This window comes from Zalophus californianus, chromosome 7 (assembly GCF_009762305.2).
Source record: "Zalophus californianus isolate mZalCal1 chromosome 7, mZalCal1.pri.v2, whole genome shotgun sequence".
Taxonomy (NCBI): Eukaryota; Metazoa; Chordata; class Mammalia; order Carnivora; family Otariidae; genus Zalophus; species Zalophus californianus.
The window spans coordinates 126,558,308-126,630,012 of record NC_045601.1 but is presented as its reverse complement, the minus strand read 5'-3'; the positions used below and the strand labels follow the sequence as shown (position 1 = coordinate 126,630,012).

Sequence of the window (71,705 nt, the reverse complement as noted above, 5' to 3'; positions counted from 1 at the left end):
AATGATGCTATTCTGCTGTGGTAGGTATGCCACCGAGTGCTTTGCTGGCAATTACTTGGAAAAAACAAAATCCTCCCTGCCTGATGGTTGCATTATATTTTTACACTGGTCATGTTGGTATAAAAAGCGAAAAACTATCATAAAAGTTAAAATGGCAAATGTTGATTTCCTTCTTTTCCCGATTTCACAACTCAGGCAGGAGAGGAGTTAAATTGTAGTAGTGCGAGGAAGTAGCAGAGCAAAAGTCACTGTGCTATTTCTTGGAACTATTTCGGCCTAACCAGTTATCATTTCTCAAGCCCTCTGAGAGCGTGCCAGGAGCTGTCTGCCTAAGTAGCCACAAGCTGAGTGGCCGGCACTGCGTGTTCTAGTCTTTGGGGGTAATGCTGAGCAGCTTTCACAGTTATCTCTTTAATTGGCCTCTTACTTGCTTTTATTTTAAGCAGTGTCTTTTGGTGGAAAGTGCACTGAATGGGGAGTCAGTATATCTGGGTTCTAGTCTTCAGCAGGCCCTTCTTGGGGAGGTATAGATTCTTTACCCATGAGAGGAGAAGCAATTCAAGCAGAGCCTTCTAAAAGTTCTTCCTACCTCCAGGAGCCTTTGTCCTAGGTTAGGGGTGGGCAAAAGATAGCTCCCTGCCTGTGTGTGTTCCGTCCAGAAACTAAGGGTGGTTTTTTACCTTTTTAATGGTTGAACGAAATCAAAAGAAGAAGAATACTTCATGATCTATGAAAATGGCCTGGCTTCTAATTTGGCATCCGCGAGTAAAGGCTTATTGGAATGTGGGCATATTCATTTGTGTTGTCTACGACTACTTTTGTACTTCAGTGGTAGAGCTGAGTTGTTGCCACAGAGACCAGGTGACCCGCAATGCCTAAAATGTTTACAATCTGGTTGTTCATGGAAAAAGTTCGCTGATACCTGTTGACCATAGTACGATATATATGCTTACTTTTGCGTTCATGAAAACAATAAGACCTCAGTGAGTTACTTACTGTAAGAAGTAAATGAGATAATGGGTGTATATTGAGAAAGGATGTCATGTACATAAATACCCAGCTCCTGGGGGGTGCTGGATGGAGAAGGAAGAAACCCTTACTAATAATTTGTACAAAAACCAGTTATATTTTTTATTCAGAAGCATTGAAAATGTATAGGATTGGAGATGTGTGAAATTATGTGTACATCTGGTAGGGAAAATTAATATGAACTTACTTGCTGGGTTGGTATAATTCTAGATGAGGTTGTGTGTGTGGGTGTATTGTAATTATTTAAACTACTGCTTTTACTCCATTTTAAAATAAATAAGGGGGCGCCTGGGTGGCTCAGTCAGTTAAGCATTGGACTCTTGATTTTGACTCAGGTCATGATCTCAGGGTCTTGAGATCGAGCCCTGCATCGAGCTCCACACTCAGCACAGTCTGCTTGAGATTTTCTCTGCCCCTCCCCACTGCATTCTCTTTCTTTCTCAAATAAATAAACAAATCTTAAAAAAGTAAATAAAATAAATAAGAAAAAGGGGAAAGTACCCACTGACCTTTATTTCAATACTAATGTTAACATTTTTTTTAATTTCCAAAGTGAACATTGAACTTTAATGGATGAGATCTAGTTGTCTGTATATTCCCTACTAAGTTGTCTGCAGGCAACATTGTCCCAAACAAATGAAAGATATAGAGTCAAGTAATGGAAACAATATACAATTTAAGAAAAATTACACCAACCATGATTTATGGGTTTGTTACAATATTATTAGAATATTCCTTCACCTGTTAAATAGTTCATCTTTTACTTAAGTGTTTAGCAAGAAAAGCAAAATTCTACTTGTGTAAAATTTAACTTATTCAGAAAGCTGGGAGGAAAAAAAAGGAGCATTTTCAGTGGGATTGGGTCAGTTTCAGGTTTGGCAAAAGACACAAAGATCAAAGTTTAACCTGAGAGGTTCAGAAGCTTCAGTGTGCCAAAGAATAACCTAGAGATAGCAGAACTTGGATTTCATATCCTACTTTCTAAAGTCAGTGTTGAGGGAACATCCAGATCCACTCAGTCTGTGTCTTTGGTATGTAAGTAGCAATGTCCATTCTCCACGAAAGTGACCAGTGGTTTGGTTGAACTGGCAGAGTTCTCCTTCTCTGTGGACACAGCCTTACTGTGAGCTGTGCACAAGCTTCACACAGAATGTGGGGTTGCCCCTCTCTCTTCCCTGAGGTGCAGAATGATCTGGACAATGAAATTTCAGGAGGTTAGGGCACCAATTCCTAGGCTGGTGATGTGACTTCTCTTGGTATTAGCAATGGGACCTTGGACAAGCCACTTAATCCTGCTGAACCTTGACTTCTTCATCTCAAAGGGGGAATGACAGTAGAACTCGCTTCATGGAGTTGTGAATACAGACTAAGAAAATCCATGGAAAAGGGCTAACATACAGCACCTGGTGTGTAGTCTGCTTTCAATGAGCGTTAGCCATCCTTGTTAGCACGGGTAGTCAGGTAGCTAAAAACACAATGAAACAAATAGTTCTTGGTGGTGGAGGTTTGAGTAAATGCCTTTCCATTTCCTGCAAGCCCTGGGTCATGTGATAAATGTAGACTGTCCAGCTCACTGGTTTGTAAAGGATGAAAATGTCTGGCAGAATTTATTAACAATTTTATGTCTTTGTAGAATGCCTTAGGCAGAAGTTCTTCAGCACTCGATGAGTGGTTTTTTTTTTTTTTTTTTTTTTTTTTTTACATTAATATCCATCCAACAAAATGATGAAGTACACGCCGGTCATTGGATCTGTCAGGAATGGTCAATAAACAATGACAAATAATCTTTTACATTCTCGCAATAAACACTGCTGCTCCTTCTCACCAACTTCCTTGATAAACACCATCTGGAGGGAGCTTTCACCCAAGAGACAGCTCACTGCCATGATTGAAGATAAAGTCAGCGGCTGCCGGAATTTATCATTGCTCTCTCATTTTTTTAAGCATGGTAACTGATGGGGCTCTCTGGTTTGGGACCCAGATTCTAGTGGCTTCCTTCCTGATGTGGGACACAACTTTGGGTAATGACTTTTTATCTCCTTCTTTAACTCTCTGTCATCTCAGCCTTTTGCTTTTACATTCATGGAGGGACTGAGCTGCCCATGAGGAACTGGGGGAGCTGTGGTGAGGAGGAAAGAGACTTTGGGGCAGTTGAGTGTGAGAGAGGTCAATAGGGGAGATGAGAAGGAGGATTTAAAGAGTGTGTTGTACATAATGAATGGGCACCCCCTCTTTGGTGTTTTTATGAGAAATAGCAGTGAAGAACTCAGTATGTTTTTGGGTGTTGGACTAGTGTTTACTTGAATGCTACACTGGACCAAGATGGGGCCACCTTTCTCAGCTCCTAGCTTACCGCCTACAACAGTGCCTGACATGTTGTAAGTGCTTAATAAATATTTGTTGAATGAATTACCACCATCCTGATTCCAGGTATATATCTCATGAATCTAAAGCCATAGATATCCAAATGTATGCATTTAATTATAAATATCCTCTAAATCTCCTTTTTATGAAATGAGCCTGTTATTATAACTCTTCTATTGAACTTTCCCTGCCCTTCCCCCTCCCCTATATCCACCCTTACATCCACATTCCAGAAGCAGTTCCAATGTCTTTAGAAGTCATGTCTCATAGAGTTTCCCAAGTCTGTCCTTATGCTTTCTGACCTTATTTCCATTTACTCGAAACTCCACCACCAAGAACTATTTGTTTCATTGTGTTTTTAGCTACCTGACTACCCATGCTAACAAGGATGGCTAACACATTACTTGACAGGGGTGGTCATAATATTATAAGGCTCAAAGATGATATTTGGTCAGGGACCAAGGAATATATAGATTTTTTGTGGCTCTGTCAATGTTTCCCTCCAAAAAGTCCCAGAGGAAGAGAGATGTATGGTAATCACCCAAGACCAAGCTGTGATATAGAAGGGAAAGTGATCTAATATAGGGGAGAGATGGCCCTAGGTCACCATCATGTGAGGAAAAGAAGAGCCAGAGACACACAGAGGTTGATCATCTGATTCCTGATGCAAGCTTGATCATAGGGTTGTAGGGACATCCTGTTATACTTTGTGTATGTAGGGGAGGTGGAGGCGGGCTACTCTTTTACCCTGGACTTTTAGTCTTGATCCTGATTCATTCAGTAGAGGAGAGGGGCAGGTGTGTGTGTATGTGTGTGTGTATATATCCTTGAGCCCTCTTTAGAAGTTTAGTTTACTATGCATGGGTCACACCTGTGCCATAGTGGACCCCTTGTCGTGGGAGTGGGGTTGGGAGGGCTTTAAAGGAACCAATGGCTTTGGGAATAGTCATTCATGTAAGAACATAAACCCCACCAGATGATCATCACGAATTCAAATATTTAATTGAGTAAACGTATTGTGCTCCTACTGTGTTCCACGTGCTAAGGCTAAAAAAATGAACAAGAAATAAAATCTATTCCCAAGTGTCCCACATTTCAGTGGGAGAATATAAAAGTGTAATTAGTATCATAATGAAGAATGCAGAAGGTGCTGTGGGATGGAAGATGGGGGAGTGATCAATCTTTGGCTGTAAGCTAGAGAGAGGCAGGCCATTTGAGTTGAGCCATAAAGGATGGTTAGAAGGTTGTCACATGGACAATGTGGGGGAAGGGTGGGGAAGGACATTTTAGGCAGAGAGAATAGCAATGAGCCAACACAGGCCATGAAGAAATGCATGATCTTTTGTAGGCACAAACAATAGTTTTGTGAGGTTGGGGATTCTAAAATGTGGAGTTCTAAGGAGAAAGAAGGTAGAGGAGAAAATGGAAGGGCACATCCTATTCCAAGGACAGTCTGTTGCAGGTTGGGTTTTCCAGATGCTGACATGGAGTTTGGGAGCACAGTGTTTGTTAACCATTAAGGCTAATGAAGGGGGAGGAGGCAGGATTGGGCAGAGGGAGAAGTTGAATCTCAACATATACCCCACAAAACTTCAGCCACCTCCCAGCTCTGAGCATTGCTGGAAGAGTGGACCATTTAGTGGCATACTTAGGAAGTCAGCCCCCACCAGCCTCCTTAATCTCCCCGAAGTTCTCAGAGGACTTTAGTTGGGGTAGTGGCATCCAATGACAGGTGGTTATTATTAATTCCTCAGTGATAATGAACACAGGTGCTACACATAGACCAAGACCCGACTGTGGTCAAGAGATCCACCTTATGAAATCTAAAAGCCAACTCATGGCTAAATGTTGACTGGAAATTGTGGGTTGCTGTTAATATCTTGAGGGCAAGGTTTTCTATGAAGATAGAAGTCAGTACCCACACACCTCTCAACTTGGTTGTGAACATATCCTTGAATTCCATGCTTCTTTTTCTCTGTTGAATGAGGAGATAGGCTGTCCTACTTGACATTGACAATGACCCTTTAGGAGGTCTGTGAACACAAAGGAAATATCAGGGTGTATTCTAGCTCCAGTAGGAGCTTGTCCACTATAAAGACAAAACTTGACTGAAAGCTCTTGTTTTGTGAGCTGGGTAAGGCTGAAGAATGGCAGGGAGAGCAGGACAGAGTTGTGATCTATTTGTCTTATTACTGGGTCCTCCAAAGACTCATCCTTATTTTTAACACCATGCTGCCTTGATTTATATCCTGGTGCAAGCACGTCAAGCTGTGTGACTTTGATCAAACTACTTAACTTTTCTGTGCTGCAATTTCCTCATATTTAAAATGGGAACAATAAAGACAATAACCACATAGGGTCATGGAAATCATTATGAAGATTGAATGCTTAATGAGATAGAAGAGCTTAGAACAATGTCTAATGTAGAGTAAATATTCTGTAAAAGCTAGCTCTTACTCTGCTTATTTAAAAACCACTTAAAATATATAACCCCCAAACTTTAAGACCCTAGAGACCTTTGAAAAAGAAGAAGAAAAGAGGAAAATGTTGGGAATGGGCGTGACATTTCCTTCCTTCACTTATTTAACTAATATTTTTTCAATAAATATCCAGTGCCAGGTAACAGTGTGAAGACGTGGGTAACCTGAATAAAGAAGTTTTGTTTCTGCCCTGAGGACTCCCAGTTTACTGGGGGACTTGCAAACTTAAGTAAAATATAATGTGACATTCTATGTGCTTTATTAAAGGTATATGAAGGTGGCCAGGGGAAGCGGCCAAGGCTTTGGAGAAAGAAGTGTCAAAGGGTGAGGAGGAAGTCATTGGGTGCAGGTGCCCCAGGAGGAAGATTTTGCCAGTGGAGGTGGGAGCAGAATAAAAGCGAGAAGATGTGGAGGGGCTTGATGCTCCATTCAGGGAGAGCTGAGTACAGCCGGAGCAGGGAGGGATCCAGGCTGATGACGGCACAGGTGAGCTGGAGCCAGGCTGCCCAGAGTCTTGAACTGCTAAGCAAGGGGTTTGAACTTCACTCTGATGGCAAAGCGCCAGGGGTGTGATGTGATCAGAATCTGTGTCTCGGAAGACTTGTCTGGCTTCTCAGCAGTCCAGTGTCCTTTTTACTTCCTCCTTAGATCCTTGGTGCTTGGAGTGAGCTCTGAGGACCAGCAGGGCTGGCTTCGCTTGTGAGCCCATCAGCAATGCAGAATCTCGGGTCCCATCTCAGACCCCCGCAAACTGCCAGACCGTTGCACTCTGGGCTATACTGCATATTGAGGTTCAGAGTGTTTGCCCTACAAACGTTGCCCTCTTCCCCATTCTGTTGCTGGCAACCTGAGCCCCATGAGCAAGAAGAGCACAGGGCACTGGGGCTTTGGGGCTGAGGATTGCTCGGGTGAAGCGTTCTCTGAAAGGCGGTGGTTCCCGTAACACTGCCGGGGCCGCTCATCCATGTCTGTCTCCAGTGGCTTTTCTCAGTCAGGGTATTTGTACTTAGTGGCCAGGACACAGACATGTTTCAAGATGTTTCTGCTCATCAAGTGCTTAAAAATTGTCACGATCAGATTTTTATGTCCAGCCTTTGGAAGTTATAATCTGTTCCCATAGTTCTCTGTTCTGTCAGGCTTTCTCTTACATTACATGAACATTTGTGACCTCTATTTTCCATTTGTGACCTCTATTTTCCAAGTTTCTCTACCCTTCTAGAAGTTTCCAAAGTTGCCTCTGGGTCTCATTTTTTGCAGATGTCTTTTCAAACGTTGTTTAATCTACCAGCATCCCTTCAGTTTATAAATAGCATGAGAAGGTGGCCTTCCACCGTTTGCAGGATGTATTAACCTCAAAGAAACAAGAGTGTGGATCTGGAGAGAAGAAACAGCCACATCCTGATAGCTAGGTGCTGCCTTTCACTGGCTCAAATCCAAGGCAAATGCATATGAGCTGAACATTGCAAAAATTGCCCCACATAGATGAGCCTCTAGGCATCAAAGACTTTCTGTAAGAGCTGAAAGTATATCCTTTCAAGCAGAGCTCCTGTATTTTTTTCAAACTACTGTAGAATTGGTATGATATTTCAAAGTATAGGAAAAGCCAGGGAAATTCTGAGAGAATTCTTTTTTTTTTTTTTTTCCTTTTAACTTCCTATGGTACCTGGAAAAAAAAAAAAATCTGCAAAGCTGCCTGGATGTATCTTACTGAATCCAGACAGGCCATTACAGAACATCTGAGTTCGACATTCTGTTCTCACAGAATGAATGCTCTGCTAAGCAGTTAATCAGCCCTTCGTTCCAACTCAGGGAAGAGAAGAGAGATGAAGGAAGCTGGGGGTGGGTGGATGGGGAAGAGCAGAGCTTTCTTACCTCAAATAGCAAGGGTAAATCTGAAAGAGACGCTATTAGAACCTATTCCAACAAAGGCAACCTACCAAATGCAAAGGCATGAAAACAAACAAACAGAAGAGGACTCGAATCCTATCATACAGCACACTGGTCAGATCAAGTTTGCTCAGCCTTGGCACTATTGACATTCTGGACTGGATAATTCTTTGTGCAGGGCTGTGCATTGTAGAGTATTTAGCAGCATCCCCAGGGTCTACTCACTAGATGCATTCCCTTGGTCATGACCACCCAAAGTGTCTCCAGATATTGCCACATGTCCCTTGGGGTGGGTAACACCACCCCTGGCCAAGAGCAACTAGGTTAAAGAAAGGGCTAAATGGCTTCATGGCCCAGCTCTGCCACCTACTAACTCCATGATCTTGGATAAACCTCTTAGTCTCTTGAGCTCAATTTCTTCATTTGTAAAGATGGGGTGACCTCACAGGATTACTATAGGATTAAATACTTAAATATGCATCTAGCGTAGTACATGTTCTAGCACATAGTACATGTTCAATAAACATCAACTATTTTTGTGACGATAATCACATCCTCTCACCTGAGGTAAAATACTGTAACCAATAAACTGGAACGACTCATTGATAAGAAGATTAAGGACACGGACCACATCTTAGATGATCACATGGGGAAAAGTTCTGCTGTAGTGAACAAAAGCATTGATTTGCCCTACATTCATGGTCAGCTAAAAGAAAAGCACTACACACATCGGATTAGCAGAGAAGCTCTGGAAATTCTGAAGGACTCAAACAGTGTTAATGGGGTGCCGGATTTAACCTTGGAAATCTGGAAAACAACAGGGCACAGTGTAAACAGAGTAGAAAAAAGAACAGAGGGCCTTTTAGAAGAGCTGTAAGGCTTAAATAAAATCCTCCCTCCCTGTACAACACCCACTGTCTCACTTAAGCGCCTCTCTTAGAAAAGTCCCTTTGAGGTCTGAAGTAACTGGTCGTCCTCGCTGAAGAACATGGCACCTCCTCCATCCACTCTAATTTGCCCATGATTCCTGACGATGGAAGGCAAAGCATCTAGTGTTCTCGGAGACGCTGAACCAGGAACTCTAGGCAGAGCCTGGGGCTAGGGGTGGGGATGGGGAGTGCCAAAGAAGAGAGTTAAAACTGAGGAGCCACCAGCTTTTGATGGATTTTATCATGGATGCATAAATCAAGCAAGATGTGAACTTTAAATTGATTGCAACATGTTACCTTATCACTGTGTTCTCTGATTAATTTCTGGTCTGATCTTATCTTGTGTTTCCCAAGATGCTTCTGAAGGCTTTCATGTCCACAGCCTAAATCACACTTTCTTTTCTCCTGCCAGTATTCCATGTTCCCAGAGCGCACAGAGATGGGGAAGTGTTTTATATAGCGCAATTTACTGCTTTGGGGGCCTCTCCCTTGCCTATAGCAAATTCCTCAGGGTGCTAAAGAAAAACCTGACTCTGCTGAGTTCTTCTTGCCTTTTTTGTATAGCTTTAATCTCTGCAATCATTTCAAGGCCTTGGTTTATTTTGATGTGTTAATTCATCCACTTTTTCGCTTTGTATCTAATTTTATCCTGTAGTTAAGTCTTAAAATTTCAATATCACCTTGAGTGTTATCAGGGTTTTTCTTCATGCCAAAGGCTCAGAAATACTGATCTACTTATGTAGCTTTATCTGGCTCTATTTTTTTTTTCCTTGAGGTACTGTTATTAGTCAGGATCCCGATAGAAAGAAGATGGTTGAATTGAAAGGAATATTAATGAAGCACTTTGGACAGAGGTAAAGGAACCAATCCCGGATGTCAAGGCACCCAGGACCCAGGAACAGCGAGGAGCCGTGAGCTGCCTGAGGGCTGAGGGGCAATGAGGGGTGGGGGTAGGATTGTCAGAGCCTGATAAGAAATGTACCAGAGGAGGCTCCCAAAGAGGGTAGCCGCATGGCGATAGAGACACCAACAGCCCTTTGGAGAGGCGTGGAGGGAGCGGAGAGAATAAACACCCCTACTACCTCTTACTCCACTTTTTGGTTTCCTTGTGGTATCTCTGGTTGGCCAATCTGGATGATTGAGTCCAGAGAGATTAGCTTCCCTGGCACAGAGAAGGGCAGATAATAGATCTGGATTGAGGTAGGAATGAGGCATAAGCAATAACTAACATCAACCTCTTCTTCATTCTTGGCTGTGGAAATTCTCATTAAATTATCAATAGATGAGCAATTCTCAGTAGATTATCAATGGTGATGCATACACAGGAATGCATGCCAATTCTATTCTTGTTATGATGAAACCAATTTATGCTCTTCCTGGAGACATGTACATAGTTTTTTGTTGTTGTTGTTATTGCTATTGTTTTGTTTTAGGAAACTTCTCTTTCTCCTGCTTCTTGATCAGTCTTGTATCCCTATACAGAGTGGACGACTGTCTTTAAAAGCCTTCATGCCCTTATAAAGAATGTATTAGAAATGTTAATTCTCAGCTCCTACTCTACATCTACCAAACCAGAAACTCTGGGGTGAGGCCCATTGGTGTTAACAAGCCCTCCGGGGATTCTGACGCATGCTCAAATTTGAGAAGCACAGGGCAAGATGTTGTATGGAACATCTCTGATGCTTCTCTCACACCACGCCTTTTTGTTCTGGGTGTTGCTGTGGCAACCAGCAGTGCATAGGTGTAGCCCGACCGCACCTCACTTCAGCTGCACCATAGATATCTTCTCTGCCCCTGGGCTTCTCTTCCAAAGCAGTGTGGCATAACTGGGGGAGTCTGTTCAGCTCTTCCTGGGCATGTGCAAACCTGGAAATGCTAAGGAGTTCATGAATAGTCCTGGGGCAGCCTTGGACCAATAGAGGTTGGGAGCCCACGGATATACCGCACTCCGCATGGTCTTGGGGTGAAGGTGCATTCTACATGGTTCCTCAGTAGTTTCCGTTGGGACTGACCGCCATTTGCGCAAAGCACTCAGAAGCTCAGTAATGCACCTTTGGGTTGGCTTTCCCTCTTCCCAATCACTTTCTAAGATAACTACCTGCATGCAAACCTTTGTCTCAGGCTCTACTTCTTGGAGGAATCCAAGCTAAGGCAAATGTTCTTTCTTTATCGTTTATCAAAATTTTACTAATCTTTAAGGACCAATTCAATGTCATCTATTGCTCATAAACCTCCGTCTTCCCAGGTAAAGTCTAATACTCCCTCAGTTTGCTTCTATACTGTTTATTTTTACCAGCACAGCAGTGGCTATAATCTGTCTGGAAATATGGTTTTTCTGTAGCTCTCTGTCTCCCCAGTGAGACTAGTGTTCTTGAGGTCAGGGACAGTGTCTATTCATTCAAGGAATACTCCCCCACCCACCCTTGTCCTGGCGGGTTTTTGGATTGTGCTGAGCACAATAAATATTTGTTGAATTTAATAGAATGTCAGAGTCCTGTCTGATGGCTTGTAAAGTCACATTGTAATACTCTCAGTGTGTCTGACTTTGGATAGTGTTCTCCTTTACTCTTACAATCGGGAAGTTATAAGGCTTTCCTTTTAGCTATTTTCAATCCAGTTGTTGCTCAAAAAGGAGGTCTGAGTGATCGTGACTGTTCAGTACAGCCAAGGCCCACTTCATGTACATGTGACCTATGAAGATGCACAGTGTCCTGTGTTCAGAAGGGTCCCATGGTCCAATAATGCTCGGCTGTTGCCATCTTGAACTTCTCAACAATTTTATCTTTGTAGTTGTGTTCTGTGAGTGAAGTCCAAAGGACACTGGAATATACATGTGAGCAGAGGAGATACATGTAATATGCATGTCTACCCTTCCCTGCTGCCCCATCACATGTACTTCATGATGCTCCATGAGGACAGAATCCCAGCTGACCCATGACACAGGGTAATCTAGCAACACTTAAAATGAGCACAAGGCAAGTGTGTTAGTTCCATGACTAAACTGGGAAGAGGAAGGTAAATAAGGCTACGACATGGGGAGAGAGGGAGAGAGGCCATGCTTTCCAGGTAGAACTGGAATGTGCTTCTAATGCAGAAAGAAGGCAGTGGTGTTCCAAGAAACACCAGCAACCAGGAAACCCTATCATATCCTGCCTTACTCATGTCATTTTCCTGTATTAGCTCACCACTTCAGCTGAAAATGATGATGGAGAAGAACAGGGACAGGTAGGGCAACCCAAGAGCTCCTTTCTCGTTTGAGCCTTCCTTCCTTTTCAGTATGCTGAAGGTGGAAAATGTTGGTAGAATGTGCACATAACAAGAGGTGCAATAAACACAGTTTGGTTCATTTTTTTTTCAGTGTTTCCATTGTTCCAATAAGAATAAAAATATGTGAACTATATGATATTGTAAAATACCAGTTGTACAATCTCAGTGATTCTGCATACCAGTTGAATGCTGTTATGTCTGCATGTAAAATGCTCACTGCATATGATAAAGATGAGTGGGAAGATTTAAATATATTCATACATGCGGGCGCCTGGGTGGCTCAGTCGGCTGAGCATCTGACTCTTGATTTTGGCTCAGGTCATGATCTCAGGGTTGTGAGATCGAGCCCTTTGTTGGGCTCTGCGCTGGGCTTGGATCCTGCTTGGGATTCTCTCACTCCTTCTCCTTCTGCCCTCTGCCCACCCCCCCCACACGCACTCTCTCTCTCTCAAAATAAATAAATATATACATACATATATACATAAATATATTCATACATGAAAAGAAATATTAATTCAAAAAGAAATGAAAAATAAAAAAATACATTAAAAGTTTTTGTGTAGGGTGCCTGGGTGGCTCAGATGGTTAAGCATCTGCCTTTGGCTCAGGTCATGATCCCAGGGTCCTGGGATCGAGTCCCGCGTCGGGCTCCCTGCTCCTTGGGAGCCTGCTTCTCCCTCTGCCTCTCTCTCTCTCTCTCTCTCTCTGTCTTTCATGAATAAATAAAGAAAATCTTAAAAAAAAAAGTTTTTGTGTAATGAGCCACCCTTTATGTGTGTGTTTCAAGCATGTAAAATAAAATGCTTTAATAAGTAAAAAGAAATACGAGTAAGGTGAGCTGCTTCTATTCCCAGTTAGAATGTGCCAGGCTTTGGGAATACAAAGATAAAAGCCATGGTCCTTGCCCAAGGACTTCACAGATTAACAGGGGATTCAGACAATCAACTCAACAATCAGAGAAGAGGGTGGTGAGAGCTTTGGGCATCTAGCTGCTTGGGGGTCAGGAGCAAGGAGCGCAGACATCTCCGTGGGTGTCTGGATGCTGACTCACGTAGTCCTGGCCACTGGCCACCCTCTACCATGGTGCTTGGCACACAGTAGGCATGCAATCATCAGAGGAATGAATCTGATTCAGCATAGTTTTCTGGAGGAGGTGACTTCTTAACTGGAAGTTTGGTAGCTGGGCTTGCAGACACCTCCGTTGCTCCATTAACCTTCAAACATCGTGATGAGGTTGTGGTTGAAGTTACCTAAGAGGCCATGGTGGAACATAATTTCCCCTCTAGGGAAATTGTTATATACAACAGCAGTAGGAGAAGGAAAGATTGGGGCCCATTCCTGCCTTAGGTGTTACTCTTAATCACAGGGACAGGGCTTAATTTTGTATTATATATTTTATGGCTAAGAATTAGAAAAGTCTTTGTGTATTCCTTCCCCAGATGAAGTATTTTCCCTTTCCTTATATTTCATAAGTCCTTCCATATACCTTATTCTTTTTGCCTATGTACTTCATATTTCTTTGCAGGACACTCAATAATCCTCATCCCTGAAAGAAAGATTTGTTCAGCAAGGTCCTCCTCAGGTGGCTCCAGAAGCCTTGGAAGATGACAAATGGTGATAACCACCATTCACAGAGCTTCAACCTTAGGGCTCTTCTACTTGGTGTCACCATGGTTCGTGTATTCATTACGCTGGGAGTTTCTTGAAAGTGGCTTTGTAGTTTCAGCCACCCCTGGCACCCAGCACAGTGCCTAGAACATAGAAGAAGCACAATAAATAGGGTTGGTTGAATGAATGACCTAATACCATCTGACTGCTCCCAAGCTTCTTTAGTTATGGTCTTTGGTGCCTCACCTCTTTATCTTATTTATTACTCTTTCTCAGACACTTTTTAATATAGAATATACACACATTTGCACAGGCTCACCCTCTCTCTCCCCTTCCCCCATATATACACACTGGTCTTATATATGTACAGCAGAACTTGACTACAGGATTTAGCTGGGACACTCACACTTGTTAAGACAGTTCACAAAAACATAAAAAAGATGATGGATGGCTTCGTCCCAGCCCTTGCGCATTTCAGCACGATGGAATCTCTTGAAGGTATCTGATTTCAGAGCACACCTGTGGACCTGGTGACAATCTGTACTCCTGAGTTGGTTTGGGAAAGCACTTATTTATTTTAAAGCTAAAATTAAACTACACGTTTTTACATGTTGTAGAGTGGCCTGCGCTGATGCAAAACTTTGTCAACATGGAACTTTTCACACCTCGGGTTCCAACTTCAGTAAGTGGATTACCCGGTAGGACTGGTGTTGGTTTTCCGCATTGAAAATGAATGAACTAACTTGGGAAGGCTCAAAGTCATGGCCCTTTAGCTTTCTTTGAGTTAAAATCCTTTCATCTGAAGAGAATTGGGGTCACTTCTCCTCCTTTCTCTTTCCCCCACTTCTCTTTTTTGATATACTTCTGAGTTTCCTTGTTCCAGTTAGGACTCCCAGATCAAAGTAGAAACTGCCAAGTGCTGTGGCAGCGAGGTGACTGTCTTTCCCGGAACAGCTGGGAAGTGCCCTGGTCTGGGATGTGCAAGGCTAAGGGCACCACACTCCTGTCTGCGATGCTAAATTAACAGTCTTCATTCCTTAGCCACCAGCTCTGCTGCCCACGGGGTTGTGCTGCCTGTGCATCCCTTTGTCTGCCAACGATGTCTCATTGCTTTATTCACCGACAAAATATCCTGCTCACGGCGGAAGGCCCCGGAGGAGCCCCTGCGAGACTTCTCCCTGCCGTAGGTTCTTCCCACTGCAACCCGCCTGTTGATAGCAGCCCTCTGCACACAGTTTCTCCTACAATCCACTTTTGCAGGTCAGGACAAGGAAATCTCTCAGTCCTTACTATTACAGAGGCAGCTATGGGTCCCCAAAACAAGGTGGGAACTAGAATGTAGGGCAAGATTTAAAAAAGAAAAAGTGCTCATTGAAATGGGAAGCTAAAAGTTAATAAGACCCTCATACCATGGGTAGGAGGAGCTCAATGCTGGAAAGCCATCAATTGTAATGTGGCCTATATGCTGTTATGATTTACTGTTATTATTATTACTTTATAACCCTTTAGGCATTTAGATATTATAAGGTATTTTTATATACATGATTGTTGATCTTTAATCAAAAGTAGGTACTGTAATCTTTTACAAATGAGGGTAATTGAAGCTTCTAGAAATGATGAGATCCTATACAAGGACAGCCAGCTAGCAGACAGAAGAGCTGGGACCGAGAAACTAAATGTACGATGCGTCACACAATTTTATTACTGATAAAAATGAGGGTATTTTCTGAGATATCTTTACAAAGCAGCTGATTGAAAAGGAGACTAACAACAAATATCGTGTACACATGTGACAATGCACAAAGTTGTTATAATGTGCAAGCAGTAAGGCGGTGAGCCTCTTGGGATCTAACAAGGGAGGATGATGCTAAGGATTGATGAGTATTTCCAGCACAGTCAAAGGAGAAAAGACATTGTGTTTAGTGAACAAGACCATTCTGGTCACTAAAAAAGTCGATTCTTCATTGGGGAAGAGATTTTTCATCACCCCTTAATGTGACTACCTAATGCATTCTACCAGACGAAGCAAGCTCCAGGGTCATGCAATCACTTTTGGTTGGTCTGGTGAACTTGACAAACATGTGGTGATTAATTCTGTTTCCTTAGTACCTAGCAGCTGGAGAGGAGTAGGGTGCTCTGTATGTTGGACTAGAAAATTGTTGTCATTGGAAAAGTGTGTCTTTTGCTTTACAATTAAGGCTATGGCTCCCAGGTTAGTAATTCAGGCTCTTGTATTGGTGAACTTGGTTAGCATGAATCCATTCTCCAGCACCAGCTTGCTTCAGGGTGAGCTCGATCTGAGTTTCTACAAGACTGAGCACTTAAACCCATGATGGTCACACCAAGTGCAGCTTTCTGAGGGTCCCAGCTGGATCTACCAGCTTGCCTTCTTCATGACTGGGTATGAAAATAAATCTGATTAGATGGTCCACTGAAACAGCTTTCCTCATCAATAGCATCTTAGATGTGAATGAATCTTCGTAATCACCTGGTTCAATCTCCTCCACACACAGAGGTGCTGTAAGTGGCTATTTAAACCAGCAGTCAGCTTATTTCCTCAAAATGCATTCACTTTGGATGGCTCTAATTGTTAAGAATTTTTTCCTTATATATTGAGCTGAACTTTTTCTGCCTTTCTGTTCATTTCTCTAGAGCTGTAAGGCCACATCTACTTCATCTACATGAAAATGTTTTGAATATTAGACTTGCAGCAATTATATACAAAATGGAACTTTTTTTTTTTAACAACAGATTTCTCTTGACCATTGAAGGACTGCTCAGTTTAAGAGAAGAACTTGATTGGGTGACTTTTGTATTTTAAGTCTGACTGAAGCAAGAGTTGAGTTTGTGAAGTGTTTTAATCTTTCACTAGCTGGTGTCTGTCAAGAATGGTGAAGGTTCTGAGATTTTGCTACTTGGATGCTGGCAGAAGCTTTGCAACTTCTGGGTTAGAGACAAAGGACAATGTAATACTCATAGCAATAGCAGGAACCAAAGTATCATCCTTCTCTTGTGCTGGTTCTCCAAGCCACGGTTCCCACAGGGTGGGCAAACTGACCCAGAAGACACCTCTACTCTTTCAAGTTTAGGAAACCCCAATCCTCTATAACAGGCCATAAGTAAATCTGCAACCTTTGCCTGGGGAAGGCTTTATCTTTACCATGCTGGACAGTCAACAAACCAGCCCTGTGCTCCAGAGGAAGATGCTACCCCTATCTTCCAAGGCTGTTCTCTCTGCAGACATCCTGGGAAAGATCATCGAGCAGAAGTGGTCACTGCCTTTGCCTGCAAGATGGGCAGAAACATGAAAGACTGGTGGAGAATCTTTGCCCAATGGCAGCTACTTTTGACTCTCATTTCACCTCTTCCTTTATTGATTCCTTTATTTCCCTCCTAGGTTTTACTTACAACTGCCTCCCCCAGGTTCTTTCTATTCGTGGCAAAAAGGCTATTTTGCCTCTGGAGAGTGCCAATTGGAAGAATCTGATTTCTAGCAATGCATGGATTCAGTGGAAAGTATATTATAGACTATACAAAAACTAGAAGTTCTAGAGGACAAAAGATGACATAAAGTGAGGAAAAGTCAGGTGAGAGACTTGGATGAAACTTTGCAACATTTTTAGTAGACCAAAGACTAATTTCCAGACTATTGCTTCTTCTCTCCCCTGCCCAAAAAACAAAACAACCAACCAACCAACCAACCAAACAAACAAAAAAAACCCCAATTACCCAGGAGAAAAAGGACAGAGAATCTGAATAAGGAATATGGTAATCGGGTAAATGCACATTCAGATCATGAGAGATGTTTAACATATTGGTAAAGATGTGAAAGACTGTTAATAGCCAGCATTGGGGAAATGGTTAGAAATAAACAGTTTCATAGCGGCTGGGGGTCCTGTAAATTGATACCACCTTTTAGGAGGCCACTTCTCAGTTGAATCTCATGACACTGCTAACTTAGTATTGTTTGTAGTAGCAAAATACTGGGGATAACATAAATAGCCGTCAATAGAATGGCTAAATGTGATATATCCACATTATGGTATATAGGCATGCAGTTTTTTAATGAATGCAATAGAGTCTATTTATTGATTTTAAAGGATCCCTAAGAAGTACTGTTAATTAATAAAATAAAGTTGCAGAACAACACTTAGGCTATGATCACACATATATATACAGATATATATCTACATGCCTATCTATCTATCTATATTTAGGTAGATACGAATATATAAGAGGGATACACATGTAACTGCCAATTGTCATTAGCTCTGGGAGTAGAATAAAATAAAATAGGGGGTGGGAGGATGGGGACATCAAGGTTGACCTTTGCTTTTAATTCATTGATTCATTCAGTGTTGATTGTTTTAATTAAATGTGTCACTATGTTGCTTGTGTGATGAAAATATAATAGTACAGGGGCGCCCGGGTGGCTCAGTCGTTAAGCGTCTGCCTTCGGCTCAGGTTATGATCCCGGGGTCCTGGGATCGAGCCCTGCGTCGGGCTCTATGCTCAGCGGGGAGTCTGCTTCTCCCTCTCCCTCTGTGGCTCCCCCCGCTTGGGCTCTCTATCTTGCTCTCTCTCTCAAATAAATAAACAATCAAAAAAGAAAAAAATAAGTGGAATGTTAGAACCGCCATGGCAGCGGAGGAAGAAGGAAGATTTTCATGAACTCCCATTCTGGCACAACACCTGCTCTCTGGTTCTCTGTCCATCCTAGTAAAAGGGAGAGAGAGAAACACCGACTGAATTCAAGAGATCAAAGATGATTAAAGAGCTAGACGTTAAGACACAGCGAGAGCAGAATGCACTAATTCCATGGGCCACAGTAGACAAAGAAGAGATACTATGATATCACGGACCCTCAGTGGCCCTGGAAATAAGACTTCCCAAAGCAGCTGCCCTGGGGAATACCTACCACGGGTTCTCAAAGCGTGGTTCCCAGACAAGCAGCATTATCATCACCAGGGAACCTGGTAGACAGGCAAATTATCCAACCTCATCCCAGACCTACTGAATCTGAAACTTGGCAGGCGGGGCCCAGCAATGTTTTGACAAGCTTTCCAGGGAATTCGAATGTGTGCTAAAGTTTGACAAGCACCCCTTGAAACCAGTGCTTCTCAAAATTTAAAATACTTCTGCATCGCCTGGGGAGCTGGTTAGGCCGCACATTCTGACTCAGCAGGGACGGAATGCGGCCCGAGACTCTGCATTTCTCATAGGCTCCCTGGTGAGGCCGTGCTGCCGTGGCTCTGACCACATGGAGTAAGTCGAGAAGGGGAACTGTGTGTTCCATGATGGGGGGCTTCCTAAGGAAATAGTTGGGGAGCATACCGATCTTGTCAGCATTTTATTTCATTTTTCTTTCAAGGCCATGGGCAAGACTAAGGCCGCTTTCTTTGAAGGGCTTGCTGTCCAGGGTGGTGTGGATGCTTTCGGCCATAGTACCATGTTTGTGTCTCAGTGGCATGCCTCCTGAAAGTTCCAAACGCACGCCTGACTTTGTGTTAACAGTTCCTCTTTCCAGATGGAGAAGCTGAGGCTGGGCCACAGAGCTATTTGTGTTCCAAGGTCACAGAGATCTGGGACAGCCCAGGCTGGCGAAGGCCTCCTGATCTGGCTGGAGCTCTTTGCACAAGCCCCTTACGTCTCTCCCCGTGGCCAGTGGGAAGTGGTGACCGAGCTAGGAGATTAACACGCCTGCAGCTCCACAGTAAAACCCAGAGCCGCTCACTCTCCAGGCTCGCTGGTGAATCACAGGGAGCTTTAACCTCCTTTCCGTCAGAAAGCATTTATTTAAAACCCCTTGGCTAACTCACAGGGTGAGCTGGCTTGTCACACACCGTCACATGGGATGGAAACTGGCAATTAAATTTAGCAACCCACCTCGGCAAATCCAGACCGAGATGTTTACAGGCTAGCCCGAGAGGAGCCAGGAGTTTTCGCTCCTAAATCAAGAGGTTTCCAGAGAAAGTGAAGTCAGGCTCGGGGGGTTATGCTGAATTAGGGGCACCTGTTCCCATCAATAACTTGATGGCAAGACTCAGAGGGCCAGGAATGCCTGTTCCGCGCGCAGCCTGATGGAGGGCTGTCCGCCTCATTGTCAGGCTGTGTGTGGCTCAGCAGCGGGGAGATGCGAAAGGGAGGTGTTTGCTCCAAGGACGGCTTGTTTTCCCCCTCTGGGGGCTGAGACAGACAACAGTAACCAAAGAATAAATGTCATTTTTCCTACACCCCCCCCAAAAGCACCGCAACTGAAATATTGAGCAACTCTAGTCGATTTTTTGATGGCCGATGGTGAGGTGGGCCTATTGAGTAGTGAGTTTTGCTGGTTTACAGGATGCCATCGTGATTATAGCCTGGATTCATTGCTGTAGCCTGCCCGCGGTCCGGGAAGCTTTTCTGTTAGAAGGCTCTACTTTCTGGAAAAACCCTTGGGGTCAAAATTAGCAAAAGTGGAATTTGTGTGTATTTCTGGATCTGGTGGTGTGTGTTGGGATGTCTTCTCGTGTAGACCTCTCTCATTTTAGCAGAAGCCCCTGCTTTTGTGTGGCTGGGAGGGCGACTGTCAGAGGGGGGTGAGTGGAAGACCCATGCACGAGCCAGACTCTAGTCCCGTCTTTTCCAACGACTGACGTGCCTGGTGAAGGACACCTGCCCAGCTTCTGTAAGAGCTTGTCTTTGACAGGAGCCCAGGTATGTGGGTGGGATGAAGAGGACCCTGGCAACCCTAGGGAAAGGTGGCAGGCACCACTCTCCATCTGCATGAAAACATTCTGCTGGCCAGGTGAAGACAAACATGTTTGAGCTTCAGCACACCCACACGAGTATCTGTTCTCCCACCGTACACAATAGCACCTTACAGAGAAGGGAACGGGACTTCGAGTGTCGTCAGCTGGGCCCCGCGGGGAGGAAAAGGCCAGCTGATAATGGGAGCCACCCCAGATTAGCACGAGGGGGAGTGGCTTCTTATTCCAGCCATCCTGGTGAATTTCCCATCCCGCGGAGTGATGCTGGAAGGCATCAAAGCCTTCAGGGCTGGTAAAACCTAGCTTTGCAGAGCCAGGTTCCCTCACAGAACTATTCCCTAAGCCCTGTGTTCCTATCTACCTTTTCCATCATAGCTCCCTTCCTTATCTTTTCTTTCTCTCTCTTCCTTTTTTTTTTTTTTACCTCCCTCACCTTCCTTTCATTTGTTCCGCCTCTCCTTTCTAGGCCTAATGGCAAAGAGCATCCCCTACAGATGTTCCTGAGCCGCCGCAGGGCCCTTGGGCTTAGGAGGTAAATGATCCCCTATGGCTCAGTTCAAGCAGGTTGGGGCTGATGCTCACGAGGCCATGAATCTCATACCGGCTTGACTCCCTGTGCTGGTCGATGTATATTTTCAGTGTCTGGGTGTCTCTCTCTGTGGAGCGTGGATAGAAGTCCCTCCCGTTCCTTCACCAGGATGATCTGAAGGACTAGCGAGGTCGGATATGAGATCATGACTCAGGAAGGGCACGGTGTGAACGCTGGGCATTGCCACCACTGGGCATTTCTGTGCACAATGGTTACCTTTCACGGTGCTCCAACTGGCCTTCCTAGTCACGTCTTCCTCGTCTTGTAGAGCAGGTTGTATCCTAAGAATTGTGTTTGGCTCAAGGTCACACAAGGTTGGGCGCCTCAGCTGAATCTAAACAAAGAGCAATTGAGTTCCTAACCTATGCTCAGCCCATTGGACCACAGTGACCTCTGCTCTCTGTACCTGGAAGCCCAGCCCTGGTGAGGGAAATAATGCTCCTGCTTCTCCAGGTGCTGTGGAAACCAGTTACACCACCTCGTCCTCCCCCTGGCTGGGTGTCTGGCCCACATCTTACGCCTGCTTAGCACAGTCTGCTCCTTGCTGAGAGAGAGCATGGGGCAGAGCTGTCAGTCGGGGTGGGGGGGCGGTGCTCGGTCTAGCAAAGGGGGAGCTAGAGGACACAAAATCCACTTTGGGGGTTCAGAGTGATGGGCTGGCCTGGAAAGTGAGCTTTACAGCCTAATTAAAATGTTTCCATTCTGCCCAACTTTAACTCGCTTCCTTTGCATATGGGGCATCTAAAGCAGGAATGCCAGAACAGAACAAAAAAAGTGGGGAAAAAAAAATCCCCTCTGAGTCTGGGATGATTGCAACAGCCGTGGCTGGATTCGTTGGTCTTTTGCCTGGATTCCGCTGCCCTGCTTTGGATTGCAACAGTCTGTCTTGCAAACTACATCTCCCAGGCTTCCTCGCTGCCTGGCTTCCAGCTGGGTTCAGCCCAAGGGGGTTCAGTGAACGAGGCTAAATCAGAAGGCTGGAGGAAGGGAAACACTGGGGTGTTTCCCTTTGTCTCACTCTGAGCCGGCCAAGGTCCCTTTCCAGACCTATGGTGCATGGAATCTTCTGTTACTTGAGTCTGGGGTTGGGTTTTTCAGTTCTTCCAGCATCTCTGTAACCAGTGCCCTCACATCACATTTCCTCTGTTAGACTCCCTGACTGGGCACTATTTCCCTAACTCATCAGATGAGGAGCTTGGGACCCAGGGGAGCCATGGGCCTGCCTGTAGAACCTGGATCAGAGGGAGCCTGGGAACCCAGGCTCCCACCCCCTCCCCCACTGCTACCATCGCCTACAGCCTACAGATGCCTGTGGGTGGGCTTCCTCGTGCAGGGGGCCCTTGGGGTCTGAGCTGGAAGTGGGCCACATTTTACGGCTAAGGAGAAACCCAGAAATAAAGTTGAAATTGCTAACTGAAGCACAGAAATGGGCCAAATACTCTAATCAGCCAGAAAGGACCTTCCTTTATTATTTATTTGTTATTATTTTTTAAAAGATTTTATTTATTTATTTGAGAAAAAGAGTGAGTGAGAGAGAGCACAAGCCGGGGAAGGAACAAGGGGAGAGGGAGGAGCAGACTCTCTGCCGAGAAGGGAGCCCAATGCGGGGCTCGATCCCAGGACCCCGGGATCATGACCTGAGCTGAAGGCAGACGCTTAACCGACTGAGCCAACCAGGCGCCCAAAGGACCTTCCTTTAAAGTCAGCTAAAAAAAAAAAAAAAAAAAGAAGATAAAAAGAGAAACTTGGTGTCAAGGTATTAAAGAAAGAGGTATATCTTCTTTTTTTAAAATTTTTATTTTTTTAAATCTTCCTTTTATTTTATTATGTTATGTTAATCAACATAGAGTACATCATTAGTTTTTGATGTAGTGTTCCATGATTCATTGTTTGTGCATCACACCCAGTGCTCCATGCAGTACGTGCCCTGAGGTGCATCTTCATATTTCTCCTTTCTATTTGTCTCTTTAGACATTGAGGAGGAACCATGGGCTGCGGATCTTCTTTCGAAGAGAAACAGAGGCCCCTCAACCCTTCTCTCGGAGGGTTGGATACTGCTGGGGGGCACCCATGTCTCCGCCAGAGCACCTTTTTCTTTGAGTATTGTTGACACACAGTGTTGCCTTAGTTTCAGGTAAAATGAGGTGATCTGAGAAGTTTATATGTCACGTTGTGCTCACCACCCGTGTAGCCACCATCTGTCACCATACAAGGCTATCACAGCATCATTACTATATTCCCTATGCTCTGCCTTTTATTCCCATGACTTACTCCTTCCATAACCGGACAGCTGTATCTCCCGCCGCCTTCACTCACTTTGCCCATCCCTGCACCCCTCCATGTCCAGAGCGTCTTGCCATGACTTCTTTGGGGCACATCTAGGAGCCTGACCCTTGTCACAACCAGGGCCCAACTCCCCGCAGCCTGTGTTGAATTTGGGCAGCCACCAGCCTGGTCCTCATCCAGCCCAGCACCTGCTCCCCCACCCCACCCCCGCCCACAAGCCAGCCCTTCCCAAGGGCACTCTGTGGTCAGCAGGGCCAGCAGAGCCCTGGAGGGCCGCCCCCCCTCCCCGCCCCGACAACCACCCTTTGACTCATGCATTATTCAGAGGTCCCTGAGCCGGCGCTGCCTGCCACCTGCAGGCCCCGGGAAGTTTCGGCTCTGGTGGCACAGGCGTATCCAAAGGGACTTGTGACATCAGAGTTTTTTTTTAACTTTATTTTTAATTGTAGTAAAATACACATAACATAAAACTTGCCATCTTAACTGTTTCTGAGAGTCCAGTTCAGTGGCATTATTAAGTACAGTCACATGGTTGTGGGGCCATCCCCTCCATCCATCCCCAGAACTTCTTCATCTTCCCAAATTGAAACTGGGCACCAATTGACCGCTAACTCCTCATTCTCTCCACCTCCCAGCCCCTGGCAGGCCCCCTTCTACTTTCTGTCTCCGTGAACTTCACTTCTCTGGGGACCTCCTGTAAGTGGACTCAGCCAACATCTGTCCTTTGTGACTGGCTTAGATCGCTGAGCACCATGTCCTCACGCTCCATCCCTGTGTCAGAAGTTCCTTCCTTTTTGAGGCTGAAGAATATTCCACTGTATGTATAGGCCACGTTTTGTGTATCCGTTCAGCCACCGACAGACTCGGGTTAATGCTGTGGATAATGCTGCGGTGAACATGTGGGCGCCACTATCTGTGTGAGACCCTGCTTTCAATTCTCCTGTGTTCATACTCAGAAGTGAAATCGCTGGATCCTATGGTAGTTCTGGTTTTAATTTTTAGAGGAACCTCCATTTGGTTTCCCATAGCTGCGTTACTTTGCACTTCCAGCAACAGTGCACAAGCGTTCCCTTTGTTCCGTATCCTTGCCAACTCTAGCTGTTGTCTGCTTTTTTTCTCACACCTCTAGCCATCCTAATGGGTATGAAGCATCTTTTACCTTTATAATTCATGTTTAAAAAATGGGTTCTGTATGTGGACTAAAAATGTCAACATCAGTTTTCCTCTTCCCAACCTCCGTGTCTCTGTTTCTAGAGACGACCACTGTTTCCACCCTAAAGAATGCTTCTGGAGATAGATGGTCTATGCACAGATAAGCTTATGTGCATATACTTCTTTTTAAAACAAACAAGAGCATAGATTACAGATTATTTTACCTTACTTACTTTTTTTTAATTAAACATGGCATTTTTCGCATAATATAACACTCCATAACTGTATCTGTAGGTGACAAGGGATTTAAATCTGTATAGGACACTGAAGCTATAATTAGAGTCCTCACCCTTCCAACCTAATACGGAAAGTTCGGACTTTTGGAAGATAACACACACATACAAATCTTAAAAAAAAGAAAAAAGAAAAAAGAATGTTCTTCCTTGTTAAGCTGTTCCCTCCGCTTAAGTTTTATGTTAATGCTCTGAGGACAAGGGCATTTTTATGTTTTGGACATAACATACACACTGGACCAGCACCCTGTCATCAGACACATTAATATTTCTGCAGCAAAACGTAAAGATAAATTACACCAAGTGGGATAAAGATTCTAAATAGCCATGCATTGGTCACGGTCAGGTTTTGCCACCAAATGTGATTGAAAAGCTTTCAGTTTTCAGAGCTTGTTGAATTCCAGATAAGAGATTACAGGCTTGTAGTATTTAGGGAGAGCCAGATCCTGGGCTGGAAGCTTTTTTTTTTTTCCCCCCGAAGGTTTTATGTATTTTTTTGACAGAGAGAGAGAGAGAGAGCACGCGTGCACAGGTAGGCAAATCAGCAGACAGAGGCGGAGGGAGAAGCAGGCTCCCTGCTGAGCAAGGAGCCGGATGCGGGGCTTGATCCCAGGACTCTGGGATCATGACCTGAGCCGAAGGCAGGCGCTTAACCCACTGAGCCAGCCAGGTGCTCCTGGAGTGGAAGCTTTTTTTCATCTTAGGTTTGCTACTCATAATAACCTCACGAGATAGAAACTTTACTGGTGGGGAAACTGACGCACAGAGACAGAAAGTAATTTGCCCAGGTGGGTGCCTAAGCTGGGACTGGAACCCGGGTCTGTCTGATCCCCATGCCCGGGCTCATCCAGCTACATCCCAGGGCACAACATACCCTTGTCTGCTGTAATTATCAATAGAGCCGCTTCACTCTCAGAAGAACTGGGTCTTGGAATATATGTTATATGGTCATGCCCACCGTACCCTGCTATGCCTTGGTGACTGGAGCTTTCTGGAGTTTAAAACAGCCTTTACACTTCACTGGCCTGGATTGTCCGTTTTGCCAGCACTTTACAGCTTACTAAGAAGGGGGTGGGTAGCCACGGGAGCTCCTCCTCTTCCTTGAAGACTTCCCTGAATTCTGAAACCTCAGAGAAGCTCATGGCCCACACCTCACTGTTTACCTCTTCATCTGGTGGGATGATGTGGTCTCTCTAATTTAAATTTTTTTTAAATTGTGATAAAATACACATAAGCAAATTTTACCATTATAACCGTTTCTAAGTGTGCAATTCAGTGGCATTAAGTACACTGACACTGTTGTGCAACCATCACCACCATCCTTCTCTAGAACTTTTTCATCTTGCAAAATTGAAACTGTGCCCATTAAACACTAACCGCTTACCCCTCCCCCAGCCCCTGGCAACCACCCTTCTACTTTCTCTGTGAATTTGATGACTCTAGGGGCCTAGTATAAATGGAATCATCCAGAATTTGTCTTGATGTGACTGTTTATATTCCCTTAGCACCATGTGCTCAAGATTCCTCTATGTTGTAGTATGTGTCAGAATGTCCTTCCTTGGGGTGCCTGGGTGGCTTCATTTGTTGAACATCTGACTCTTGATTTGGGCTCAGACCATGTTCTCAGGGTCCTGGGATCGAGTCCTGCGTTGGGCTCTGTGCTCAGTGTTGAGTCTGCTTGAGATTCTCTTTCTGTCTCTCTCCCTCTGCCCTTCCCCACCTCGTGCGCGCACACACACACACTCTCTTTCTCCCTCTCTAAAAATAAACAAAATCTTTTTTTAAAGATTTTATTTATTTGTCAGAGAGAGCGAGTGAGTACAAGCAGGGGGAGTGGCAGGCAGCGGGAGAAGCAGACTCCCTGCTGAGCCAGTAGCCCGATTCTGGACTTGATCCCAGGACTCTGGGATCATGACCTGAGCCGAAGGCAAACACTTAACCGACTAAGCCCCCCAGGCGCCCCTAAAAATAAATAAATAAAATCTTAAAAAAAAAAAAAGAATATCTTTCCTTGTTAAGCTGTTGCCTCTGCTTAAGTTTTAGGTTCATGCTCTGAGGACAAGGGCATCCTGTGGGCTGCTGGTCTCACATGACCACGGATTTGATGGCTCAGTCAATATCAGCGGGTGCGTGATGTGCAGATGAGAAATGTTTAGGGCTGTAGCTGCCCTCGGAGTGAGGCAAGAGGCTGGCAGACCAAGAGGACCCCATGCCTTCCGTGGCCTGGTAGTGGCATTTGTGTCTTTAACAACACCTGTGCTTTAGTTTTGGCCGTAGATTAATGGTTGACTTATTCCGTGGAATCAAGGGGCAAATGTCGCTACTGTTCTCATCAGTCCGCCAGCAGCGTCACCCTTCGATCAGGGTGTGTGAGAATGAGAGTGGGAACTGAGAGTGTGTGAGTGTGGTGTGTGAGTGTATGTGTGAGTGTGGAAACGTGTAAGTGTGAACATGTGCAAGTGTGACCGTGTGTGCACAACCATGTGGGTGTGAACATGTGTGAGCGCGTGAGGAAGTGTGTATGGGTGTGACTTTGTGTGCGTGTGTAAGAACACGTGTGAGCGTATGCGTGAGTGCATGAGAAAGTGCAGGGGGATCACTCTGCAGCCACAGGCTAGAATGGGGAGGAGGGATAGTCTCTCTTCCCACTAATCCTGCCTCAACAGAAGCACTGGTTTAGAGAAATTATGGATAAGCTCAATTCTAGATTTGAGACCCTAATTGGGCTTCAGGGGTTCTAAATGGAAAGGGGAAAGTCTTGAGTTTCTTTCTTTCACTTTTTACGTGTGTTTTCAAAGGACGGGGAGGAAGATGCTGGATCTGGGTCTGTGAGGTCTTTGGTCTTTTAGGGCCAAGAAAGTCCTTCCTCAGACCCAGGTCCCGCCCTCCCACGGGGCAGCCACCGTCCCGCGTGCCCTATGGCACACGTTCAGGTTAGGGCTGTCATCATCTTGCTTTACTGTTCACAGACAGCGTGGGATCACTGAACCAAAGAGCGGCGGTCTTGCTTTGTGGATGAGGTTTGTTGAGGACCCGGTGTGGGGTTGAGTGTGGACTTTCCAGACCAGGGATCCTGGTCTGTCTGGCTCATGCTGCATCCACTCTCAGGAAGTGGCTGTGAGGTGTCTGCTCCAGGAGAATCCGGGATCTGGCATCCCCCCCCACCCCCGGTCAGCCAGAGCCCAGGTTCTGGCCCTGCGGCCTGCTTTCCTCTCCTACCCCGTCTGGCTCACTCAGCAAGAGGGCCCAGACAGAAGGAACCCGACAGGGTGGTCCGGCCAGGCCTGCCGATGCAGGGCCCAGGCCTCACCCGGCCTCACCCGGCCTCACGCGGGGCGGCGGGGGCGGGGGGTGCTGGTTTGCTCTGAGATCGGCCTGGGGGCTAGTGGGGCCCGGTGACCCTGAAACTGTCCCAGCCCTCACGCCGTGTCAGTGCAGGCCCTGACATCCACCTAATGCTGCTACAGCTTGTCGGAGCCCCAAAGCTCGGGTCAGCCCCGGGAGCACGGCCCATTCCAGAAGCTTCCCCTGCGTGAACCGGAAGCACATCCTCCTGGGTGGAGGAGGGGAAGGCGGCGGCGGCTGTTTGGGTTCATCGTCCGGGTACAATTCTCTGCTTGTTACTGAGCTCCTGTGAGTTACTGAACACCAATGGGAAGAGGGCAGAGTTTGGACAAGCCACACAAACCGAACCCAGGCTAGGGCACCGCCGCCCCTGAGATGCCGCGTTCTGACATGCACAGGGTGCCCCTGGAGTCACGGGACACAGGGTCTGCAGGGACTTCTTGGTGGAAATGCATGCAGGGTCTCGATCAGTCACCCTCGGGCCAGCCAGAGATGGGCACAGATTAGAACTAGAAGGGTTTGTGTGTGTGTCTGTGTGTGTTTCAGTGTATATGTGTGTCTGTATGTCTATGTGTGTATGCATGTATGTGTAGGTGTGCCCTTGTTTCTGTGTGTATGTATGTATTGTGTGTATGTGTGTACATGTGTGTCCATGTATGTATATGTGCATGCGTGTATGTGTATATGTGCGTGTCCGTGTGTGTGTGTGTGTGTAGCAGTACCATGTAGGTTCCAACCTTGCCTCAGCCGTTGGGAAGAAGCCCTGCTCGGCTGGATCTGCTCCCAGCCTCTCGGGAGCCCTGCAGATCCAGGCTGTAGAACAGGCTGGATGATGGAGGCCCCTGGCTGTCAGGCCAGGAGCTCCTGTGCAGGTAGAGCAGCCTGGGCCTGCTGTGGGCAGCCTGAGAGAGGAGGAGGGAGAGGAGGAGCAGGAGGGCCTGGTGCAGGGGGTGGGGTGGAGGAGGGAGCCGAGGCTGCGGGTGCGGCGGGCCTGGCAGAAGTTCTCAACCTGCGGGCCCTGAGGCTGGGGCTGGGGCAGATGGCCTCTTGGGTCACCGTAAGTTCCTTTTGAACCCTGTACAGCACAGAATGGATCCAAGACAAGCAGAGAGTCTGATTTTACTCCTTCTGTCGCTGTATTTTCAAATCTGTGGTGCACATTTACACTCTAACCACATGCAGACTTGCTGCGTGTGCGGGCAGCCGTCCGTGCCCTCCCAGCGCCCTGCCAGTGGGGAAAGGTCGTCTGAGGCTGGGCCTGCTCCTGCATTCCCTAAAGCCCACTGTGGGCCACAAGTCATGGGCGGGCCCGCTGCGTCACTGTCGTGCTACCTGCTCGGAGAAGTCGCCCGGCCGCTGGTGGTTGGCTCTGGGCCCCGTCCCACTCACCGCTGCCTGTTCAGTGCCCCTCTGCCGTCTGTCTTCTGGCGGGCTCTGACCTGGGGGCGGTAGGGCCGGTGGGCGGGGGGGCGGCCCAGGGAAGTGGGGGCGGCAGCCATGCCTGGCGTGGCCGGGGGGGGGGGGGGGACAGGCCCCCATCCAAGGCCGTCCTCTGCCCACAGAGTTGTGTGGGTCTCCAGAGCTCACTTGCACAATGCTTCCTGTGAGCGTTTTCATCAGAGGCTTGGCAACTGTCAGGTCAGCACATGACCTTTAAAACTGTTGAAAAGGAGCCACTTCTGGAGAATGTGCCTTCTTCCTGCTCCCTGTCCACTGCTCAAGGACATGCCTGCCTGCCTCCCGGGCGAAGGCGGACCACCCACCACTGGGGGAATAAGTCGCACATGGAGCCCGTTGCTTGGTCACTTGGCATCTGGTTTTACTTTATCATTACTATTGCTATTTTACCTCGGCTGTCTTCTGTGCATCCTTCCAGTGAATTTAGCATCTCCTCATCTCTGGAAAGACCCAGGAGCCGCACCCTAGTTCTCCCTCTTATGCCACTCTCACCTCCAGGGACACCCTGTTCTCTGGCAACTGTTCCCCCCCGCCAGCACCTGCGCCTGGACATTTTCTGATTCTCAGCCGGGCTCACTGAGCTGCCTCCCCGCAGTATTATCTGCCTTGGAGAGGCTTCAGGGTGGGAGGGAGAATGCGGGGCATCACCGAGGGGACCTGACAGAGGAGGGTGAAAAAGCAGCCTGTGGCAACAGGTGAAGGGAGCTGTTTCCGAGGAGGACGACAAGGTCAGTTGTTGCTGTTGCTGTAAGGCATGGGTGGGAGGGATCCCTAAATTCAAGGCCCCGGGGAGACCTTTCTCCCCATCATTCCAATTTTTATGGCTCTTCTCTGGACCGTTGCACAACTTTGCACTGAGTTCTTGGGGGCTTTCAGATTGGAAATAGAATACAGAGATCCGTCTAGGTGGGACCCACGGTCAGCCTGTTCTCCTGGGGGTGTGCGCTGAGCGCTGGGAGCCCTGGAGGCCCTCCTTCTCCCCACCCCCACCCACAGCCAGTTAACCCCCAGTTCTCCTGGCCCTACCTCTGCATCATTCTTACGTCCCCTTCTCTCCATTACCCCCAGTTCAGGAGTCAGTGACCTACCGCCTGCAGGCCCCGTCTGGCTTGTAAATAAAGTTGTCTGGGAAGATAGCCACGCCCCTTCATTGGCATACTCCACCTCACTGCTTTCTGGCTGCGATGGCAGAGTCGAACGTGCCCCCCATATTTACTCTCTGGCCCTTTACAGAAAACGTTTGCCAGCCCCTGCCCTAGTTCATCCTTATCTTCTTTCAACGGGATTATTGAACCATCTTTGCAACTGCTGTCCTTGCCCCCTGTCCGGCTCCCCCTCCAAAATCGTTTTCTACACTCTGGTGTTCCTAAAATACCCATCTGGTGATGGCACTTTGCCATTTGCTTCTTTGGCTCCTTGAGTTTTCTGGATGGATTCTGAACACCTTTGCATGGTTTGCTGGATTTGTCCGCCTGATTCGAGCCCTCCTTATGCTCCCATGCCACGTTTGACTACATGTGGCTTCCAAGCACATCATATTCCCCAGGCACCTGGGCCTCCCTCCCAGGGTCGAGTTGTTTCCTCTTCCTGGAAATGACCCTTTCTTTCTGCTCCTCGCCTGGCCTGCTCTCATTCCACAGTTCTCAGGAAAGCCTCTCAACTTCTCAAGACTGGATTAGGAGCCTTTTCTATGTGCTTTTGCGGCTCTCCAGAATTCCTCCTTTATAAGACACACCATGTTATACTGACATTGCATATTCATTCATGCTTGCATTCATTCTATAGATCAGTCACTCGACTAAGAGGTCTGGATTAAAAAAAAAAATTGGGGATGCCTGGGTGGCTCAGTTGGTTAAGGGCTGCCTTTGGCTCAGGTCATGATCCTGGGATCGAGCCCCACATCGGGCTCCTTGCTCAGCGGGGAGTCTGCTTCTCCCTCTCCCTCTGCCTCTCCCCCTGGTTGTGCTCTGTCTCTCTCTCTCTCAAATAAATAAAATATTAAAAAAATATTAAAAAATAAAAAATACAAAGCTCCCTGATGCTCTCAGAGGCTTACAGGCTAGTGGAGGAAATAGAAATGAAACAAGATTAAAAAGTAGGCTAGGGAATATTAGAGAGGACGATACCCTCAGGTGAAAAAATAAATCAGGCAGGAGGAAATGAAATACTCTGGGAGTACTGACATTCTAGATGGGCCTCATTGTGTAGGTGGTTTTGGGTAAAGGCTTGAAGGAAGGGAAGGACAAAGTCATTTGTCCTTTGGGGGAAGAGCATTCTAGACCAAGGAAACATAAATACAAAGATGGAAGGCAAGGGCACATCTGTCTGGTGTGTTGGAAAACCAGGCTGGTGTGGCTGGAGGGGACAGAAAGTGGAGAGGGGAGGAGGGAGGGAGGGGGCGAGTGGGGGGAGGGCAGGGAGGGTCTTGAGAAGGACCGTGGCCTTTGTCTGAGAGGCATGAGAGTCCGTGTAGGGTACTGAGCAGAGGAATGGCATGGCCTGACTTGAGTCATAAGAGAGTCATCCTGGTTGTGCTCTTACTTTCCATCAGGCAGAGAAGGTCCTTGAGGGCAGGTAATGTGCCTGTTGACCTTTATTCTCAGACAATAGCATTCTGGCTCATAGAGGACCACAATAAGTGTTTTACAAACGGACGATGAATGAACAGGTACACAAATGAATGCTATCTACCAACTAAGGGTCCTGACTCCAAAGGGCTTGGGAAGTCTTCTGACTGTTGAAGGAAAAGCCCTGGTAGCAGATGCTGCCAAAAGCCAAGTCCCTGGGGCTCTTAGCTGCCTGCTTGGATATCACTATGGCAGCAACACACATCCAAACCAGTTTTCCCTGTTGCCACAGAAAGCGCTGCTTAATGGATCAATGTCACCCAGAGGGAGGATTTCAGGGGCGTATCATATAACACTGACCTTGGCCCTGCCCTGTGCAATGTTCTGCTCCTTGACAGAGGTGAAGCTACAAGAGAGTTATTACCCACATTACAGATGGAGGTGGGAGGATAGATGATTTGTGGATGGATAGATTCAGGATTTAAAACTATCTCTGTAGGTGCAAGCCAAGGGGGCCCTATCCCTAAGAGAAGGTAAATAGGGAGCCATGTAAAGTTCTATGTCAAAGCCAAAAAATCACTGCGAAGATTAAATTGGGGATATGTAGCTTTAGTAGGTGATAAACACTACCTGAGTGAAAAGTGTAAAGCCATCGTCAAAAATCCTAAAGCAATCTGAGAAGCCGTTCTAGAAGTATATTCATGGATACCAATTAGCTGATAGTTTGTAATCCTCCTCTGACTCTGTGAGGCCACACCCAGGACTTCACGTCCAGGCCTGGATTAGACACCTAGAGAGTGCCGTGAGCACACTGGGAAGGTGACAGAAAAGGCGTGTTAGAAGCACAGGGGGCACTTGGAGGAGTCTGGGGGTGGTGGAGGCTCCATAGCTCTCTCCAAATACCTGAATTATCAGGGCAACCGGGCTTAGTTTTGAGAGGTTGACATAGGGCCAGTTGGATGTGAGCTGGACTGAGGGAAACGTTGTCCAAACGTCAAATGGGTTGCCTCAGGCCTCTTTTTATGGGGGTGATGCGGGGGGACACCAATGGACAGGAATACTTAAGCATCAGAGGAGCCTTTTTATTAGATAATTTAAAGATTTTATTTTATTTTATTTTATTTGAGAGAGAGAGAATGAGAGACAGAGAGCACGAGAGGGAAGAGAGTCAGAGGGAGAAGCAGACCCCCCGCTGAGCAGGGAGCCGGATGTGGGACTCGATCCCAGGACTCCAGGATCATGATCTGAGCCAAAGGCAGTCGCTTAACCAACTGAGCCACCCAGGCGCCCTTATTAGATAATTTAAAACCCTCTTTTTCACACTGGGATTCCATGCTTTTATGCTTCTCAGTTCCTGTGTGTGGTAGAATTTGCTAGTTATTCCTTAGTATCCACCTTGGGCTTTTTCCTTAGTACTGAAAACCAATGTTTTTAGCATGCCTTTCCATGGAACAAGGGCTCCTCTCCCCAACCTTCCTTGGAACTAGGTGTGGCCAGGGGGTCAAACTGTGATGTTGAACTAAAAGTGGAAATACCATGATCAACTTCTGGGAAGTAGTAGTCAAGAGAGGGGGTACACTCTTATTTTCACTTCTTTCTTGCCATAGGCTGGAATGTGGATGTGGTGGTTGGAGCGCAGTAGACATTTTGGGCTATAATGCCAGAAGCTCTGTGTCGATAAGGAGCCTGGGCTCCTGCGGTTTGTGGCCATTGTTACAAGTCTGGTCTGCTTACCTGTCTTCTTTACCGTGAGAGACGCACCAACTTGTATTCGTAACAAACCAGTTATTTTAGGTTTTCTGAAACTTATGAACCCACTCATAAGTAATCTACCATGGAAAGTACACACACACACACACACACACACACACACACGAACAAACAGTATTGAAAAAAAGGACATGGATTCTCCAGTTGGACTGATTGCTTCAAATTCCAGCTCTGCTGCTTACTAGCTGTTTGACAAGTTTCTTAACCTCTCTGTGCCTCAGTTTCCAAATTTATAAACTGGTAATAATGATAATAATTGTGCAGTTTTTGTTTTTTTTTTTTTTAGAGAGGATTAAATGAGAGAATACATTTCAAAACAGAACAGTGATTGGACACATAGTAAATATTTGATGTATATTAGCTATTATTATATATAGACAGAGTCGACATGTTTGTTCATACTTTGTCTCTTATGCTGAGATAACTATAGAGCTGAACTGTGTATTTTCTCTTATTTACTTGATCATTTGATAACTTTCATTAATATCACAATATAAGAACATTCAAAATGTAGTTTATGCATCCATATTTAAGATTTTTATCTTAAGCTCATGCTTTAAGACATGAATTGTATCTAGAAGAGTGGATCATTAGGACTTGCTGTGTGTTCTGAAATTCTTCACTGTTTGGGTTTCTAATTTTTAGATACAAATACAGATTTCATAGTGGTAAGCACTAATTGGTACCTAGAGGAAGGGGTTTTACTTCTCTTCTAGAGGCTGTCTTCCAGAGTTTCTTAAGAAACCCAAGTTTGAATATTGTTTTTTATTCACCAGGAGTGTAGAGGGTGAACAAAGAGGGATCCATACCCGTAAGATGCTCCCAGCTAATAGAGAAAGCAGACATACTTCCTGTAGCTCTCTGGACAAGCCTCTTCTTATGTCTGGCTTCCTGGGCCGTGGGTGTCAAAAGGTGAGTAAGAGTTTGCCAGGAAGAAAAGGTGGGGCGACACTTCTGGGAATTTATCCCCCAAAGGCGCCTGCACAAGTATGGAAGGATGTATTGCTTATAGGAGTGAAATTCTGGAACCCGTGTGTCCATCTATAGAGGGCTGGAGAATCTGTGGACCTCCCTACAGTGAAATACTATACAGCTGGAAACAGAAAGGGGTTGCTGTCCGTGCACTGCTGGAAAACATTCTCCAGAATATACTATTAAGTGAAGAAGAAGAAGAAGAAAAAAAGAAGAAGCAAGGAGCACTGAGCATATATAGTTGGCTACATTTTGTTTAAGGAAAGTGAGGGGGAGAGAGAGTATATATATCCATATTTCCTGTATTTGCAGAAAGATTGGAAAGATAAACAAAGAATAAATAAAAGTGACTCTTCCCCAGTAGGGAGGGGGGTGGGTAGTGGGAAAGGAGAGGATCAGGTCAGAGTGCGAGCAAGCCTTCTCAATCCTTCGTTATCTTTTTTTTTTAATTTAAATTCAATTAGCCAACATAGAGTATATCATAGTCTCAGATGTAGTGTTCAATAATTCATCAGTTGCGTGGAACACCCAGTGCTCCTCACATCACATGCCCTCCTTAATCTTTATCATTTGATTTTTGAACCATGTAAATATATTATCTACTCCAATAAATAAAATGAAATATAATAAAAAGAGATAAGAACATTCTCAGCAGAGAATAGCACGTGCTGAGAGGTTCAGAGGCATGGAACAGCAACTACTGGGGAACAGAGGCCTCCCTAACTTTAATCTAGAGTCTCTCTGGTGGGGCTTCCCGAACTGTTTGTGTGTCTCTGTTTTGGATTTCTGGACACCTACTGGAATATAAGTCCTTAAAAGTATGGGACTTTGTTGGTCTTATTCACAACCAGATACAAATTACAAATTATTGTGGACTGAGATCTTTTGTTTGACATGCATCCCAGCATCTTATGAGGGAATAAACCCCTTCTGTTTCCATAACCTCGTTCTGCTTCCCAGCTGGGCTCCTATGCTCTCCTTTTACTTCAAGTCTCCTGGACCAGGAGTCATTCCATCTCTCTTCAAGAAAACGAAAAGGTATAGCAGGTATGGGCTGATGGGCCACAGAGAAATTATACATTTAAATAGAAATACATAGCTCTGACTAAAATGACACATCGATATAAATCTGTATGCATAGGTGCCTAAGAATGTAATGCATATAAGATTATATTTACACATCCACACAGAGAGCTAACATGAGATACACAATAGATACATTTCACCTGCTAAATAGGGACTATGTAAGTGGGTTTTCTAGAAGAGCAGTTGTCAAGAATTTTAGCTTGCATACCTCCTAAAGGAATTTTGAAAAAACCCTCCCCAACGTTTGGAAGTCAACATCTTATGATAAATTTTTTATCATAAGTTCAAATAGTTGCCAAGGATGTAATTTTTGGCATATTGTAAAATGTTGACATTTTAAAGTAAAAATGTTACATGTCTTTACAATATGGGCCAAATGGAATTTAAATGCTATAATGATTTGATATTTGTTGCATTTTAATCTTCCTTTTCTTTTTTTTTCAAGTTTTTATTTATTTAAGTAATCTTTACACCCAACATTGGGCCTGAACTCACGACCCCGAGGTCAAGAGTTGCTCACTCTTCGACTGACCCAACCAGGCGCCCTTATACCTATTGCATTTTAAATCGCATGTACTGTTATCATTAACATTCAGACATTTTTCATCTTCTTTTTCCTCTTTGAATTCCATTTTATATTTTATTTCTTTTTTTTTAAATTTATTTATTTGTTGACAGAGAGAGACACAGCGAGAGAGGGAACACAAGCAGGGGGAGTGGGAGAGGGAGAAGCAGGCTTCCCGCAGAGCAGGGAGCCCGATGCGGGGCTCGATCCCAGGACCCTGAGATCATGACCTGAGCCAAAGGCAGACACTTAACCGACTGAGCTACCCAGGCACTCCTATATTTTATTTCTTCACAGATTTTTATCCTAATGTAATATGTTTTTATGTTTGAAAGTCTTTTATTTGTCTCATAGTTATCAAGTCTGTGTGTGCAAATTGCAATGTCATATTTGTTTTATTTCCTATGGTAAGTGGCTAAATGTTAAAAAGTCCTCTCCTCCCCTAGAATTGAGTTAGCATCACAACAAATAGTAGAGAATTTGTCAAAAGAAGATATATTAGCTTTCTCTTGCCTCAAGAATGGTGTGTAACAAATAGTCACAGGCCGTAAACAATAAACTCAAGAGTCTGTGGGCTGGCTGCGTTGTTCTTTAGTCTAGAAGCGGTCAGCTGGCATGGCTGGGATGGCTCACAGGTCCGTAGCCAGCCATCTGGTCAGCTGGGATGCCCTGTGTCTGGTGCACATGGTTTCTAGCTCTCCGGTGGGCTATCCTGGGCTTCTTCCTGGGGCTGCTGGGCAGGATCCCAAGAGTGGTTATGGCCAGACAAAGCCTCTCACGTATAGCTTCCAGATGGACTCATTGTCACTTCTGCCACATTCCACTGGCCAAAGCAAGTCCCAAGACTAGCCCATACTTAGGGGTGGGAAAATACAATCAGCTCTGATGTGAAGAGCTTCAAAGTCACATTATAGGGAGAATATTTGGTTAGATTTATACTAAGTATTTCATTTTGGGGGGTGCTCATGTAAACGGCATTATGTTTTTAATTTCAAATTTCACTTGTTCATTGCTGGTATGTAGGAAAGTGATTGACTTTTATATATAATTTCATATTAGTTCTTTATATATATATGTGTATGTATATACACATACATATACACACGTGTATAATTCATATAATTGCATAGGAATTTTTTGTTTGGTTGGTTTTTGTCAATTCTTTCAGATTTTCTGCATAGATAATCATGCCATCTGCAAATGAAGACAGTTTTACTTTTTCCTTACCAATTTGGATACCTTTTATTTCCTTTTCTTGCCTTGTTGCATTAGCTAGGACTTCTAGTATGATGTTGAAAAGGAGTGGTAAGAGGGGACATCATTTTCTTGTTCCTGATCTTTGTGGGAAGGCTTTGAATTTCTCATCATTAAGTATGCTGTTAGCTGTAGGAATTTTGTAGGACTATTTATCAAGTTGAGGAAGTTCCCCTCTATTCCCAGTTTACTGAGGTTTTTAAAAATCATGGATGGGTGTTGGATTTTGTCAAATGCTTTTTCTGTATCTATTGATAAGATTGTGCAATTTTTCTCTTTTAGTCTGTTGATGATGACATTAATTATTTTTTGAATTGTTGAACAAGCCTTTCATGCCCGGATGAATCACTTGGTTGAGTGTATAATTCTTTTTATACATTGTTGGATTCGATTTGCTAATATTTTGTTGTGGATTTTTGCATTTACGTTTTTGAGAGTTTTTGGTCTGTGGTTTTCTTGTAGTGTGTTTTTCTGGTTTGGGTATTAGGGTAATGCTGGCCTCATAGAATCAATTAGAAAGTATTCTATTCCCTCTTCTGGAATAAGATCTTAATTATCAAACTGGTAAGAAGATGTTTTAAACTATTTTACTAAACAACACAGCAAATCTGGAAGAAATCACATGAAACTTTGATCTTAGGGCTTTAGCTAATGTATCTTGGACATTCCCGTTACAGTTAAAATGACCAATAGTTATTATATGGCTTTAGCTATTTGAATGTGCTTTTCTTCTCAGCTAATGATACCTCCTAGGGATAAGTCTTAAGAATAGCTGCAAAGAATTTCTTGCATTGAAAAATGTGAAGAAAAAAGTATTTTTTTCAGCATTAAATAGTTCTTACAGATGTTCTTCTTGATTTTTTTCTCATAGGACTAACCTCAACAACAGTGATTTTTCTTCCTCTCTCTCTCCCCCTTCTCTTTCTCTCTTTCCTTCTTTGACAGAGGTGAGAAAGTAGAAGAGGTGTCTGTTGATGAAAAGCTGTTTTTATTCCCATTTCTCTGCTGTACCATCTAAGTGAATTCAGACATCCCCAAATGGGCCAAATACCCAGTTTGAATAATGGGCTTTCTCTTAACAAGCAAAGGAGTGAATGTCTAAACCAGGGAAATCCCGAAAGCCCTGTGGGGGGACAGAACCTTTATTGCTCATCCTAGGAGGCTTCCCTTTTGTTGGCTGCCCTGGAGTTTTCCCATCATAGGATAATGAATCATGGTAAGATGTGTAAGAGTGGAGGGGCATGCCTTTCTTTCACAAAGTGAAGAAAGGCTATAGGGAAATCCAGCACCTTCTTAGCCCGGCTGCTTTAGGAAAGAGCACATATGGAAACTGAAAATCTGAAAGTTGATTCTCTTAAGGCTATCCACACGGTACCCTTGGAAGGTCTTCATGTGCCCCAAAGTTAGGGGGTGCCTAGTAAATTAGGGGATCTTCCAGGTTATTGGAGTAAAGAGGGACTGTGCCGAGCGCAGACATTCCTTGTAAAAGAAGAGAACTTCACTTATTGTCATGACTTGGCTATGTGCAGGAGAGCTGGGACAACTCTCCCAACTCTGGGAACTTTCTTTGGGCTTGTGTGCTGAGAACCACAGAAAAGGCTTTTCGGGGCGCCTGGGTGGCTCAGTTGGTTAAGCATCTGCCTTCAGCTCAGGTCATGATCTCAGTCAGGGTCCTAGGATTGAACTCTGCATGTCAGGCTCTCTGCTTAATGGTGGTGGGGGGGGGAGGAGTCTGTTTCTCCCTCTCCCTCTGCACCCCCCCCCACTGTGCTCTCTCTCGCTCAAATAAATATATAAAATCTTTTTTTAAAAAGTGCTTTTCTAAGTAGATCATAAGCATTCTGAGTGCAGATGCCTATCCTTTTTCCCCCAGAGGGCCCAGGATTGTGCTGGGCGTATGATAGACCTGCATACACACTTGCAAATGGACTTTTCTATTTCATGGGAGTGAAGGGCTCAAAGAGACCTCTAGAATTCTTCAGTTCACTCTCTAGTGCACCTGGTGAAATGAAATTCAAAGTCTCAAAGGCAGCTGAGAACTTATCCAAGTCTTACAAAGCAAGAGAAAGATTCCAGTAATATCACTTGTTGACCCCTTTCCAGGATCTAAGAGCCTGGAGTACCAGAAATGTTTCCCCATGTGTCACCTAAGTGTCGGCTTGTTTTCCATCATGGACTGAGGATGATTGGTCCCATTTATCAGTGACCTTCATCTTTACCACTAAGCTGTGCCTTCCTCCCACACTCCCTTCCTCTGGATGGCGGGTCTGGGTTCCTTTTATGTCTCAGAGGCGTAGCATATTTTTGGAAGGTGTTCTCATTTACCTTCTCTTATTCTGAGCTGGGGAGAATTTCAGTTTCAAAGGAAAAAGAATCTTAAAATTACCTTTCTAACTTTAAAAAGATCTGTGATATTCATGGAAAATGCTGTATGTTTGCTATTTCCCACTCTCCCCCCCTCTCAGAGTGCTCATTGTTTACCCCGATATCAGATCTCCCCATAGTCATTGCTGCTACTGTTGTGAGCCAGGCACCAGGTAGCCCTGATAGAGACCACACTCCTCAACTCCCCTTGCAACTGACTGTGGCCCCAAACACAAAAACAGCCGTGTTGCCTGGAAGCTTATGTACAGTTCCATCAAAGATAGCAGTGCACATGCTTTTGGTCTCTTCTTTGCCTTCTGTTTACTGTTCTTTCAGCTTATCTATTGCTGTGCACCAATCCATTCCAAAAATTAGTGGCCCAAACCACTACAATTTATTATTTTTTGCCATTCCATGCATTGGGAGGTTTCTTAGCGTATCTCATCGGATGTCCTAGTTGGGCCACAAGATCTAAGAGGGTCTCATTGTCATGTCCGGCAGCTGGGGCTCCTCACTTCTTCTCTACGAGAGTCTCATTCTCCCACGGGCTAGATGGGCTTCATCACAACACGGCGTTCTCAGGGCTTTGAGGGGGAGAGAAAGAGGAAACACCATGATTCCGTAAGGTCTAGGCCCTTATTCGTACGCCGTTACTTCCGCCAAATTTTATTGGTCAACCTGGATTCAAGGATGGAGAAATAGACTCCTGGTCTTGGTGGAAAGAGAGGCAGTGTCCTTGACATCTCAAAGGTGTGTAGACACAGGAGGGGTGATTCACTGGATTAAAAACAATCCATCACACTTGGCTCGGCTATGGATATGATGTCTAGAATGCAACCAGCTATCCTGGACAAGCTATAGAGACCTTGTGCTGAGAATATGGGAGCAGTGAGGGAAAGATCCTGAGTCTCTGCAACTTTGGGAAGGCTCTCTGTGAGCCATAGACTGTCTACCTCCGTTGTGGTTTTACGGGAGAGATTGATAAGCTCCTTTATTGTTTGAGCCCCTGTCATTTTGGACTTTCTGTCACTCACAGCCAAATCTTTACATGCTCTCCAATGCTCAATCTGTCTTAAATTCCCAGCGCTGCTTACCAGCCTACTTAGAGTTTTCTGCAATTTCAGGGTTGGAGAGGAAGGGGGAAACCTAACACTTTGGAGATGGCAACATGATGTTGTGATGTAATTTCCTGTCCCACTTGGCAAGCCTGGGGAAAATAAAATGAGGAAGGTGGCCAGGAGGGATGCTACCATGAGGCAGGAAAAAGTTTGGAATTGTCACAAGCCTGAAATGTTGCCTGGTTCCAAGTCGTTCAATGTAATCTGAAAGACTAGCCCAGGGGAGAGTCCGGGAACCACAGTGGCAGGACCAGGAATGTTCCAGGCAAACTGAAAAAGCCAAACTTGCCCATGCATAGACTTGTGGCTCGGTGGTTCATTTGGATGTGGTCAAAAGTGGGCCTGCTCCTTGATATAATGATAAGCTATGTATCTCAGATTCCATCTGGAAACCATTCTTAGATTTACATTATGAAGAGATGATTTTGAGCTGGGTCTCTCTTAGCTCATCTGCTTTGCATGTGCACAGGGTGGGTTTTAGGCATGAACAACAGCTTCTCTCCTCCCCATTTTTTCTTCAAATTTTATGGTTTGGTTTGAGCTTTATTTATAACATGTCACATGTAGAAATACAGCAGGGCACTATCCAGAGGCCAAGCAGTATCATATCATTTTACATATCCCCCCCTCACAATTAGTTGGGGCTGTTTTAAGGTTGCATTTTTTCCCCCTATAATGATACAGTACAAAGTGTTAACCAGAAACAGAAATATTCCCCTCTACCTCCGTCCCACCCTTCATCAGTCGCCCTCCTATGTTACCTCCCTCCGTCCCCCACACCCTCCTTATCAGTATATCAATCCTAGGTTCATTCACCCACCAGTGAAAAACAGATTGATCTGGAGGCTTCAGCCACTCTTAGAGGCCAAGGGACCTTGAACCCTTGTCCCATCCCTCTCTCTCCGCCAAACAGAATGGTACACAAACAAATCTGGACAGATAGAAGGCATCTATCTACTTTGAAAGAAGCTCCACGGACAAGGATGATCTGCGACCTTGCTTTGTTCCCCATCTCTGAGTGTAGAGGCCTCACCTCCAGGGACTGTCCAGAGTTCCTGAGACCTCCAACAGTGTGTGGTCTTTCGGTCACTCAGACCCCGTAACTTACTTCAGATGCTGGATCCTGCAGGTGTTTCAACTGCCTTTAGCACTGTATAAAGGACAAGCTGGTAAGGCACGAATAGGAAAACTGTGACATGCGACAGAATTACTGTCGAGTTAAAAAAGAAAATATACACATACATATATGTATATTTGTTTTCAGAGGTCTTAGCTTAGAAAACAAATTTGCATATACGTGGGCACATTTTACATATATTTGGACAAATTTGCATATACATGGCACAAATTTGCATGTTATGTTCATAAGTCTCTATTTCCAAATAAAGTTACATGAGAATAACTTATTTACTCTAATTTATATTTTCTCCCCTAGACCCATGCTGTGTTACATCAGTTGTGTTAGTAATGTATTGCGTTCCCCTAATTTGTCCTCCATTTCACAGACTCTGTTCTAATTTTTAAGAAATGCATCACCATTGTTTGTTGTGCAACCCAGCCCCGAAGGACATCAAGAGGACTTTGTGAGCTGATAGCCGTTGTCAGGTATCGTCTCTGGAGACACTGGGCTCCCTGGAGACACCCCACAGAATCCTCCAAAAAGTATTAGTAAATTGGGCTTTTAGTTGCATTAGATATAAATTTATATAATTTATATATACATTATTTAGTTGCATTTATATAACCTTATGTACATAGTTATGTAAAAAATATTAATATTAAAACTTACATGTGTATAGAAAAGGATTTTACCAAAAGTACTAGAACTTGCATCACAGTTATTCTCAAATGCAATATTACGGGATGTTAGTCATTGTTCAAAAGTGAGGTTGTCAAACCTACCGACATAATTGTGTGTGAACTTGAGCAAGTTACATCACTTCCGTGAGCCTCAGGTTCCTCCTCTGGGAAGTGGGGACAATGACAGCTGTCTCAGTGTTCCTCAAATCTCAGGCATGGGGTCATTACCCTAAGAATTTTCCCCATATCCTCAGATCACCCGTACTATTATTTACTTCATTTTTCTGGAACTTAATACCCGTTTAAGTTAAAAAGTTATTACCTACCTTACCCTAATTCTGAGCAAAAGTATCTGAAATGACGTTTGGTGTACTCCTTTCTTTTCCCACATTAAAATAAATACATAAATCTCAAATATTTTAAAAGATGCTCATCTGTATTCGTTCATTTCTCTGGTACCACTACACTTTGAGAACTGCGGCCAAAAAAACCCTGAAATAACATGGATAAAGAGCTCGGTGTAAGACGCGGGCAGAGCCATAAATGGTAGCCGTGTCTGTGGTAGCTATGGCGGCAGAGACAGCGAGTTTCCTACTTCATCCTTCTTCCCTCATAGTAACAGAACGCTGACGTTCACCTAGGCACGCAACTAAAAAACTACCTCTCCCAGAATTCCTCGCAGCTAGATCTAACCACGTGACTATGTTTTAGCCTATGAGACATCACAAAATCTTTGGTGAAATTTCTAGGAAGCCCCCTTAAGAGAGGGCGTATATTTCTGCAATGCCTTCCATTTTGCTTACTCAAACTTCGATGGGTAGGTGTCTCCAACCATAAAGAGGAGGGCCGTCTCCTAGGGACGGCAGAACCAAGAGGTAGAGGAGGCTAAGTTCTGGGTCATGGTATGGGACGACCATGGTAGCCTTAGGTGATTTACCTCTGGACTTGTTTTACATAAAAGAGAGGAAATAAATTCCTCTGTTAAACTACTATGTTTCAGAGCTTTCTATCACTGGCAGCTGAACAGAATCCTAATGGGTATAATGTTGTGCACATGGGTGGGTGGGGTGTAAGTGCTGGGCTGGGGCTGGTCATACAGGAGAGAGCCGATTGTTAACTTTTCATGAATTTGGCATGCTGGTGAATGTCATGTTGGTAGGTTGGAGTTGGCCATGGTGGGAGTATGGATACCACAGAAACGGCAAATGCTGCACATCAGAGCTTTTTTTTTTTCCTCCAAAAGAGGCAGTTATTGAATGTTTACCATTTACTGTCACACCACTGATGGGATTAAGGACTTGATCCACAGAAGTCTGATTATGTAGTGAGCGAGGTGACCTGAGTTTTGGGGAGTGATCTGATCTCCTCATTTGGTCTTAGTGTGTTCAAACTTGAAGTCAGGGGCTGTATTAAGCCCAGGAGCCTAGGCTTCCTTATTTTCTAGCTCTGATCTTGAATGGAGGAAGCTTGAATGTTACTTGGGGGGTGGGGTGTGCTGTGGGGAGGCCTCAACAGGTCCTGCCTTCCCCTTGCTGTAGGGGATTAGGAAGATAAGAAATGAGCATTCTGACTTTGCCATCAGGTGCTGAAAATACTGAGGCACATATACATATGATTAACCTATGAACCAATGTTTCCACTTTTCAAAGGTCAAAGTTGCTAAATTGGAAATAGACAGGCACATATTTAGAATTTACTGCCACCCCATAATTAATTATATTTAAACAATATGTGCTGCATATAGATTAGGTATAATATCAACAGTTTCCACAAATGGAGCTAATGAGTGTAACTTTGCCATAGTCAAATCTTATCCATAGTTATTCGTTACTTTTTTACTAGGAGGTATACCTATTGTCAACTGTTGATTTCTTTGATATCCTTTGTGTTCAGTTAACCCTCACACACGATTTCACCCCAACCCAGTAGATAGTTCCACGTCTTAGAGGACAAATTGGTGTACTTTCATGGGAGAGAAGAGGCTTTGATAGAAAGAGCTTATATTAAATTCTGGTTCCTCTGTGCTTCTGGATGTATAATCTTGAGCAAATTATTTAATTCTTGTATCAGTTATTAATAGCTGCATAACAAACTACACTAAAACTTAGTGGTTTAAAACAAACACTAGTGTATATTTTTTTTCTTTCAAAATTTTATTTAAATTCAAGTTAGTTCACATATGAGTGTATTATTTCTTAGGACTGATTTTTCTGCTGGTCTTGTCTGGGTTCGTACATGTTACTACATTCAGCTGGTGGCTGGGATGGAGCAGGGACCTCCTCACAGCATCTCGACTTTAGGGTTCCGAGAGAGAAAGCAGAAGCTCCTGGTCCATTTAAGACCTGGGCTCAGAAGTCCCGGAATCTTACTTCTGCTACATTGTTTGCTCAGGGCACATCACAAGGTCAATCTAGATCCAGAGAGGGAGAAATAGACCCCATCTCTTGATGGGAGGAGCTGCGTGCACACCAGGGATGTGAAGGATTTTTGGCTAGCATGTTTCTAGCTGACCTACCAAAACCTCCCTGAATTTCAATTTTTCCATTTGCCAAAAAGGGAAAATACCTTTTACAAAAGGTTACTATGAAAATTCAATGCTAATGTGTAAGAAACTGCTAATATAAGCCTGATACGTGAAATAGCTGCTGGATAAATGGCAGTTCACTCTTCCTTCCCCTTCCTTGGCTCTGCCCCAGTACACCCACCTCCCCAGCTCCTATCCCATGTGATGCTTTTCTGTTCCCCCAGCACACACGAATGTGAGCCTTTGCTGAGGTCTCAGGTGTCTGACATTTGGATGGATGACCAAAGGTCTGAGTATCATAGCTAGAGATTGTAGGCTTGTTTGGGGTGTTTGGGAGTGGGGCAGATATAGAGGTGGTACAGGGGACAGATTAAGAATGGGTCTAGGAGTAGGGTGTGGAGTAGTGTGTGATAGACAGGGCACATGGGGGTGGGGAGGTGGTGTCTGTTCAGTCTGGGACCCACTTAAGTACCTTCTGCTTCCTTCTGATGTTAAAGTTCAAAGTTCACTATAGCATACGTCTTTTAGGGCTATAGTTATGGACTGGTTGGGGTGTGTGTGTGTGAAAGAGAAGGAAGGGCAGAGAGAGATCAAGAGAGCCCTCAGGGAACGTTTGGCAAGGTCTGGAGACATTTTTGATTGTCACAAATGGTGGGGGTGCTGCTGGCTTCTAGTGGGTAGAGACCAGGCACGCTACTTTGCTAGAGACCAAACAACCTACTAAGCACAAGACAGCCCCCACAGCCGAGAATCATCCAGCCCCAAACATCAAACCCTGCTAGGGGACTATGGTAATTTCTGCTGCACCCTGTCCATCCCTCACTCACCTCCATCAGGTGAGGTGTGGCCTGATGGTTTCAAAACTCCTTTCACAAGATACAAATTTTGTCATACCATAAATAGAGCTAAACGCATATTCATGCGTTTCCATAGCGTGGGCCTCTGCATGCATGCGCTGTGGCTAAAGTGAGCTAGAAAAATGGAAAGAGTATGATGAAGGATGGTATAGAATAAGACAATAATAAGGGTTTTAACAAGAATTAATATTTATCGAGTCCTCCCTGCACGTCAGACCTTGGCCGAACATGCCACATTTCACATGGTCCCTGATGTCACCTGCCTGGTGGCCCAAGCTCTCTCTCCCCACAGGTCAAACTTGGGTATTTACATCCCCATTACTTTACCTTGGCTGCTCCCTCAGCAGGAGTGCCTGTCCCTGGAGAGGGGTGGGGCCTGCATTTCTTCTGGTTACTTATTTTTGGACAAATTTATTGAGATACAATTCACACACCACACAATTCAGTCAATTAAGATGCACAATTGAATGGTTTTTAGTGTATTCACATAGCTGTGCAACCATCATCACAATTAATTTTAGCACATTTTCATCACCCTAAAAAGAAATCCCATACTTGTTAGTAGTCATGTCCATTCTCTCCTCCCCCAACCCCGCAACCACGAATTACTGTCTGTCTCTATGGATTTGTCTGTTCTGGACATTTCATATTAATGGAATCATACAACACATGGTCTACTTCTAATCATATAATATATGCCTGGTTTCTTTCACTTAACGATGTTTTTGAGGTTCATCCATGTTGTAGTATGTATTGGTTTTCCTCCCTTCCTCCCCCTCCCTCCCCCTCCCTCCCTCCCTCCCTCCTCCCTCCCTCCCTCCTTCCTTCTCTCCCTCCCTCCCTCCCTTTATTTCACCAAATAGTCCATTATATGAATATAGCACATTTGATTTATCCATCAATCAGTGGATGGACATTAGATTGTTTTCACTTTTTGGCTGTTTGACTAAAGTTGCTGTGAACATTTGTGTACACATTTTTTTGTGGACATAAGTTTTCATTTATTTTGGGTATACCTAGGAGTGGAATTGTTGAATCCTATTATGTTTTGAGGAACAGCCAGACTGATCTCTAAAGCATCTGCATCATTTTACATTCCCACCAGCAATGTATGAATGGTTACAATTTCTCCACATCCTTGTCAATACTTGTTCTTGTCTTTTCGATAGTAGTCATCCTTAGTCTTCTGGTTACTTCTTGCTCCGTTAAGAAAAAATCTGGGAGGTGCCTGGCTGGTTCAGTTGGTAGAACATGTGACTCTTGATCTCAGGGTCATTAGTTCAAGCCCCACGTTGGGCATGGAACCTACTTTAAAAAAAAAAAAATCTGTTCAGTTCCTAATCTCACATCTCACCTCCTGTATCTGTTGTCTTCTTTCTGCTTTATATCAACCCCACAGGGTCCTTTTTTCTTTCCTCAAAAGGTAGTTGTAGGTAGTTGAGTTTAACAGATGATTTGAGGCCATGGGGTGGATGAGGAGAGACATCACTGCACAACACATGGAATAACTTCAAAGTAAAGGGCAAATGGTCCCTGATTTATGATGCAACTTTACAATGATGTGACAGTGATACACATTCAGTAGAAACTGTACATGGAATTTTGAATTTTGATCTTTCCCCGGGCTATCGATATCTGGTAGACACGCTGTCCTGATGTAAGGCTCAGGTCCCAGTCAGCACGCAGTCCTGAGGGTCAACAACCAATACACGGACAACCTCTCTGCATCCACAAGACCCTTCTGTGTGTCACCTTCAGGACAGCATTCAGTCCATGACACGGGAGAGTCAACTCTTTATCATAACATAGGCTTTGTGTTGCATGATTTTGCCCAACTGTCAGCTCATTGAAGTGTTCTGGGCACGTTTAAGGTGGGCTAGGCTGAGGTATGATGTCTGGTGGGTTAGGTGGATTAAATGCATTTTCGATTTAGGACTTTTTCTTTTCTTCTTTCTTTTTTTTTTTTGACTTAGGGTATTTTCAACTTACGATGGGTTTATTGGATGCAATCCCATTGTAAACTGAAGAAAATCTGTACTTGTTTCTTTGAAGTTCCTCCATCATGGCAGACCTGAGGACTTTCACATGAGCCAGTTTTTCTCATCAGGATCTATGGCTTTCTTGCTCGTTCTGGTCACCTCTCCCTCCTCAGCTGTTCACTTCTGGGTCCTGTCACCCTTACTCTAGGACTCCAGATCCTTCCTGTTCTATCACACAGAATAATTGCGCTCCCCACTATCACCCTCCCCGACACCAGTCTGGCCCTGGAACGATCTTACTGCAACCAGGTTATCCCATGTGTTGCTAAACTGGGGTTTCTCTGACTAGGATTTGCCACCAGCTTTTTTTTCCCCCTGAAAAATCCCACATGTGCAAAAGCAAAAACAAGCAAATGGTTCAAAGTCCCATCACTAACAAAATGTGGGTTGAAGAGAACAGATCTCTCACCTCACCCAGCCCATTCCCTGAAAGTAGCCATTAATAACTAGCTGCTAGGTATTTGCCACTTTTTTCAAGAACATATGAACAGGCATACATGTGCATAGCCTAGATTATGCTAGACTTGGGCTGTCACTTCACTTTTTCATTTAACAATGTGTTGTGGACATATTTCCATGTTTGCTTCACTTCTTGGAATAGCCATGCTATGAATTGACCATAATTAATCACCCATTTCCCTACTGATGGACAGGTAGATTGTTCCCAAGGACCTCCTTTTACCAACAATGCTGTGGTGAAATCTTTGACAGGTGCTTTCACCTTCCAGGGCGGGGACTAGGTGGGTGAGGCACCTCAGGCACACCCAGGGCACCCGGACAACCCTGAAAACAAGGGCCTCCTTCAGTTTTGCACTCAAGGCTCACTTCCTTTGCCTCACCTTAATCCCAGCCCTATTACCTCCTATAATTCAGTTTCTCTTAGAAATATATGGAATGAAGTAGGGTTCTAATCTCCTCCTCAGCTATTCCTATTTGTTGAGTTACTTATCCTTTCCCTGGTGAATTGAAATGGAACTTTATTCCATATTGGATTCATATATATATATATTTATTTCTGAGCTCTTTTGTTCTATTAATCCATTTATTTTTACTATATGTACATACATAGTAAATATCTACCTATATTTATCTATCTCTGTATTTATAGATATATAGATAGATAGATATTTAAATATGGGTCCACTTTGTGCCCAGCCCTGAAGACCCAGCCCTTCCTTAGAGCCAGTTCTTACTCAGAAGTTACGGATTTGGCTTACTGATTTCCCTTACCTACATTTTTTACTGTGCCGGAGGCTGTTCAGCTTGGAGACCTGCTGTGGATAGGGGTACAGCCCAGCAAGCCACAGGATTTTGATTGTAGCAACTCTATAATGAGCTATAACACATAGCAGGCCAAGTTCCCATCACCTACTAGCCTTTTTCAAAAGCTTCTTGGCAATTGTGGAAAAGTTATTCTTCCGTATGAATTTTGGAATCATTTTGGCCAGTCCCACTAGCGCTTAAACAAGCTTTTATAAAAAGTCATGCATCACCTCCTTTACTCCTGACAAGGAAGTAAGACGTGGCGCAGCGCCTTACATTTCAGAGCAGGACAGAAAAGTCAGGTGCAGTCAGGAAGTCACATGACTCCAGAGCATGCTCGCAAGTGCACTTACACACTGCGGAAATGGTGATGAGCACACAATCATGGGGTCTCTGCAAGGCAAGAGACTGTGAGTGGGAAGGAGCATGCCTGACCAATGTCCTCGTTATGGCACTCCCTAGTCCGTCACCGTGACCGTGAGGAGGCCTTGCTTCCTGGGCTGCTCCCACCCAAGGATCTCCTGCCGTGGAAGAGCAGACCCAGTTGAGTTGTAGGTGGAAGTTCTCGTTGTTAGAGTCACTGACCTCCAGAGTTGTTGGAATGCTCAGCACACGTGAAGTCCAGGGCCTTGGTGGGCAAAACCTGAGACTCTGAAACGTGAATCCCAGAACCAAGACGTGGAAGCAGGAGTGGCCCCAACATCCCTCCAGTGACTCACTAGGGGATTTTTGTGCTTCCTGTTCCTGCAGTTGTGGGCTCTCTCCAGGGCCAAAGATCGTCGTGATAGTAGGGGTACCATTGAACTCTGCTCCCCAGTCACCTTGGACTTGTATCCAGGCATCAGCAGGTGAGAAGAATCACCATCTGGGCAGGAGCTGGTGACCCTGACCAGCAGCAGGAGGAAGGGCTCCTTTTACACAATAGGCAGAAATCCATGCGGAGCCCAAGGATCCCCTTGGGTGCCTCTGGGCACCCCCTTCCCTGTAGTGACTAGGTATAGACTCTCCTAGCAAGCCTGAACTGAGAAGGTTGTAGGACCCTCCAGGAACGAGGCTTGGGTCACAACACCAGGGAAGCCTCTGAGACCCCCCAAGATGAGGCATGACACCACAGGAGACCAGACCAGGTAGTGGAGGGGCTAGAGGATGGATATGAGTTGGCCTTGACGTCCAGCGCAGCTACGGGGGGCTGCACACCGTCTCTCCAGCTTTCTTCTGAGCTTCCTCTGAGGAGGAGAGACGCGTGGGGGCCGTGGAGGGATTGCTACTTGATACCGAAGAGAAGCAGTTACGTGGCGGGTTACAGACCAAATTGTGTTCCCCCCAAAGTCCTATGGTGCAGTCCTAACCCCTACCCCCCCTAACCCCTGGGACCTCAGAATGCGATAGTATATTTGGAGACAGTTTTTACACAGGGAATGACCATGAGGTCATAGGGGTGGGCCCTGATCCGGCGGGGCTGCAGGCCTTGTAAGAGGAGAGTAGGACCCAGACCACACAGAGGGAAGACAATGCGAGGACCCGGGGAGAAGACAGCCGTCTCTAAGCCAAGGAGAGAGGCCTCAGAGGGAACCAGCTGGGCCAGCAGCATCTGGATCCCTGACGTGCAGCTTCCGGCTCTGTGAGGCAATACGTTTCTGCTGTGTCAGCCACTCACTTTGTGGCATCTGAGCAAGCTAATACATGGCAGAAGGGGTGGACCGTGGTGCCTGAGCAAATGTGCCTGTCCCATGTCTGTCTCCAGCCACAGGGGTGTACCTGCCCCTCCCCTGCTGCTCTGAGCCCCCCACCCTTGGAGCTCTGGTGTGCACTGAAGCATCAGACTCTCCCTCTCCACAATCCCCCCTCCCCTCTCCTCCTGCACAGGGTCAGGCCCGCTTTGGGGGCTGCGGCACCCCAGCCTCTTGCGGGGCCCGTTCCGTCGTTCTCACAGATGTTTTCCCTAGATGCTGCTCTTGCATACCCAAGCCTCTCTCTCGGTGTCTGCTTCTTAGAAGATCGGAACGATTCAGTCTGAGCCCTCTTCCTCCCCCTGTTTCACAGATGGGGAAACTGAGGCCCACTTTAGAGAATTCTCTTTGCCACCGAGTGAAGGAGTGAATGGTCTCAAAATTTACCATCCTCATTGCTCCCAGGTTGGATAGCAGAGGTCAGTGAAAATTTCCTCCAAGTTGGCCTTTATCCTGCAGCGTCTGGAAGTGCTTGTGAATGTCTCCAGCACCTTTTCCACACTGGAAGCAACCTGAGGCAGTTTGGAATGAATGAACATGTGAGCTGGACGTCTAGGTTTGTCCTATGCGGTGTTTGGGAGAAACTATGAAAGCTTAACACTCCTAAGAGTTAATTTTAGAGAGGCGGTAGTGAGCTGCCCCCATGAGAGAGGATTTGGATTGTTTTTAGTGATTGAGACAGCAGATAACCAAGGCCTAGTTCAAAGTACAATGTAATGAGCATGAGTCAGAACCGAGGTAGGAAACGTGTTCACTGGGGCAATCACCTAGCTCAACCGTTAGGACAGGATCCGGATATCATTGTATTAAAAAAGGAAGGAAAGAAAAAGAAGGAAAGAAAGAAAGGTTAGGAAGGATTGAAAGAAGGAAGGAAGGAAGGAAAGGAGGAAGGGAGGGAGGGAGGAAGGAAGGAGGAAGGAAGGAAGGAAGGAGGGAAGGAAAAGGAGGGAAGGGAGGAGGGAGAGAGAAAAGAGGAAGGAGAAAGGAAGGAAGGAGGAAGGAAGGAAGGAAGGGAGGAAGGAAGGAGGGAAGGAAGGAAGGAAGGAGGGAGGGAGAGAGAAAAGAAAGGAGAAAGGAAGGAAGGAGGGAAGGAAGGAAGGAAGGAGGGAAGGAAGGAAGGAAGGAGGAAGGAAGGAGAAGGAAGGAAGGAAGGAGGGAAGGAAGGAAAGGAGAGGAAGGGAGGAAGGAGGAAGGAAGAGGAGGAAGGAAGGAGGAAGGAGGAAGGAGGAAGAAGAAGGAAGGAAGGAAGGAAGGGAAGGAAGGAGGAAGGAGGAAGGAAGGGAAGGAAGGAAGGAGGAAGGAGGAAGGAGGGAAGGAAGAGGAAGGAGAGGAGGAAGGAGGAGGAAGGAGAGGAAGAAGAAGGAGGAAGAAGGAAGGAAGGAAGGAAGAGAAGGAAGGAGGAAGGAAGGAGGGAAGGAAGGAGGAAGGAGGAAGGAGGAAGGAAGGGGGAAGGAAGGAAGGAGAGGGAAGGGAGGAAAAGGAGGGAAGGAAGAGGGGGAGGAAGGAAGAGAGGAAGGAAGAAGGAGGAGGGGAAGGAAGGAGGGAAGGAAGGAAGGAAAGGAAGGAAGGAAGGAAGGAAGGGAGAAGTCTGGAAGCTCTCACCAACACAGCACCAGCCAGAGAACCATCACTCAAGGCTTCGAGCTGATCATTAAACACAGGGCCTGTGCTGAGGAGGTGGTCCCGCAGGTTGGGAGCTGGGAGCCCAGGTGGGGCTAGAAGGAAGGGAAAACCCTCCATCCCCAGGGAGCTCTCATGCTTCTCAAGGAGAGGTGCTCAGGCTGTGGCCTCAGGGGTTCCTTGGAGTCGGCAGTGGGGTCCCAACTGAGGGCCACATGGGGGGAGGCGCTGGGGCAAAGACCAGCCGTGACCTCAGGCAGGTACCGTGAGAGACCAAGCACTCTAGAACTGTGGCTGCGAGTGCCCGTGGGCGGGGGCTGTGAAGGAATCCTTTCCTCCTCCTCCACCGGCCCCCTCGGCCTTCTCCCTCTCAAAGGAGCTGGGCTGGTTTAAGGCCTGGTGCAGTTTGAGCCTCTGTCCCCAGCATTACTGAGCGACACGGCTTTGGCTGGATGTGGGCACTTAGTGACACATTTACTTTGTGAAGTCAAAGTATGACATGTTGACAGCATTGGCTTTCAGTGAGCTCCCACAGTACCAAGGTTATATGGAAGTTTCTGCCAAGTTAAACCTGTATACCTTCTTTAACACTTAAAAAAAAAAAAAGGCTTATTTTTGGCTTTCAAAAAAAATTACATGTCACTATTGGCAGGCTCTAATATTTAAATGATATTTTTAGATGGGATGATTTAAGGGAGTAAATTCATTCATTCATTCATTCATTCATTGTATTGAGTGTCTTTCAGGTAGGTTATCCGGAGAGATGTGAAGCCAGTGTCTACCTTAAAGAAGAAAAATGTTAAAAGCTGCCAAATAATAGGGCTCCTGAAAGATTCTCACAGTTGTTGTATGGTTAGTTAGACCAGCTCTGTCCACTCCAGCTGCCGTTGGCCCCATGTTGTTCTTGAATACTTAGACTGTGCCACATCCAAGCCAAGATGCACTGTACATATTGGCTTCTGGGGTTTAGCATGACAGAGAACGCAAAATATTTCATTAGCAATGTTAAATAGTAATCGTATGTTTTAAATATTGATTATTTGGTTATATTGGGCTAAATAAGCTCTATTACTAAAACGAATTTCACCTGTTCTTTTTTTTTTTTTACTTTTCTTTTAATGCGACTACTAGAACCTTTGAAATCACCCACATGACTTGTCATGTCGCCATTGGACAGAGCTGGGTTAGCCCCTCAGAACTCTTTTGTACCTCCAACTTTCTGTAGAAACTTGAGGATAGACACTCTTTATATATTTAAATTCAAGATACTATATACAAGATGGGGCGCCTGGGTGGCTCAGACAGTTAAGCGTCTGGTTCTTGGTTTCAGCTCAGGTTATGATCTCAGGGTCGTGGGATAGAGCCCTGCGTGAGATTCTTTCCCCCTCGTGCTTCCTTTCTCCCCTGCTTCTCCCTCCCATGCCGTGCACACACACACACACTCTCTCTCTCAAATAAATAAATAAATAAAATCTTAAAAAAAAAAAACCCAAAATACTATATACAAGGGAGACTTGAAGAGTTTATCTGGGGCTTTTTGTTGGAAAGTTGGGATTTTTTTTTCCCCCAAAGGTAAAACTCCAGGTAACAATGGACATATGTGTGAGGTGGTTCAGACAGAGGTATAGGGCGGTGTTGGCCACAGCATGGGGTCCAGTCAAATAATCCAGGGTGAAAGGAAAAGACAGTGAGGGTGTGGGGAAAGGCCCTTCACCAAAAGCAGGACATCTGACTCTCAGCATTCCTTCTGCGGCTCAGAGAAACAGCTGAGAAAAACCACCACTCAGGAAAATGTGGTGTCTGTGCACATGGGAGTCCTGGGGACCCCATGAGTCGCCAGCCTTGGGAGAACAAGGGCTGATGAGTGTCTTCATTCAGATTTTATCAGAAAAATAGAATTCCCTGACTATAATAATCTCTGAACTCCTTTGAGCAGGGAGCTCACCGGGTTTAGGGAACACGTTGACACGTTAAAAAAGTAAAACTAAGACGATATAGAAAGCCTGGTTATTGTAGTCCACGACCCCTTTCCTCCTGCAAGGACTGAATCGGAACATGAATTATGGCCCATCGGTTCCCAGGCTGTCTCCCCACTGAGAGCCTGCGTGCAAAATAAACCCTCGGAGCACTTATGCAAGGTATGATTAGCAGAAGCGCACAGGATTATGTTTATGGGTGTCTGGAGGATTCTCAAGCTGAGAGTTCGGGCAACGTAGGGGAAAAATAAATTCTCTCTCGGATCTCATTTTGGAGTCATGAATCCAGACACCAGATTATTTAACCGCATTAGATGATCTTTTGGGTCTGATTTAAAATCTACAAAAACAAGGAAGTCAGCGCTCGGGCTGAGGATGCGAGCTAGTGCTTTTAACCCTGCATCATGTTCAAGGGATTGCTCCTTGGAAAAGAAGGGTTTGAGTAAGCATCTCCTCCAATGTTGAGTCCTTCTGTGATGGATTTATGCCAGATTGTTGCTTTTACTTGAGTGACATTGGTTATAAAGAAAGTATTTTTGTTTTATTTCATTTCATAAAATAATTTCATTTTCAGTGTGCATGCTATCCAACTAGGAGAATGCTGTTCACCATTTTCTTTTCTTGTCCAACCCCGAAAGGCTATTCATACCAAATCATTTCATAACTCTTCAATCACATTTCAACAGATCTCCTGGTTAGCTTGTGTGGTTGTGTAGTAATTCGAGTTAACTCAGAGTAGATGCTTACCTGTTACACTTCATAGCTAAAAAACAAAGACATAGGGTTTAGACCAATTATTTACTACGTGTTTTGCCCAGAATACCACAGAGAGCCTTGGGTGCGGTGGGGTGAGAAAACAACAGAAGTAAAAGAAAATTTTTAATCTGGCGCAATTTTAATCTTCAATATAAACATGTTAGATAAATACAAAGGAGAGAGGGAAATGTGTGTTATACTTTCTTTTTCCTTTTGTCACAGCTATTTTTAATCTTGATTGTTCCAGAAGTTGTGGCATTCCTGAGACTCTGCTGGGTCCAGTTATAGCTGCCTATACATCCTTCCCTTTGTGGAGAAAAACTTGGGTGTATGGGTGTATTTTTTTTTTTTTTTTTTTTTTTTTACTTCTTGACCTTTTCTCTAGTTGTCAATTAATAACACGTCCCAGTCAGCCTATCAACATTTATTCCCCTAAGATTTCTATCAATAGTTTGGGCACTGGAGCTGGACAGTTGAGCGCAAGTCTCACTTGTACGCTTATGAGACCTTGGGAAAGTTCTCTACTCTTTCCAAGCCTCATCTGTTAAAAAGGCTTAATAATGGAGCCAGCTCACAGGGCTGGGTGAGGATTAAAAGAGATTATTCACATAATGCCCTCAGCCCAGAGTCTGGCACTCAGTAAATCGTGGCTATATTTATTATCGCTTTCCTGCCAACCTCATCCTGGCTTCCTATGGAGCAGTGTACCTCAAAGGGTGAGCCGGGAAGCCTCCACACCCGCGTCCCTGGGAGCCCGTGAGAAGCCCGTGAGAATTCTCCATCTACCTCAGACCTTCGCCATCCAAATGTCTGGGCTCAGGACTCAGCGATCTGTGCAGCCAGGCTCTCGGAGAGATTTGCATGCATGGTCAGTCTGAGAGGCACCTATCTGGAGAGCCTACTGTATGATTCCTCAGCCTGACACCTTGCTCTTTGCACGGCCCCACCTCATTCCTGGGAACAGTAGAAGCTGCAGGTGTGGGAAGAAACTGAGGTGGGTTCTGGGAAAGGGCTGTTGACTCAGTACTTCCGGATGGATAGACAAAGGGTGTGGAGGGGATTGGCCCATCCCTGCCTTAAGCACAGGCTGCGGAGAAGGGGATGGGAAGGAATTTCTGAGTGTTCCTGCAGGAAGCCAGGGGGAATTAGGCGGGCCCTGCAGGGCAGAGTGCCCAACCCTTTAATAAAGGGGATGCAAACCTGCCAGCCTGAGTACCACTGGATGTTCCTCCCACCAGATCAGCGGCTCTCCCTGGCTCATGCCAGCCTGTTCCCTGGCCCCTGGGGGAGAGGTCGGCACCGTCCAGCTGCTGGGCCTTTCTTCATGGCTCCAGCAAATGTTTGCCCCCGGTGCCACCCATTTTGTGTCATAGCTAACATAGTCACATATTTGACTCACCTGGGAAATCGTAAGCTCTCTCAGGCCAGGACTTTATTTATTCCCTCAACCACTATTTACTAAGGGTCTACTGTGCCCAGGCTTTTCCTGGGGGCTGGCGAGATAGTTGAGAACAAGGACCACAGCTGGTACCCCCAGTCCAGGCGACATCACCCTGCTGGGGCTAACCCAACAGGCTCCCCAGATTACTTTACTTCCCTGCCTCACATCCTTCAATGGCTTCCAGTCATGTTTAGAATAGAATCCATACTCCTTTCTGTGGCCTGTAAGGCTCCGTATGCTTCCTGCTTTCCCCTCCCTCCAAACAGGTGTTCCATCAGCCTCCAAACCTGTTCCTGTTACAGGCCTTTGCCCCTTCCTCTACTTGGGATGCTCTTCCCCAAATCGCCAAGGTTTGCTCTTTCTTTCTCCTCCTCTGATTCCTCCATCAAGTACAACTGCACCACACTCCATCATCCCGATCTCCCATCTGGCTTTAGTTTCTCGGTAGAATTTATCATGGCCCAAAGTTATATTCTATACTGTCATATTACATATGCTTTCTTCACTTATTTCTGTCAGTCTCCTCTAGAATTTAGAAGTTCCCTGGAAGCAGAAACTTAATTGGCCTGTTCTCTGTTCTATCTCCAGTGCCTAGACCGTGGCAGGTACCCAGGAGGAACTCAATGAATATTTGGTGAATGAATGAGCCAATGGACAAAAGATCACATTTGGAGTTTACAGAATTTCTCATTAGATTCTGGTTCTGATGTCAATTCCTTTCTCCCCTGCTCCCTTGGAAGAGGTAAAGGCTTTTGAAATGTTCAGCAGGCTGAAAATATGATTCTCCATACCAAAGGTCCTTAGGGTGTCAGTGAATGACCGCCAGTGATACTTACTGGTCCTTGTAGGAGTCCTTCAGGATGTCAGGAAATAACAATGTGTTGTTACAAATAGCTTTAAGGAAAATTTGCTATTGACTATCAGTCTGAGAATAATAAACATTCCCTGGTAATTTTCTTAGAGTATAGATACTACTTTAAGGGCTTTCAGAATATTCTTTAGAGTTCAGACAGTAACACGGTGTGGGCTTGTCTCAGGTTATTTGTCAGAAAGTACCAAGTCTGGGCAGGTGAGTTTTCCAGAATTATAAAGCATCAACCTTCTTAATCCTAAAATTAAAACACAAATATGAAAGTCGTTTTCATAGAAGACTTTTTCATAGATTAAAATGCTTATCCGCACCTACATTTTATGTGAACTCTCTTTGAGGGTGGTCTGCACACAGAGGAAGGGTCTCTCTCTGTCAGAAACTAGAACACAGGAAATGATTCCCAAGACACTTATGTTGGAGGGTTTTTTTTCTCCCTCTTATTTTTCTCATTCTCCTTCCTCTTTTCCTCACTTGTGACGTGGAAATGTGAAACGTTCCTTCTCAGTTTGGTGCTTCGAAGTCTCAAAGGGAAAAGTAAACAAACTCCTACCCTATTAGCAGATGCTGTGTGTGGCAGATGTTCACTTAAACACTCAGATAACAGTGACAGACCTGCAGGATGTTCCCTGAGGAGGGGCCATCAAGGACCGGCCCTCCCAGTTCCCAACCCAGTGCAATTCTTCCCGATTTTTGTAGAACTCTTTATGCTTAGATAATGTAAGGAAGATTTTTCAAGTGTAGCATCTTAACACACTGTCAAGTCTCAACACACCCCAATAAGCGAGGAGATGGAATCATTGCATACTCAGGAGACTGTTTCTTGGGCCTAACAAAGAAACCATTTTCTTTGCCATTTCTAGAGGCTTTTGAAAGAATTTTCCAAATTAACTCAAGTCGCCAGTGGTCTGCATGTGTCTTATGAGGACATCTTCCTTAGAAGAAAAGGAAGGGTTCCCGATTTCCTTGTACCCGAAGGAGCTTAGAACTTTGTACCTCCTATCAGTGAGAAATTCTTTCAGTGGCAAGTGACAAGAAACCTGATCTGAACAGACTTCAGCCAAAAAGGAAATTATGCTGGCTGGGGTCACCACGCAGTCCAGAGTAGATCGGGTGTGGCTTCAGGTGCGACTTGATTCAAACCTCAAGGGATACAACCTAGACCCAGTGGTCTTTTCTTTTCTCTTCCATGTGTTCTCCTCTTGCAAGGTGACTGCCAACGGCTCTCAAGGTGAGGGGCTCCTGGGTTCAAATGCAGCAGAAAAAAATGAGGACCCTTGGCTTGGTATCCCCAGGCAGAGTCTTGTTGCATCTCACGGTCTCTGATTGCCAACCAGAAGCCTGTCCCCCAACCAGTCATAGTTCCAAGGGGCGTATGATATGCTGATTGGCTTAGACTCAGGTCACATGAACTACTCCAGAGCCAGTTAACTTCACCCAAAGCTAATGACAATGGAGGACTAGGTGACCTGCCGGTTCTCTGGCCAGATCTCTGCTGTGGACTAGCTGTGCTGTCATTGAAAAGACAGACTAGGGAAGTGATGGTGCATATATCTTTTCAAAGGAATCCTACAAATATCATCACACTTTCTTTTGGTGAGGATTTAGCCAGAAGTAAAAGTTTCCCAACTGGCATATCATCAAAATTACTGGGGGATTTAGATTCCAGAAGTTTGGGGTGGCACCCACAGAGTATAATAAATCTGTTAAATTCCATCATTTTTAAGACCACCCCAGATGATTTGGAAGATCAGTTGAAGTCGGGCACCCGCCCAGGCACCCCTCTTCTGGGCAGGGCCAGCTCCGGCCAGAAGTCATGTCCTTCCTTCTGTGCCTTATGTCTATACCTGTATATTCTGCCTTGTAGTGTAGTGCTTCTGTATGGATTTTACTTCCCCTTTCAAAACAATAAACCCTTGGAGGACTGGAATCATGCTGTTCCTTGAGTCCCAAACCTTCGCAGGGCCCCCTACGGTGCCTTATGCCGAGGAGGCTCTCTATTTATTTCTGTTGTTTGGATCAAAGTATGAGTGAATGGAGCCCTTACACCTCCCCTTTCTTCTTCTCTTTGTTTTTGGCACTGTCTTTTCCCCAAGATGCCTGTCCTTAGAAAGCTCTAACGAACTCTAGCCTGATTTGCTGATGAGGCCTTCAGATGGTATTTCTGCATTGTTGCTTACTTTTTAAGAAGAGGTTGTTGGAAGACAGGACATTTTAAAGCCATAATGGTAAGCAGAAGCAGAAAGAAAGACCTGGGGTACAGAACTTGGGAACTCTCCCCTTTCTGAGAGCTCCTTTATTTCCTGAATTAGAAACATTAGGATGTTTCCTGTAATCTCTCTATTACAAAGTGAGGGCAGAAGCGCATGACAATAAAAATAGTAGAACAAAATTAAGGAGGACGGGTAGGGATTCCTTTTTAAATAAGATAGGAAACTCAGAAATCATTAAAAAAAGAAAAACAAGTAGAGATTTGACTACAAAAAATTAGAAATGTCTGCATGAAAAAATATACCTTACATAACATAGATAGATGACAGAAGAAAAAATTGATGTTTACCTCCACAGAAGTTTACTGTTTGATAAGTGCTTACAATTTGATATGAGAAAGCTAACATCCCAATAGAAAAATGGGCAAAGGATAATAGGTGATTTATAAAAGAGGAAATACAAATGGCCGGGTGTATGAGAACATGCTGACCCTTACTTCAGTCAGGGAAACAAAAGGAAAATTAACCAGATGTCAGTTTTTACCCATCCAATTTGCAAAATTTGAAGCAATCCATAACATCCAGAGCTGGGAGGTTTGGTGAAATGGGCATCTTATCCATTGCCATTGGGGGTATGCATTGTTGTAAATGTTTACCAAAGTTGTTTGGAAACATCTATGAAATAAATGATGTTTATAGCCTTTGACTGAACCACTAATCTTATTTCTAGGAATCTGAGCTAAAGCGTACAAAACGAAAGCACCAGGATGTAGGACTACAGGTATAAAGGTTGTTTCAGCTTTATTTGAGGTGGGGTAGGGTAGGGAAAGAAACCCTGCATATCTCATCAGCATTCAAACTATGGCATATCATGAAGGTAATAAAAAGAATAAATGAGATCTATAAATTGGGGATGGGGGTGGCCATAATATAGATTATATATATATTGGAATACCACTTTTATTAAAAAGTTGTAGAGAAAGAAAAAGAAAACCCCTTCCATATGTGTTCATATTTCTATATGTTTATGAACTCCTAGACAAAGGTGTGAGGGTTAGGTACCAAACTGTTAACCCTGTTACCTTAGGGGATGGGATTACAGTGGGGGAGGCAAGCCCAACTTTAACACACAGAGGCGGTGGGCCCAAGGAGAGAGGACAGATGGAAGCTTGGCCTTGTCAACTCCCCAGCTCTTCATTCCAGTTCCCTGTGCACCTGAAGAGACTTTGTGCACATATGTGTTGGCACCCCAGCCCGCCCACTCCCCACAACTGCTCCTGGAGTCTATGAGTGCACCCATCCTGGGCCAGGCTGCCCTTGGAAGAACAGGCCGCAGGGGAGACTCACTCTGGTCCTGGGAGAGGGCTTGAGGTCTTTTGGGCAGGGAATTCTAGTATCCCTGATACCTGGAATGTGGTCTAAAAGGAGTCACAGACTCTCAAGTAGACAATTGTCCTTGGCTCTGAAGACCCCTATTTCATTGGTGAGGCTTAGATTTCTAAAGAAGAGGGCTTGAACTGGGGTCCTAGTGGCCCACGTCTAAGGGGGTGGGTACAGAGAAATGGGGGAGATGGTTAAATATTCTTCTTTATGTTTCTCTAAATTATTGACTCATTACAATAAACATTCAGGAATTCAAAAAAAAAATTTAAATGTATCTCCTTGAACATTTTAAAGTGAAAACCCAAGAACCTAACAGGGAAAAAGACACTCAGCTAAATTAATCTCTAATGGAGAAATGTCAGGCACCATTGTGAGCATGTGGGTAGAAGAAAGAGCTGAGACCATCTACCACTTCTTCATACCCCCTCACTCCATCTTGCCATTACTGTTTTGCTGTAAAGTCAAGGGACATAGATGGCATGGGGTCAAGCACATATACCTACATACACATTTTTTTTTAAGATTTTATTTATTTATTTGACAGAGAGAGACACGGCGAGAGAGGGAACACAAGCAGGGGGGGTGGGAGAGGGAGAAGCAGGCTTCCTGCTGAGCAGGGAGCCTGATGCAGGGCTCGATCCCAGGACCCTGGGATCATGACCTGAGCCGAAGGCAGACACTTAACGACTGAGCCACCCAGGTGCCCCCCTACATACACATTTTTTGAGGAGATTTATCCACCCATCAAATATTTACCGAGGGCTCCTTATGTATCAGGCAATTTTTCAGGTGCTGGGAATATAGCAAAGAATAAAATAGCAAAAATCCCTGCCCTCATGGAGATAGACATTAAACAAGATAAATAAATAAAAGTAAAGGTGTGTTAGAAAGTGCTAAACATAAAGCCAGGACAGAGTGAGGGGTAGGGGACTCCAGTTTTAGATGGTGTGACCAGGACGGTCTTACCTGGGATGAGATGTAAATCCTGATCTGTAGGAAATGAGGGAGCCAGGTGAAGTGACAGATTTGTGAAGCTCACTTTCTTCCCCCTGGAATTGATTAAACAACAAACCAGACATGAAGAGACATGGAGGAAACTCACATGCATATTGCGAAGTAGAAGAAGCCAGTATGAAAGACGACATACTGTGCAACTCTAGTTATGTGACATTCTGCAGAAGGCAAACCTATGGACACATAAAGATCAGTGGTTGGAGGGGAGAGTTGGAGGGGAATACGTTGAGCACAGGGGACTTTTTAAGGTGGTACAGTTACTCTGTATGATTATGTAATGGTGGGTGCATGACATTATGCACTCGCCAAAACCCATAGAACTTTACAGCACAAAGATTGAACCTCAATGTATGGGAAGTAGAAAAAAAATTTTCAGAAGGTCAGAGGATCCCAGGGAGGGACTCAGACTGTGCCAAGAGATTCTAACTGTAATAAAAATGTATGAAACAGCCTCGTTAGGGGAAAGGTGCTGACCTAAGTAATCCTGGGGATGAGCAGAATCTATAAGACTAAAGGCAAGATAAACAGTGCTTAGCACTGCACGCTAATTGATAAAGTTGTTTCCCATAGTGCTGTGGGTTCATGATTCTCTTTTTTTAATAATTTTTTTTTTTTTTTTTGAGAGGAAGGGAGAGAGAGAGTATGAGCAGTGTGGAGGAGAGGCAGATGGAGAGAGAGAATCCCAAGCAGGCTTCATGCCCAGCATGGAGCCTGATGCGGGGCTTGATCTCACGACCCTGAGATAATGACCTGAGCCAAAATCAGGAGTCAACACTTAATCGACCGAGCCACCCAGGTGCCCCTGATATGAGGCTTATATACGTATATACTGGAATGGAACATTAAATAAAATGATGGTGGATGGTAGGAGCCAGGTTTCTTACTGTGGGAGCGGGTATTTACAGATCAGCAGGGGAGGAGGCAAAAATGTGTCTATCTCTTAATAGGTTAGAGTTGGAGACGTCAGTAAAAAATCATGTTTTACTTAACATCAATATAGATAGTTACATACTGAAGTATTCATAGATAGTCACAAAAATATTTCTTCGGGCTATCCTCTTATAGCCTAAAAGCAAAAAAAAGGGGGGGAAAAAGATACTCTGGTATCAGTGAGTATACCTAGGTCCCCGATCTTGGTTTCTAATACCATTCTCTAATAAAAGGAACCAGGGCTTCTTGGAAAGTGAGAACCAGGGTAAGAAATATACAAGATGAGCCTAGGGTACCTTCTAATGACAGAAAGTAAGGAAGGCCCCCTCCCTTCTCCATCTCCCACCAAAATGAGGGACTATGTCAGAGGGGTACAGGAGCCAAGCAAAAGAGCTCTCAATGGCTAAAGCTGGGACAATTTGAGTAATACAAAAGTAGTACTGTATTACAACCTAAAGTATAATGTAAATATTCATGAGTCCATACTAATATAAATAAATAATTGAATAAATAAGTAAGTAGGGAGGATAGACAAACCTCCATGCATAAGAATTCAAAATACTTGTACACTTTACCCTCAAGGAGGTGATGCAGAACCACCCAAGTAAGGACTGACCTCCTTCCAAAGAGTAGGTAGGGTATGGGAAAAAAAGCATGATTGTGAATTGTCAGAGTCTCCCCAGGGTGGGTTGCAAGGATATTCCTAGAATTTAAGGAGGCTTTTCATTGTTGTGAGTGGTGGAGTCCTGCCAACCTCAGGTCTATAGGTCCTTGATACACGTGTGGCCTGGTTGTGGCAGGGCCGAGGTGTGATTTGAGGCCCTGGGCAAGTGAGGGTGACAGGGACTGTGGTTTTTGTGGCCAGAGGTGCAGGTGGGGTTTGGAGGGAGTCCTACTCCGACCTGAGGTAGGAGGAGAAAACAGTGGCTGGGGACACAGAATCCTGTGGCAGCTAGCATTCTCAGGCTGGCTCTCCCTTCTAGGACATGTCCAAGGCCAACCTCCTTCCAAAGAGCAGGGTATGGGAAAAGAGGAAGTATCACTTGTCAGTGGAGAAACCTGACAGGGATGGCCTCAGCTGGGTGGTCAAGGTCAGCGTCCACAGGGATAAGTTATGTTGATGGTATATAATGAGAATGACACTTAACCTCTGTGCTCTTCCTCCCTCCCAACCAGAATCCCAATCTAATCACGAGAAAAACATCAGACACACACAACTGAGGGACATTCCACAAAATACTGAATCAGTAACTCCTCCAAACCAGCAAGGTCATCAAAAAAAGGAAAGTCTGAGAAACCATCACAGCCAAGAGGACCCTAAGGAGACAGGATCATGAGATGTAATGTGGGATCTGGGGGATGGGTGGGGGGGGGATACAAGCTGAGGGAAACTTAGGAAATCTGAACAAAGTGTGGATTTTCCTTCATAACAATGTTATCAGTATTATTAGTTCATCAATTGTAACAAATGTACCATACTAATGTAAGATGTTAATAATGGGAGAAACTGGTGTCAGGTGTATGGGGGCACTGTAAATCTTCTCTCATTTTCTATAAATCTAAAACTGTTCTAAAAATTAAAGTCTGTTATATATATATTTATATGTATTTAAATATTTATTTAATTGAGAGAGAGAGAGAGAGAGAGCGCACAAGCAGGTGGGGCAGAGGGAGAGGGAGTGAGAATCTCAAGCAGAGTTCATGCTGAGCGTGGAGACTGATGTGGGTCTTGATCCCATGACCCAGAGATCACAACTTCAGCCGAAAGCAAGAGTCGGATGCTCAACCGACAGCACTACCCAGGCACCTCTCTATTTTATATATATTTAAAACCTTGTATAATTACAATCATGACTTTTAAACCCTGGTTTTGTTCAAGGGAAATGTAGCTATGAGCTTTTGTACACATGGGCACCAGAAGGACACTGTTGTTAGCATTTAAAAACTGGTGCCTGGAGCCCTTCCCAAGTCATTCTGTGGCTTAGGAAGGCTATAGAACAAGATGGGGATCCCAGAACATGAGTGACCTCAAAGCAACCCCTGGGTACCTCTCCTTGGATCCCCAACCTTCCATAACAGGGTTCTCTGCTTCCAGAAACCGTGAATTCCCTGACAAGAAAAGGCTCACCCAAGCCCTTCTGGAAGGGGATATTTACTAGTAAGGTACAGGGCCACCTTGTGTTTGGGTACAGTCATCTGGGAACATCCCAAGTTTGTTCCATCCCAAGTTTGTTATTTCAGAGCTGGCCTTTGAACACTAAAGAATTCCGGCGGCTTTGGATCATTTTATTTTCTATCTCCCAGGGGACACTGTCAATAATTTACATTGCACAGCATTCGGTTATCTAATAACTCTGGATTTTCCGCTCTAAGGGAGGGGGATAGAAAAGTAGCTCTTTGTTTTTTAAAGGGGAAAAAAAAAATCACTGCTCCTTTTGGTTGGGGGTGGTCGGTGTGCCAGAAGCTGGCCTTGGCTGGGCTCAAGAGGTCACCTTCTTGAGGAGCAGGTAGAAAGGAGGTTGGAGAGAGGAACGTGTGGGAGAGCTGACCTGGGGTGGAGAGGTGCTGGGTTCCTCCCTCTTCCGGGGGAGTCATTCCTTCTGTAGATGGCCAGGTAAAGAGAAGAGGGAATCCCCTGACAGCTAAGGCACAGATCCTTCACCCCTTCCCAATGGCAGTTCCTGAAGGGATGGTGCTTGTTTGCCTTTAAAAAGGAACTGGAAATGCTCTGAACATTTCGAGTGACTCATACCAGTCTGGTATATTTGTAAATACCATTCCTTGGACAGATTTAAACAGGAAGCCTGGAAAGTCTGTTTCCCCAACACATTGCACTAGTGGTGGAGTTCTGCTTCTGGGAAGAGCAGAAGATCCACTGATTTCTAGTTTCATTCATGGTGTGACCCCCAGACCATCCGTGTTGGCCATGAAGGAGGGGCCCTGCTGAACTGTGGTAAATTACAAAGAGAGTTTTCTCTCCCGTGAGTGGAAGACCACCGCTTCTGTGCAGTCCGCCTTCCGTAATCTTAACATTCCCCCTCATCCCATCCCATAACGCTTGGGCCATTTTTAAACCTCAGGGTGCTTCTAGAGCTTTTCTTGCTGCCAAAATGAAATGTGAGCAAATGTTTCAAAGCCGTAACTTTAAAGGCCTCAGATGAAGTTATGCAGCCTGATTTTGCTTTCATGTAAGGCTTGCCCTGTTCACCGGCTTTGTATATACGGAACCTGTGCTATTTGTATTGTGTTTTTCTCCCTCTTCCCGGTTCTCTAACAAATTTCTAAGCTCCAGTAGGTGGTAGGTAAGTCAGACCTATCATTTTGTGGCGCTGTCTGGCAGAGCGGAGGCGGCCAGGGTGTGGGCTGGGGTCTGGACAGGAGGCGCGTTTGAGACCTCTGGGTCCGTGGGCCCTGAACGGCAGGCTAGGCAGCAAGGCAGCCCTGGGGGTGGGGTGGGGTGGGGGTGACGGCAAGGAATGAAGGAGTGGGTTGCAGAGGCTTTTCTTTCTCTCTCACCTGGCTCTTCCCAAGTGCGAACATGTTTTATGTTACATAGCAAGCGAGGCAAAGTGGTGGTTTCTCCTAATTCCTCATGCGATTTCCAGACATGACGGTCCTTCTCCTGGCAGGCTGAGTTATCTGCCCCCGCGAGAGCCTTGGATTGAATCGATTCCCTAAAGGAATCAAACGTGAGAGATAGAGGAAAAAAGACAGCCGTGGAAGAACATCCGCGTAGCTGTGGAAATGCCGTGTTGCCACGTGGGGTTGTGTCGGAAGTCAAAGAGTTAGACAGCAAACAAGGACGGGGTTTTCCTGTTTCTCCTCTCCTCTCTCCCTCTGTCTCTCCCTCTCTCCTCTTTTCATTAGAAGAATTGGATGTTTGCCCATGCAGACAAAGCTGGCTTAGGGAGGCAAAGTTCGGGGAGGAAGCAATGTGAGGAGACTGGAAATAGCAGGAATCCAGACATGCTTTGCGCTCCAGCCCTGAACTGGGAGAGGAAGAAGCCGTTCTCCCAGCTGTGGCCGGGGCCCAGGGGGCAGGGAGGGCCACCCACCCCTCCGGCTCTCTGTGGCCTGGGTAGCAGGACATTTGTCCCGTAGCGGACCTGCCACAGGGCAGCTGCAGGAGCCTGCACCCCCGTCTGCGGGAGCACAGACCTCCACTGTTAGGAATTAGGTGGAACATATGCATGTAGGACGCTACTGGCTTTTTCCAGACACAAGGCCACTTTCCAGCCCGAGAAGCAGCTTGGAGGAAACAGGGTAATGAGACAGAGTCCCAGCTGGACCCGAATGCTTTACTCTCCTTTCCTTCCTCTGCCTCCTTTTCTTTTCTCCTCCTTCCCGCTCCATCTCCTCACCCCCCCATCTACTTCCGGTTTACTTTCCCCCTTCTTTACTGGTCCTCACCTTCTTTGCCTGGTTCCCTTTGCTCTTTTGTTCTTCTCCTTTGTGCCTTTCTCTCATTTCCTTCTTTTTTCTCTTTAGCGTCTTCTACTTTCTTCACCAGGCGCTCCGTGCTTCTTCATGTTTATCCCAATTTTGTGTTTGACTCCTCTGTCAGCTGAAATGGTTTGCGGGTTCTCGTGGAAAGAAAAATGCAGCCTGTGTCATTGAAAGCTGGTGACTGCCTTCATAATGCTACGAAGAGGCCGTGGCATTTTATAATAGAAAAGGAATGCCTGCTATCATTGATTGAGTACTGCTTTGGGTTCTTCTAACAGCCTGGCTGAGCAGCGCGAGGTTCTTCGGCTTCCCAGATCCGGAGACCCAGGCTGACACTTAGCAGTCTTGCACAAGGTCATCCTGCATGTCAGAGGGTGGCGTTGAACCCAATTTTGTCTAATTCTGAAGTCCCCCTTGCTTTATACAGCCGTGAGGGTTGCGGCTAAAGTGGCCATGCATGCTGGGGGCGGGATGTGTTTGTGGTTCAGTTCAAATGTCTAAAGCAGCCAGTTCCAGTGTTGGCATTACCAGACTCTGGGTGCTGAGACCCACCCCAGAGTTTCCATTTCGGATCTGGGGGCAGAGCCTGAGAAGGGGCATTTCTTTCTTTTTTTTTTTTTGGTTTCAAATTTTTAAAAATATTTTTATTGTTATGTTAATCACCATACATTACATCATTAGTTTTTGAGTAGCGTTCCATGATTCATTGTGCATAACACCCAGTGCTCCATGCAGAAGGTGCCCTCTTTAATACCCATCACCAGGCTAACCCACCCTCCCACCCCCTCCCCTCTAGAACCCTCAGTTTGTTTCTCAGAGTCCATTGTCTCTCATGGTTTGTCTCCCCCTCCGATATCCCCCCCTTCATTCTTCCCTTCCTTCTATCTTCTTTTTTTTTTTTTTTGACATATATTGCATTATTTGTTTCAGAGGTATAGATCTGTGATTCAACAGTCTTGCACAATTCACAGTGCTCACCATAGTACCTACCCTCCCCAATGCCTATCACCCAGCCACCCCATCCCTCCCACCCCAACCCTCTCCAGCAACCCTCAGTTTGTTTCCTGAGATTAAGAATTCCTCATATCAGTGAGGTCATATGATACATGTCTTTCTCTGATTGACTTATTTCGCTCAGCATAACACCCTCCAGTTCCATCCATGTCCTTGCAAATGGCAAGATTTCATTTCTTTTGATGGCTGCATAATATTCCATTGTATATGTATACCACATCTTCTTTATCCATTCAACTGTCAATGGACATCTTGGCTCTTTCCACAGTTTGGCTATTGTGGACACTGCTGCTGTAAACATTGGGGTGCACGTACCCCTTCAGATCCCTACATTTGTATCTTTGGGGTAAATACCCAGTAGTGTAATTGCTGGATTGTATGGTAGCTCTATTTTCAACTTTTTGAGGAACCTCCATACTGTTTTCCAGAGTGGTTGCACCAGCTTGCATTCCCACCAACAGTGTAGGAGGGTTCGAGAAGGGGCATTTCTAACAAGTTTCTGGGTGATGCTGAAGTCACTGGCCTGGTGGCCACACTTGGAGACCCACTGGTCTGAAAGGTTTTGGCTTTATTTTATTTTTTTAAAGATTTTATTTATTCATCTGAGACACAGAGATACAGAGAGAGAGAGAGAGAGCATGAGCAGGGAGAGAGGCAGAGGGAGAGGGAGAAGCAGGCTCCTTGCTGAGCCAGGAGCCCAAAGTGGGGCTCGATCCCAGGACCCTGGGATCATGACCTGAGCTGAAGGCAGACGCTTAACCATCTGAGCCACCCAGATGTCCCAGGTTTTGGCTTTAGAGTTAGGTGACTGGTCAGAGCTCAAGCCCAGGTGGCGGGAAACATTTTCTAGATCCCGACTTGAGTGCATGGTGGGTGCAAATGGAAGTATTTAGTTAGTTGAACACTGTCTCATTTCACAAAGGGCGGGAAAGTGCCTTCCAAAAATATTCATGATATAAAACCGATAGAGTTGAAGAAATTAAATCAAGGAAAAATGAAGGCAGGAGTTTAGTACAGGTGGTTGGAATCCAATAAGGATAACTTTTCCTCTTTGTTGGCAGAGCTATATGTACTTCCCTTATTTTCCGGGTCGATGGCATCCCGTTTTCATTGTGGGAGGAGACACCGGAATTTTGCCCTTTGAATAAAATTCTCCTTTTCCCAAACTGCCTTGTGGAGAGGGTCATCTTTTCACTCATACAATTTAGAAGTTATGAAATGATTGATGTTTATCCTTTTTTGTGACCTGATACTTGGCAAAATGGCAACTGTGCAATATGGATTAGTTGAGCAACTGTATTTTTTTGGGTATCTATGACTTAACTTCCCACAGAAAGGAAAGCTAAGAAATATAATAGGGAGACCTGCAAGAAAGTCGAAAGAGGATTCCTGTCTTCAAGGAACTTAGCAACGTAGCTTGGAGAAAAAGATGTACATCTAAACAGCAAGAGAACTGTGTCCTTTAACAGAAGTCAACAATTCTAAAGGTAGCAATTCACAGAAAGGAAAGCTCAGGGTAGGTTGATGCGGGTGTGAAAGAATGAAATTTAATTTGACAAAATCAAAGAAAGAAAGATAACCAGGGGAAAAACTGAGACCATTTTCAAGAGTTTTGGATGTAGAAGTTAGTACAACTTCGTATAAACAAAACACCCAACGACTTCATTGGACCCATAGACGGCTGTGGGGTGGTAGAAAATGTTGCTGAGTTTGTCCTTGGAAAACTCGGGCCGAGTGACAGATTTGCCACTTCGCACCGTGTAATCTTCTGGCCTTTGACCTCTTTAAGTCTTCGTTTCTGCAGAAATAAAAATGGGGATTTCTAGTATCTATCGAACCTGCTGAGCCTCAGCTAGGAGAACAGTGAGCAGTATTTGAAGCCAAAGGGCATTTAAACAGGGAGTCAGGGGCTCCAAAACCATAGGCCAGATTGGGAGAATGGAAGCTGGGAGATGGCCACCAGCTTCCAGGCGAGTCAGGGGGCTGTTGTTTCCACCCGGAGGCCAGGGAACCGGCTAGAGCTGCCCTGCCAGGCCCTGCAACATCCTCTGGCCCCAGCGAAAGCTCGCGCTTTCAAATGGATAAAATACACAAGGTAACGTGTGAGCGTGCGCACGAGTGAGTGTGTGTGTGTGTGTGTGTGTGTGTGCCTGACACACTGGGTCATGATGTATAAAGGTCAAAAAGGTTTGAAAGCCACAGAATAAAGAATCAGTGACATGAAATGATTTGTGGGTTTTGTAAATTGTAAAGCACAAAGCAAGTATGAATTAATGACCCATTCGCCTTTCCTGAGGCCCACGTTCCCTTTTGACTCAATCTGGATTCCTCCTCTCTGTAATGTTCAGATACTACCTGACTACCCTGGCAAGTGCATTCAGGACTCCTCCCCACTCGTGGAAGCCCATGGAATAAAACCACCAATGGGGCCAAAAAGTGGAGATTAATATGTTAAAAAAGAAAAGAAAAGAAAACCTGGCCTTGGTGTTTGATTTCCTAAAGGCCCAGATAACTTTCCTGATTAAAGACATGTTTAGTCAGCAAAAACGGCAGTGGGTGTTTAGCTGGGAAGAAAAGAAGCCGCATGGCATGCGAAATAGCTCTTAAAATGTACCCTGAACACCTTACGCATCATCACGGAGCTTATTTACGGATTGGACGATATCCCGGTTCAGACAGCAGCTTCCTCGGATACCCTCATT

At 45.2% G+C, this 71,705-nt stretch overlaps 3 long non-coding RNA genes across 4 annotated transcripts in view; 1 reads left to right on the top strand and 2 right to left on the bottom strand.

Moving 5' to 3' along the window:
- The first annotated feature begins 18,714 nt into the window (after positions 1–18,714).
- LOC113927246 lies at positions 18,715–65,139 on the top strand. Of its 2 annotated transcripts, none has more exons than XR_004820218.1 (6): positions 18,715–18,829; positions 34,550–34,685; positions 57,727–57,880; positions 60,103–60,234; positions 60,947–60,997; positions 64,720–65,139. It is a non-coding gene; the product is annotated as an uncharacterized LOC113927246 (long non-coding RNA). The 2 variants fall into 2 exon arrangements; XR_003521555.2 differs by lacking the exon at positions 18,715–18,829 and adding an exon at positions 29,704–30,164.
- Positions 40,374–43,519, bottom strand: LOC113927245. The gene is made up of 3 exons (XR_003521554.1): positions 43,259–43,519; positions 42,166–42,282; positions 40,374–40,598 (listed from the first exon to the last, which is right to left on the bottom strand). It is a non-coding gene; the product is annotated as an uncharacterized LOC113927245 (long non-coding RNA).
- Positions 65,140–70,542: 5,403 nt separating the features above from the next.
- LOC113927247 overlaps positions 70,543–71,705 on the bottom strand; it is an 11,479-nt gene continuing 10,316 nt past the window's right edge. Inside the window, exons 2-3 of the long non-coding RNA XR_003521556.1 lie at positions 71,632–71,705; positions 70,543–70,801 (exon numbers count right to left, since the gene is read on the bottom strand). The exon at positions 71,632–71,705 is cut by the window's right edge and continues 8 nt beyond it. This is a non-coding gene — a long non-coding RNA (uncharacterized LOC113927247). The remainder of the gene's footprint in view (positions 70,802–71,631) is intronic.